The sequence below is a fragment of the Fulmarus glacialis genome, unplaced genomic scaffold, assembly GCF_000690835.1.
Source record: "Fulmarus glacialis isolate BGI_N327 unplaced genomic scaffold, ASM69083v1 scaffold30824, whole genome shotgun sequence".
Classification (NCBI taxonomy): domain Eukaryota; kingdom Metazoa; phylum Chordata; class Aves; order Procellariiformes; family Procellariidae; genus Fulmarus; species Fulmarus glacialis.
Window position 1 is genome coordinate 1 of NW_009207885.1, and position 58,836 is coordinate 58,836.

The window sequence follows — 58,836 nt, forward strand, 5'->3', positions numbered from 1 at the left end:
CCCGCCCCGCGGGGCTTCCTTCGTATCCTCTCCGCTGCTCGGGTTATTTTGATCGCGCGAGCCCAGTTTATAGGGGATCGGGTCCTGCTCTGTGTAATTCGGTGTGAGCGGGACGCTCAGGTGCCCGGGGAGGGGCTGCCGGAGGGTTCTGCTCCGGTTTGGACGTCCCTGTGTTGGCCGCTGGCGTGGCAGTCGTGCGGCCGGGTGCCGGAGCGCTGTGCAGACTACCGCGGGTCCCGCCGCTTCCTGGAGCAGATAAAAGCCTCGGCAGGGATGCGCGCTTTGTTTAAAGAGGGCTGCCTTGCTGTTTGACTTGCGCTCTGCGGGAGTGGTCCTTTCTTCCGGGAGCGTGTTTGCATTTGCTTCAGAGCAAAAGTACAACCGGAGCGCGGTTCTGCGCTGCCCGCGCAGTGACAGCCCTGTGGGAAGGCGCTGCAGTGTGACAGCTCGCTTCTGGGAGAGGGAGGTGTATCGTGGGTCTAGGCTGCGGAGTAGGAGCGGCGCAGGGGGCTCTCGGACTTGGAACACTGACATGGACCCCTAAGGAAAATGGGCGTGTAAAACACTGCTGACTTGAGCGCTCACCTGTTGGTATGAGGATAGTTTTTCTAAAGTGCTTGCAATATCACCCAAAAAGAATCTCTGGGAAGTAAGTACCAGTGTTTCATCAGTTTCTGATTTTGCATCAGAGTATTGTTTCCCATGGGTTTTGGTGTGGGAGGGTGGAAGTCTGAGCTGAGATGTGATTTTGGAATGAGACTTTGCTAAAAACCTCACAAGTGGAGTGGGTTAGAGTGTGGCTGTGATTAAACACACTATCTGTCTGTCAGAACTTTTCTGCTCTTGAGCAGCCTGGCTGGTGAACACTTGCTCAGTTTCTTAACATAGCTTTCTCTAGGTCTGGCATGGTAAGCTTAATAAGTGTTTTTAATAAAACAGATAAATAGTATTGATAGTTTTGTATAAGTAATAGTTAATTAGTTGCATAATTCCATGCATTTATGAGAGTTGAAAACAGTTTAGGATTGTCTTTAGTTTTTAAAAGCAAATAGGATTTATCAGTGCTGAAGTTAATGACAGGAAAGTTAATCTAATACTAAGTACTTTCAAGGAGCAGATATTCTTTGAACTAGCTTAGGTCCCAGTTTTGTTGCTGATCCTGTGTTTTAGGGTTAGGTTTCTGCTGAGGTGAGGTGATTTTCAAACACTGATTTTAAAGGCTGTTTGACTTGAGGGATTTCTAATTATTCATTTAATATTGGTAGTCTTCTGGGGAAAAAAGTATTTCATAAATCTGTCATTGAATTTACTGATTTTTGAGCTCTCGCTTCACAAGAGAATTCTGATGGTTTTTAGGTCTTCTGAATGACTACCTAAACAATTACCAATAGAAATCACAAATTCTTTTTGAAGGCTTGTCATTTTTTCATCTAAATTACTCAACTCTTCAAGATTGTAACTCTGTCTCTTGGTTTAGTATTCTAGTTCACATGATGTCCAGTTTAGTAACATCACATGATATGTTAGGAATAGTTGATGTAGGAAGACAGTTACCTTTTTTTGGAAGGCTGTCTCCTTGCTTAGATATTTTGATACTTTAATATTGTACAGGAGATTGGAGTGGAAGCATTATTAGTATGAATGAAACATGAACAGGGTTTTGTAGTAGTACACTGATTTTGAGATGAAGAACCTGAAGGAAATGTTTCCTAAATACTGCATTTTAATGAATATCAGTTTTGAATATGATTGCAGTTGGAAGATTAATCTTTCTATAACTGAAGTGCTTTATTACATTTTGGAGGCTCTGCTCGCTTTTGGGGAAGTGGATGGGAAATAGTAGTATACTGATTCAGGACTTGGTAACTTCAAAATGTACATTTTCACTATCTTTAAGACTTGAATCCTACTGGTAGGAATACACACCATTATGCGCCGCCATTTCCTTATCAATGCTTTAGTGTGCAACTTCTTGTGCCCAAGCACTTGGTCATATCTGGGTGAGGGTGTATAGTTACATCTTGCCACAGTTTGCTTTTAACTGCTGATGTACAGGGCCTTATCTGTATTGAGCATGCCGAACATTTAGAAGTACTGACTTAAATGTTTAATTCTCTGTGTTAGCAGGTTAATTTTTTAATTCCTTTACTGCTGCTGTAACATATAATACTATACAACATTTATAACATAATACATACGTGTGCTATAATATGTATTTTTGTATTAATATAAATTGGCTGTTGATGTTTTATATGTGTCCTTTGTTTTATAACTGTAGGACTGCATAAGCAAATATTACAAAAGGTAATTGTGAGAGGACTCTGCATGAAGCTCTAGGACTATAAGTATTAGTGTTTCTGGAGATATTAGCTTCATTAGATATGGATAGCTTCATTGGATCGATCACTAAATCCTTTATCTTAAATTTGAATTAGTCTTTAAAAATGGTGTCTGCATTTCTGTAGGGGAAGAAGAGTATAAATACAATTATAAGATAAAGACTTGGGTATTTAAAATCAATAGTAAGTGAAGAGAAACTGGGATTTGACACAGCATTTAAAATCTTCGTTATCAAAAGACAGTGCAGCAGCGTAACTTCAGACCACAACAGAACAATTTATCAGAAACTAACTGAATACTTGTCTGCTGATTCTTTAACTTATTTTCATGCTTCAGAGTGTGTCATGTACCTGGTTTTTGCCTGTATTCTGGTAATTGCACCATTTTTTGACAGTTGGCCTTTTACTTGTGGAAGTGATAGTGTAGATGAGATACTGGTGGCCTCATCACAATATATGCTGATCCTGCAGAAGTAGGGTCGGTGGGCTCCTGCCTGGCCTTTGCTTTCACGTCTTTTGTTGCTAGACTTGTTGGAGTTGATGATAAAATATACAAACCATAAAAATACTCTGAAATACCTGGGGTTTTTGTTGCGGGGGAATAGTCTAGGGAATAGGTGGCATTTTAATTTTAATGTTGCTTCAATTTAATTATCAGTACTCTGTAAGCATGGAAATACATGACAAACATTGAAAAAATAAACAAAACACAGTCTGTACTGCATAGCAAAATTCCTAATTTATAATGTTTGAGAAAAGCTTTTTTTTTTTGACTTCTAACCTGATGAAGTATGTTAAAGCCCTGAGACTGTAAAGCTTGTTTGAAATTAATGCATAAAATAATGGAATTTGTATGGTATCTGTAAATTGTTGTTTAGAGGAACACTGTAGAAGACATTTCAGTGCATGTAAAATACCTCTTTGCATAAAAAGTTGTGTGCAGACGAGTAGCTTCATTCCTTTTTCAAGTTCTCATGGTTCCATTTTGAAGAGGTGAAATAAATGTCACAGAAGCAGGACGTGGTGTGCCTGAGCAACCTCGTGCCTCTAGGAAGTGTAACAGTAAAAGGACTGCTTGTACAAAGTTCAGACTGTGTTGCTGGTACAGTTGTAGCCATGTTTTGGTGAGGCCTAAAATTTGGAAGAAATGAAAAGATGTTACTAGAAATAACTGCTCTATCCGAAGGAGAGCATGAGGCTGAAATCCACAGTTTAATAGACTATGGATGCGAGCCGCAAAAATTGTGCATTATCACAGTGCTTGATAGATAGAATATCTGTAAGATACTGGGGACTAGAAGCCTGGGATATTACTCACCAGTTGAGTCTTACTTGCTCCTTCTCCTATTTCTTGTCCTGCTTCTGCAGCTTTTCTCTGCCGGTAACAGATAATGTTGGTCCTTTTTTCCCCTGAAATATGTGCTGGTGTTTAATGAACTGCTTTCGGGAAGGCCTCAATCCAAACTTTAACTTGAGAAAAGGAGTAAAATTGCATGCTTTCTGAAACAAACTATCTTGATTTGAATTGATTTTGCTGAATCATCACATAAGATTTGGTAGTTGTAATCCTCTCTGTGCCTCCATTTTTTTTTTTTTGCAAAGTGTTTTTCATGGTTTACAAAGAATATCAACAACCTGCCAGTCTCATATCCTTTTCTGCAGCCTTTCATATGCTGACTTAATCTAGCCTTAATTGTTTTATAGAATAAATAGTTTATTTCTTTCTAGGGCTACCATGCTAATTTCTATGGTTGTGCAAAGAAGACATTAAGTTGTGTTCCACGTCACGAGTACCCTATTGGGTAACAGGAAAGAAAAATGCATGTACTGTACTGAAGATAGTCTCAGCATTGCTATGCTTGGGTAGTTTTTAAACCGTACTGATGTATGGAAATTGTATTAAGCCTCAAAGTGGCGCACAGACCTGAGTTTTCAGCAGTTGCATTGTCATGGAAGAAGTCCACGCTTTACCGGGTCAAACTGCGCAAGCGTCGTGCCAGTTTAATGTTCTGCAGAGAACTAGAATGGTAGTGTTGCCGGTAGGGATGGGTTTAACATGATTTTAGCTTGCACATGCACAACATCTCCATAGCCCAGTGCTCTGAACAGGCAGTGTGACCATATTGTGCTGCTTTGGAACAGATGTCCCCAGCTGTGATGAGGGTTGTAGCCAATACGTGATTGCACTTGAGGTGCAGATTGGTCCTCCACCACCTGGGTGGCAAATACGGAAAAAAGTTTCTGAAGGTTTACCTCCCATTAATCAGATTGTACCAGCATATGGTAGGTAACTTGTGTTGATGCTGAGACTTGTTCAGGCTGCTGGTGTGTTTTTGCACAGTTGAAATAGATCATTATATACTCCATAGAGTTACTGAAATTACTGAGCTGAAACAAGCTTAGTGCAGAAAAAGATGCAAAGCCAAGCTTGCTGTGCTTACAGAATGAGTACTACATTTTTCTTAAATTATACTGAGTAAAAGGTATTTAAAATGGTGTTTTGTGGTCTTCTCTCATATTTGGAAGTAGCGAGCTCTGTGAATTCTGGCACCGTTACTAAGTTGTTAAATGGTTGTGTCTGTGAATTTTATTAGGATCTCTGAGCTATATGCAGTATATTGTCCCTTCATATGAACCAAAACCAGAAGAGCTTGCTGAGGTATACCAGGGTAGGGCTTGCAGCGTCTTATTTATTGACCTTTTTTGCCTTGTCAGTAACTGTGTTCTTAACAGGACACTGGTGTCCATCTTCTGGCATATGAAAAGCTGCCTTTCCACTATCTAATTCTGTGCAAACAAGTCAGGAAAGAGAATGAAGAACTAAAAAGAATTTCTGAAATAGCAGTACTTCAGTACAGCAAAATAAGTCCTTCATGTTAGGAAGACATTTGGCACTTGTTTTCATAAGGGATAAAGATAAAATTGCATTGACGCATAAGTGTACCTCTAGATATTAGATTTACGTCACTCAAATTATCTGGCGTCTACCCTGCAGATCATTAATTTTACTTAAAATTATTTTACCATTTGACATGCTACTTCATTACTACTTGTCCCTGTTGCAAGCTTCAGCAGTTTAGATACAGCTGTAATAGGAATATGTTTGTTTCTTTTCTAGAAGTCCTATAGCAGTGATGGGTCAAATAGTAGCTCAGGACCATTATCATACGTGAAATGAGAGCAAGAAATTTTTATTTAGATCTTTTATGATGACAGCTATTCTTGGCGAATTTAACTCGCTGGACATGTGACGTGGATATTCTTGCTCATTGTAGTCGACTTCCACTTGTGTTTGTTCCATACCTGTATTGGTAGGGAGTTCTTGACACTTTTTTCATGTTTTCTGGGATCTGGTGGAATCTCAATGAGTCAAAATATTTTGCTTGCTGATTATGTAGCAGAAGATAAGGAAACTATCACACTTACAAGTATGCAAGTTTTATATTGCTGTATAACAATTTTTGAAAGAGACCATTGGACTCTTCGCATCCTGTCTTATTCCGTGTTGATTTTGACGATGAGTTATTGCTGACTTGCCTGCTAGGGTTAACAGAAGGCAATAGGATTTGGATTTGCTCTGTTGCGTTCAAAGCTCAGAGGGTACAGTTGAACAGTTGCTCATCAACCAGTATCAGAACAGTAAAAATAAGAATTTGGGGTTCTTCTGTTTTGTTGTTTTGTCCAGTGTGTCTAAGGCTGATCAGTTCCTGATGAAATGAGAATATTTTCTTCAATGTGTTCTTTCTGCCAAGAATGAAAGGTGGTGCTATGGAGCTGAAATTTTCTTCCTGTTTTCTATGGCTATGAGTTCTCCACAGTTTGCAGGAGACTCCACATATGCTGAAACAAGCTATAAAAGACCATAACAACAGTTGAAACTACTGCAAGACTGGCGATGAATGTGCTGACCAAAATCTGACTGGTACTGATACAGCGTACCTGAGTGCTGTGCCTCCCTTGGAACCAGGGCTTTCTTTAGCAAGTTATTTTATGTTATCTCTCTCATAGTGTGACATTTTTGCTGGAAGGTATGTTGTATGTTGGCCTTCTCTGAACCTAGAAATCCCCATACAGAGGTGACAGAACAGTCCTACAAGATATTCTAGTTCTTTGTCTTGCATAAATAAGAATTGTTTTCCTGTGTGTTGACACTGTTATTTATTGTAGATGCTTTAATATTGTGAAGGCAGTAATGAAAAAGAAAAAAAAAAAAGCCCCCAAAAACCCAAACCACCACAAACTTGAACTCTTTGATAGCACTGAGTTCTTGCCACCAAATTACCCTACCACTAGGGTAAGATCATAAGGATGAGATATGTCATGACAGGGAAACGTATTTAAACGTGAAAGCTCATCTTTATAATTGAGAATGAGCAAAACCCAATAAATGTAGGGAGAAGAAAATCTGTTTGAGTTTCTACTAGACACCACCACCACCCCCAAATTTAAGCTGAAGTTCCTTAGGCTGGGTTTCTTTCTTACAGCCCTCTTAATTTGGGAGGGCACTGGGAGCACCTGATGGACTGCAAATTCCTATAACTAGGGACTTGCTGGTTGTGCGTGAGGTGTAGCCTGGGATGGCTGAGGTACTGTGTTCATTTATGTAGCAGTCCTGAACAGCTTTCTCTTGTGCTGTTCTGGGATGGTTGTGAGAAAGGAGGAAGTAATAAATATAGACTGAATTCTTTGCTTATGTTTGGTTTGGTCCCTTTTCTCTCCAGAGCAGACTGATGGCATCTCAGAGTCAGTGTGGGAAAACCTCGTAGGCTCTGAAGGAGAGCTAAGCATTATGCAGACAAAAGACAAACAAAGACCAAATTTGTTATTGTAGATGTTGTAATTACAATGTAGTTACATTCTTGGATCAGAAAATTTAACAAGATTTTGAATAATATGTTCTTAAGAAGTTGGTTTCTGTCACTTGAAGGTGATCTGGTATAGTTCCAAAAACGCAGAGGTCCCAACACAGTATGAAGCAGGTCAGAAACAGGAAGCTAAGTAAAGCAGTGGTCAGTGCTTTCTTTATTCAGGTACTGTCAAAGATGAATTCATAGACCTAAGGATGTTGTCATATTCTATTACTGAAGATTGTACAGAGACGTAGCTCGGTTCAATGTAAGCTGTTGCATGCTAAACTGGGCTCTTGACAAGTTAAGACCATTTTGAGAAAGGGCTGAAAGTATGTTCTGCAGCTGCTAGAGGAAGAAACAGAAGACGTGCTAGGCATAACAGATTAGAAAGAGATATGGAGCAACTTGTCCCTTGCTACATTGGCAAGAGCTAGAGGTGATATCATAGTGCAGATTCTCCACTATCTGCTTCTGCTGCTGAGGGGGCTGGAACTGTGATTTTTCTTTCTTTCTTCCTTCTTTCCCAACTTTCTGTGAAGTTGGACAACTGTGCTGCGCTGGTTGCTGGCAGAGGGGAGGAATGTCTGCCTTCTCTTGCTGTGTTGTTTACTCTTTCTTTGCTCTGTCATTGACATTCTTTACCTGTCAGAATTGTTCTGAAGTATATGGTCTGCAAATGGGCAGGTTTGTGAAACTTACAAGTGTTTGGTCTCTGCTGCAGCTCAGAATGAGATTAGTAAAATATTTAAAGTTTCTTGTTGGAGATCACTCACATAAGAGGCTGGAATGACCCTTGTGCATCTTTGTAAACAAAAAGATGAGGCTTGTAATTGAGATGACATGTTAGTATAAAGGGATTAAATTATTTTCCAAAGCATGTTTGTTTAAATCCTTGAGTTTAACTTTTAAACACCTCATCTGAAGAATTTATTGCATTCCATGTGTAACCAATTATTTCTGACTTAACCTGTCAGTGTGACTGTGGTTATTCAGAATAAATGGAGTTGAAGCCTCTGTTCATTTGTTAAAAAGGGAGATGCAGAACTGTATTCAGTATTTCAGCTGTGCTCTATGAAATAGTTACAGCTAATTAACATTTGACTTTCTTTTCCTCTCCAGTGTGTTCTGTGTTTGCATATTGGTTTTAGAATAGTACTTTATTCTTCTGTACTTTAAAAAAAAATTGGGATCTATATGGTGATTGTGCTTGCATGTGTGTACAGTTATAAGCAGGGTTTTTTCCTGCCTTAAAAGTTAGATCACTGTCCCTCCTAATCTGTTGAAATTGTAGTAGGTGGAGGAGTTGTGTTGGGTGAGAGGCTTTGTAGTAACCAGCAAACCTGATACCTTATCCAGATGCATTCCGATATAGTGCAAGTAATGATTTCAAATCACTTAATTCTCCTGAATTCATGCAGTATTTGAATACTGATAGATGAATGGCTTTAAGGACTTTTTTGTTGTTGAAAAGTTATAAGGCCTTGAAAAAAATTACTGGAATAAGTTTTACTGGCTAACAGTAGCTGTGGAAGGTGAAGGGTGGATGTTCCCACAGAATTTCATGGCAGCCACCAGATCCTTGCTGTTCTGTTTTTTCATTGTGAGAATGTTGGAAATGCATCAAAATACAGTCCTTCTGTCTGACTTTTTTGTCTCTTGGCTACTGTAGGTATGCCACAGTTTAATTTTAGTGCTTCCGGTGCGGCATTGTGCTCTTCTGGGAATTTCAAATGTAATTTATACCATTACAAAAATGAAAAGCAGTTGTGTTTTAGGAAAATTCAGTATATCTGTTACCATGGGTAGATTGCCTGATTTATTTGCTAAGATCTTGTTTGACAGGATGTTAGTCTGATACTTCCTTTCTCTCAGTGGAGATGAGTAGAGTTTTACTTTTAACCAATGTGTGTTTCACAAAAATCGTAAAAACTTATTTACTTTTGAGACTTCTGCTTTTCTCCACTTCTGCTCTCTGCATCTTCTGCTTCTCTGTTAAATTTGTATGAATCCCCCTCTTCTGATACTTCAGTGATAGGCTTTAAGAAACTGTATTATCAACTAAGCCTTTTTTTTTTGTGGGAAAGCAGTCTGAAAAATCTTATCCTAGAATCCCTGCCAGACAAAGACAAAAATACCTGACTGTCTTTAAATGTAACTGTTGCCTGTGATTGAACTAACCTTGCTAGTTAATATGAATGAGAGTTTCTTGAATATTTTTATTCTGCTGGGCTTCTCATCTAACTCAATAACTTTATTTTTCAGTACCAAGATAAAGAGGAAGTTGTTTTATGGATGAATACAGTAGGACCCTACCACAATCGCCAAGAAACATACAAATACTTCTCCCTTCCTTTCTGTGTGGGATCAAAAAAAAGCATCAGCCATTACCATGAAACCCTAGGAGAGGCACTTCAAGGAGTTGAATTGGAATTTAGTGGTCTTGACATCAAATTTAAAGGTAAGCAATTGAAAGTGCATTTAGTCACTTAAAAAAACCCACAAACCCTTAAAACTTGATTCTTGAATTAGAAGGACTGAAAGTTTGTTGCTGCTAGCAACTGAGTGTATTTCGTATTGTTGCTTGAAATGCCCTGCAAGTTTGTCTGTTACCATTGGCTTTTCAGTTTACAGTAAAGTTTTCATCTATGTGCCATTTAAGGAAGATGCTTGCAGCAGATACATGCTTCTGAAGTAACGGATTACATTTTATAAAGTAAAACTAAGCTTTCTGCGTATGAATGATTAAAAGTATGTTTACTGGAATTAATATTCTGGAATTATCAATTCTGAAGATGTAGTTTTTTCCTATGATGTTGAATACTTGCAGACTCTCTGCAGTTGGAAAGGAGTAGCAAGGGCTCAACATCTCAAAGTTCTACCTTAACACAAAGTTAATTATTGTATCCTTCTGGTTACTGTCTAGTTTAAAATACCTTTGACAAATACCTTTATATTATTGGCTCTAACTCATATGCCAGTCGGGATGGAGCTGGTCTGTTTTTTTTCTGTTGTATCTTGCCCTTTCCCTCTTTCCATACTGTTCCAGAGATGACATTTAACTTCTTTTGCAAATACATTTCTTGGTGTTAGGGGCTGAGTCTTCTGTTGCATAATTTCTGTGTGTGTGTTTTGGTACCCAGAGTCCTTCAGATATCTGTAACTGGTAGTTGCAGAGCTTCAAATAATAATAGATTCTTTTTGTCTGTATTGAATTTTAACATTTATATATTTAATCCAATTTGAGTTTCTGTGTATATGTTTTTTTTTTTTCTTTGAGGGCTACACTTCATTGCGTCACCAGTGCTTAACTGGACGGAGAACTTAAGCGTAGTATCTCTTGTCTAAGCATTTGCAATCAGATGGGACTTAGTTTCTGTAAGTTACAAAAGTTTTATCCAAAACTGGACATCTGCAAAATAAGAGACTTGATTATGTTTTTGTTATAAGTAGGATAAGTGGAATAAAAGATTAAAAGTTTGTTAAAACAATAAATTCTTCATAAATTTTTAAGTCGCGTAAGGGATAGCATCTCTGCATTAGAGGAATTTGGAGTTGAATCTTTCTTTTAAGAAGGGAACTGTACCTGCACAAACACTGGAAAACAGTCCTGTTACCGGTTTGCAAGACTTGTAGCCTGCTGAAGGTTTTATTCAATATAGGGGAAATAGTTTTCCTGTCAAACCGCATAGCATATGCTCAGAAATGCAAAATGGAAAGAACAGAGAAGGCAACTGGCAGCAATTCAACATGGCTGTGAAGATTAAGTAAAACTTCTATTGTCAGAATATGATAAATATTTATTTTTACAGCCAGTTATATGTGTAATTTTTACTTCCTTTAATTGCCGCATCTTTACAAAGAGATTGTGTTATTCCAGTGACAAGTGCACTCTCTAGATGCAGCACCAAATTGAAAAGACTGGAAGGTTTGTGAGTCAATGTTTACTGTTATGAAGTGTCCTATTCCCAGATTTATTTTCTGAAGATTATCCATAGTTAATTTATTCTAAAAGCTAGAGCCTCTGTTGTCCCAGAAGTACGTGCAGTAGTCAGACTGGTTTAGATTTGTAAAGCATGTTCATCTAATTTTTCCTGAAATAACATGAGATAGATGAAACTTTCAGTTTATCTTTTGTCTCCTCTTGTGACCACTTTATAATCTGTAGTCAGATGTAGTTTAGCTTTCCAGAGTATTTTCTGCCATTTCTGAGGGAAATATGCAGAAGCAGAGCATTGGACAAATCCATTCTTCTGTGAATACACTCTCAAATACTTCTGTAAAGTACTTTAATAATGGAGAAATTAATGAGTTTCTGTTTCAGTAATTCTTTAACACTTAGGAAAAAGATACTTAAGATATGTTTTCTTAAACAAAAATAAGTACGACTTGGGTAACAAGCTCCAGCTCCTCAATACGTAGAAATTGATACCATTGCTATTTGGTTAAGAGAAGTCTTCTGGAATTAAGAACTACAGGGAGTCAAAGTCATCCTGGACTAACAGAGTGGTGAAAAAGTGCTGTGATTTTTGTACCTTGTGATTGTTTTGGTTTTGATTATGTCCCTGCCAGATTAGTTTATCTGTTGTCTTCCACAGTTCTTTACAACAGGTAAACCTGTTTTCCTGAGTCTTATTTTGCTTTCAGGTTAGGCGTTTCAAATTCTGATTCACAACTGCTTGTGCTGATGTTTTGACACAGAAAGCTTTAGATTTTCTTTATCATAGGTATTATCTATTGCAATTTCTTCAGAGTTTAAGGTCTTATCTTCCACTCATACTAGTTTTTTCAGCTCTAATTGCACCTCTAATTGTTTTACTAGTGCATACCAGGTATGTAGTTGCTATATTGGGTATATTCTTCCAGACAGACTGGGCATGATGTTGTTCAAAAGAGGCTTTGAATGGGTACGAAAGAGTAGAGATTTCAAAAAGAATCAGGTGTTTATGGCTTGTAAGTGTAAGTGATTGATGTGCTAGTACATTTCCCAGCAGGTTGGGATATTCCTGTTCATCCATGTCCTTTGTTGCTTTTAAAAATTGTATTATTATTAACACATTGGTGCTCTGTGTAGATTGCCAATCTGTATTGGACCTGCAGTGAATTTAACTAGGAACCAAAGTGGCTGCAGGTCAGATGTTTTTTATAAAGCAGATGGTGCATGGTAGCTGGTTGATGACTAAGTATCTGTACATGATCTGGGAAGCTGTCCATGTGCAATTCTAGTTTTTTCCCTTACAATCTGTGTCCTCTGGATGAAAGTTGAAGACAATAATCTCTGCTGTTAGCTGGCATCCAGCAGCTTCTGTAGCAGGAAGTGCTTTCGTATTTCTGGCAGTGGATCCATGAAGTGAAATCTGAATGGGAGTCAACTCTATTTTACTATATTTAATCTGCTATTAAAAGTATTAAAATATCCTTTTTTCCAAATTTCAGAGTAACAAGTATAAATTAATTGTAGCAGTAGTTATTAGTACTTATTTAATATAAAATTATGTAAAATTTGTTGAAATCCAAATCCCCGTGATACACTGGTTTTTAAACTAAAAACCCAGAACAAAAGATTGCTATCTGAGATTCATTTTTAACAGGCTTAAAAGCTGCCATAAAACCAGTACAATTTATATCCAATGCATGTAAGAAAATTTAAATTTCATAGACCAGCCCTTAAAATTTAGCATTTGTGTAAAGAATTCTTTTCTTGAAATGTGATGGTAGCTCAGTTTTTGGTGACTCTTTAATGGTAGATCTTGTTCTTGGCTGAAGTGTTCACTTTTTAAAAAAAAATTGTAACTGGATTATATTAGTGAAATTGAAATTTTTTTGTAATGGATAAATTTTATTTCATTGTTGTGATTGATCCATCTTCCCACCTCTGCACCAGTGGTCCAGAAGTTGCTGCAATGAAGTTGAAACAGTTTTGTTGGTGATTTGTGGTTTTTTTTTTTTAATTAGTAAATAGAAGCTTATGTTTTGGCACTAATAGATTTATATGTTCTTAAGTAAAAGATACGGCTTCAAGGAGTGTTGAGTATCTAAAATCTACAGCTGAAATAATTAAGAGCTGCTCAAGTACCTTTCAATAATCATTTAGATGCTTGAATATGCATCTAAATACCTAACCATAGGCACCTGCTTTTCAAAATGTTGGCGTGACCATCTGAAAGACTTGTACAGATTTTCTTTATGAATACGTGAATTAGATCTAAGTTCTGAGTTAACAGGTAATCATGGTTTTCCTCATGTGTGTTTGGGATTATGGCAAGACTAACAATTAAAGGTATTTTTCCTCTTTAAAGAGTGTTGTAAGAGTATAAGTTAGACTTGGATTATATACTTTTAGGTTTTTATGCTCTAGAGTGAGTAAAGGGGAATTAGAATTGTTCTAATAAATTAGCTTCTGCAATAAAAACCAGTTCCCTTCTTCTCAACATAGTTTGACTGGACAGTAGTAGCAGGTAAGCGTGAAACTGCATGTTCTTCATCATATTCAAAGAATTATTTAGGCTGCAGCTGTCAGTAACTGAAGTACCATAGACTGCATAAGTAAAACTGTCCATTGAATCAGTGGACCTTGCCTGTATTTTTGAAACAGAATAAGAAAATTATGGCTCTGCAGAAATGTGTTCTGCTGAGAATTGAGGTTTGCACTTGAATGCTTGTAGTGGTGACTGGTGGGGCAAATCTACAGTGTATTCAAGAATCCATGAAGTAGTGTTTCTTCTTGTATTTAAAAATGTGTCATGTGAAAGGCTACCTGCGACCATATAGGATAGCTGGACTTCCCTTTTGTTACAAATATGGACAATGTTGTTCTTATATCACAGGTCTCAAATCTGTATAAATATCTTTGTGAAGAAAGTAATGGATTATTAACATACACTTATATTATAATATGACTTTAGGTTTTCAGTTGGCTTAATTCTCTTGTCAAGCTAAATTTAGAGTAATAATGCTTTTTATGTAGTATGTCAAGTTCTTTATTCAAGAATTTGAATTGACATCTTCTACATTACATCTGAGACCTAGTGAATTATTAAATGTATTGAACATTTGGATCGTAGCGACTTCAATGAGAAAATTAATTTTTGACATTGCCATACAATACCAATTAGAGAATATGAATTTAAAGGGGAAAAGGGTTTTTTAACATACTTGAATTTTGGGCTTATTTAGAAATGTTATTAACTGACCATACTTCTAAGCGAGAACTCCTTGCCCAAGACTTCCTTCTACAACACCTTTAGAAAATATGGCAGCCATTCAGGATGATGTTCAGTGTTGTACTAGGAGATGGTCAAATATAATGAGGTTTTATATGGTTATGGTTTATATGTTTGAATAAAACCCGATTGATCTGACTTCATAGGAAATTTGAAATCTGGCATAAGCACACCTGCTTTTGTAATCAGTCTTGCTTTCATGCCCTTTTAAAATTTGCTTAATGTGCTATTGACGTTACTGAAGCTGTATTATATAGCAGATGTTACCTCTTTTACGTCCCTGATGTAGACACAACACAAAATATACCTCTGACTTCACAGTCCTCTTGGATGCACACACAACCATAACTTGGATAAGCACTAACATATGCAAAACTTTAGATCTGGTAAAGCTGTAGGGAAGTAGACTTCAGCTTCCCCAGCCACTGAATGTTCTTCTGAACTGCTTTCACGTAATCATTTAACACAGTGGACTTAAGCTTAACCATCTAATGCTGTCCTGTAACTAAACGACAGCTTCACCGTTCTCAGTAGCTGGAGAAAGGAGCACTTGTCTTCATTCCTCTTGCCTTCATTCACTTGTTTTAGGGGAAGGTGAGGGGAACAGTACTGTGTAGTATGGCTGACAGTGAAATCACATACCATATGTAAAGTCACACCTATGTTTTGCAAGAATTGAATGAGGTTGTTTCTAATGATTCTGCTGGGGTTTTGTGTATGTGCACTGGAGTAACTCGTAACATAGTTGATCCACAGTTGATTGTAATATCACTGTGATGTCTTTTGGCGTTCTGAATACCGGGAGTAAAATCGCATAAAAATGGATGAAGACAGTTTTTTGGTGGCATGCTGCTATCTGCAGCCTGGTTGGATGTCAGTACAGTCATTTAACTTCAAATGATATTTCAAAGTCCTTTTTTTTTTTTTTTTTTTTTTCCTACATTTTGAAGCATTCGTATCTCAGAACTAATCAGAAACTCAGCCTTATACAAATCTATCAATCAGGAACAGTCACTGGAGAGAGAGCTATTTCAGGGGTCTGAAAGCCTTGTGAGTTAAAAAATTTAACATTAGAAAGACGTTATCCTTTGTTTGAATATAGTATGAAACTGCTAAAGAATGACAATAAAGTGCCAAGTATTTTGGAAAGAATTAGTCCCTACTTAGCAACAAATCCAGAAGATAGGGATTCTGATTTTTTTTTTTTTTTTCCTTTTAATTAATGTCAAGATGACTCAAAAAAATCTGTTAAAGTGAAAAAGTGCCAAGCAGAGGCATTTTTTTGGGGAACATAGTCCAAAAAGTATAGGATCCAGCTCAGTAGTCATAAATGAGGCCTGAATTTGTAAGTCTGTGTTTCAGCTGTGGTGCCAGCTTTGACAGCTTCCCTCTCCTGAATGTACCAGTTCGGGTCCTGGAGTTGTCTAAAAGTCTTGTTGGGACAGTCGTTGACTTGAATGGTTTTGTTTTTCTCTTTTGTCCCAGCAAAAGGTTTATTGCCTAATAATCATAAAAATGATTCCCTCCCCCCCCAGTGAAAAAATGAAGCTTAGAGTGCATTCATTAGGTCTTGGAAGAAACAAAAATAGAAAATACTAAAGTTTTTGTAAGAAATAGGAGAAAGATGCATCCATTCCAGAATAGCCAGGGGCACTATTTTCTCTAGGACTACAGGAAATCACTGCAACTATGCAGGACTGCTCTTGGCTGGTTCTTACTGTCTTGCTTCACCAGGCTTTGCTTCAGTTTTGCTTGACCAGGCATACTGTGCATATTTTCATTTTGACAAATTGTCATTATCAGAGAAATAATGTTGTGTGTTAGAAATATTCTACTTGCTGGTGCTTTTTTTGTGCAGATGATTTGATTTTCTTTCTAAGCTTTATATTGCCGTTAGTGTATAGGAGAAAGTAAGCTGAATTTTGATACAGATTAGAGCTGTACTTGGGGCACAAATTAATTTTATCTACTAGAAATGGGTCCTTGATTCCAGTGATGACAAAAAGAGGAGGGAGGGGGAGCTGGAATTATTTACGTTCACTTTGTTTCACATATTTGCAGAGTGAAAACATTCACTAAGAAGCAAATAGATTTTTTTGTCTCTAAATCTGTTGCTGCCGGAATTCTTGTAAATATGAGCTCTTTTGTCTTGTTTCATTTGAAAAGGAAACATTAGGGAAGGAAATTGGGCTGTGAAAAAACGGCTGCTAACTGCATTACTTATGAATTGTAGATGGGGAAAAATAGCTTTCTGGCTCAAAGAGGTGGATTTATTTTATTTCCAAATGCAGCCTCTTGCGCATTCTTTGCGTTATTCCTATTTTTGTCTTCTGTCCTTTTTCTCTACCTTTACCACGATTGCTTTGTTTCTTCCTTTATGGTAGTTTCTTGAAAATTGCTGAGAACTTTAAAAAGTTTTCGTTTTTACAAACAGTATTGCTAGTCAGTGAGCCTTATTATACTAAAATGGAGAGATAATATCGTACACAGTTTTAGGTATTTGTTAATAATTTCATACCTCTTGTTAAAGAGGTCTCATGATCTGTCCAGGTAAAGCTGCCATCAGCAAATGGATCTCAATTTAGTGTGGGTGAAGCCACAAAAGGATACTTTGAAACCTTTCCTTATCCAGTCTGTGGGCAACTTCTGCAGGTGGAAAGTTAGAACTACAAAAACAATCATGTAATTGCTTTAATGGTTCTTTTTTAAATGTCCTTTTTTGTTACCTACTTGAGGATAGCCAGGAGGGGGTTAAAGACTCCAGCAATGTCCATTCCTTCATTTGCTTGGTTTGCCTTGCTTTGAGCCAGCTCATTAATAAATCATTAACTGTGCTTTAATTTTTTGCAGACGATGTAATGCAGACTACTTACTGTGAAATTGACTTGGACAAAGGCAGAAGAGATGCATTTGTTTATGCTATCAAAAATCACTATTGGTACCAGATGTATATTGATGACTTGCCGATATGGGGTGAGTGATACTATGCATAAACAAATTGATTACAACTACGGGAGTCCTGTGCTAGTGGGGTTCATGAAGTAATTTAATGATTAAACTTCATTATGAGAATCTCACAAGTATGTAGAACTTACGTAACCAAATAATACAAATAAGTTGAAGGATTATTGCATTGAAAGTACAGTTGGATGGCTTATACTAGTGAACTACAACAACAATGAAAAGCTCTTTTGTTTCTCAAGCACTGATGTAATAATACTAAGTTCTTAGGGTTAAATTCTTTTAAATGTTCAAGTAAGTGGTAATTAGGTCAGATATAAGATCCGTGTTAATGTGTTCATGAATAACAGTTTTTTGTATAACTCTTTCAATGTTTTAGCTTTATTTTGCTAGTTCTTGTGTTTATGAATAACACAAGAGTTGTTTGGTTTATTTTTATGGTAATTTAGTAACTTTTAAACAGTTTTGCATGCGCAGTCTGTGGTTATATGAAATAGTTTTATTTTGTTTGTTCTTATACAGTTCTTAAAATTGCACTTGCTGAGTGTTATTAATCTGGGCTTAGACGTACTTGTGTCTTGAATCAAAATTTGTGTCCTTATTGCCATTGTCTCCTAAGCTCTGTGTTTTGTCACTCCCTTGTAACCTGTGATCACATACCTAGTAAAGAGTGCTCTGCAGATTACATTTTGCATTGATAGCAATCAGTCAAACTCCCCAAGCCCTAATCTCCCTGTTGTAGATGTAAACTGAAGGGAAAGGAAAAGCACCACAAAATACTTTGTAAGGTAAGGTCTTTGTTGCCTGTGTTCTGAGAAAGAGGTAAAAAACCCCAACATAAACAAAACCTCGCAACACCTACAAAAATACGTTTCAAGCCACATGACAGAAGTTCTTTGATAGATGGTATTCTGAATAATGTTACCCATCATTCATTCATTCTGACATACACCTTTTTTATCTCTTTCTTATAATTTTAATTGTTTTTATAAAGTAGCTAGCTGTTGAAACATGAGCCCCAGCCTAGTGTTTTATTTATTTATTATTTATCTGCTAGCCAGGAGGGCTCTTGCTTTTTTTAATGTATCTGTTTTTAAGAGATAACGTTATAATGCCTGACAGGAGAAGTACTCATATATTGTATTTGTTCTTTTCAGCTGATTTGCTTAGTGTGTGTAACAGCTCTGTGGCAGGGCTTGGAGTAGACCCTAATTAATCTGTGTGGCTTTTACGATTCTTCTTGCACAATTGCTGGTAGGCTTTTTAAAACATCCATGAGTGACAGTTATTGCTACAATATTTTTAATGCTTTTCGCCTTTCAGCAGAAGATCAGTGAATGATTTTCCTAGACTAGTGGCAGCTATGTAGGCTTTAGACTGCCCAAGGATGATGGATGCTAAGCTGACTTCTTTGCAATCCTGTATGGCTAGTGAGTCTTGGAGATTTTCTTTTTTAGGACTGATTTTTCTGATCTTATTTGGGAATATTTTTTCTCACTTCAAATACTGAAGAGCAAATACTTACTAAATCTTCTACACGCTGACTAAATTTTATGCTCTCAGCTGAAAAATCTGTTTTACTGCATTCCAGTGTTTTTAATGTTCTTCCATAGTATGCTTTGTATGCGCAAGAAGTCATTCCTAATGCTACAGCTAACAAACATGCAGAATCTAGGTATCATCTTCATATGACATTAAGAAGCTGGTTTTGGTAGTTGTTTGGAACCAGGACCTCAAGTTGTGATACTTAATAGATGACAGCAGCATCGTAAGTACTGGTACTATTATGCAAGGATATAATCTGACATCAGGTGTGAAAGCAAGCGGTGCTGAAGATTTTGGCCTGTGTCTCCTGAGGGCTAGGTATAACTAGCAGGATTGCAGATTGGTCAGTCAATATTACCCTGGCTTTTATTCCAAAAAATTAATCAGTTCTTCATGGGGGGCTGAGAAAGGAATGGATACACCTGAACTGATCAGAAGTGTTTATCTGTAAGTCTGAACAAGTCTTTCTGATCTTTGGGTTCCAAGTACAATTTAGAAAACTGTGAATATAGCTTATCTGCATTAATTCTGGTTTTGATGGGTCACTGTTCAACAATAGGAATATTTCAGGCTCTGAATGCTGCCTAAAACTTAAAGCTCTGAGACTTGCTGCTCACTGAACAGTTTTTGTTATATATATTTCTGTTACGAATATGGCATAACTGATACAGTACACATGGCTCCACCAGCTTGTTGGTGTCTTTGACTGCGTTGTATAGACTTGACTAGTACCACGTAATGTGGTGGTAGAGATACCAAGGAAAACTAATATCTTTTGCTCGATTGAATGTCATCGCATAGCTGTTAATTTCAGTAACTGTAATGAAAAACATTATCTACTATCAGGACTGCTTAAAATACATAGGGGTACGAACTTTAGTAATTATGATGGCACCTCTGAAATACTCTGAATACTGAGAAGTCTTTTTTGTTTTATTAAGATAGTGTCCAGAACAGGTTACCCTCAGCTTGCATTAAAAATATCTCATGCTGAAATGGCTTTTTTGTTACTATTTGAAGGCTATCATGTTGATCCACTTCATTTGGATTACCTTTTCTGAGAACCCTGCTAGCCAGCATGTATTGTCTGTACTGTATCACCCAACCCACTCTTTTTTTCATTGTTGATTTGTATCTTGTAGCCAGATTAAACCAAAATTTTGTTCCCTAAATATAAATGGCTAGAGTCCTTTTTTTTGTGCTATCAAAAGAAAGTAGGTATTCTCTGAAGAATTTAAAAGAAAAGGATTCAGGTGGTGTTAATGTTTGCTGAGAATTCTAGGCAACTTCTGTTTAATTCTGTTCTTAAAGCAGACCACTCACTTCTCTGGGCTCATCCAGATGGATTTGTGCCACTCCTCCTGTCTCCTGGCAAACTTTAGTTAAGTTCATGTTTTATGTTCTTCGTGGTTTTCCACCTTGGCAAGGCTTTCTGGTGTCATACACACAACCATTAATATTTGAAATTCTGCTTAAGAAGTCCTCAAAATATCCAGTAAGGAGTACTCTATTTTCAGTAAAGACTAGGCATAAAATAACTTTTCTTAACTGCTGATGACTAAAGGTAGTGACTTCAAACTGCTGTTTGAGGGTTTTGGAAGGTTTACACTTTATTTTCTGACCTGAAAAAGGCAACCAGATCTTTTTAAGTGCATTCAGATAAAATGATTCCATTTTCTGTTTTTTCCTGAATTGCTACCCCACAGTGGAGTGGTTAGGCTTGACTGTCTGTGTTTCAGGACATCTCCCTAAGTATATGGAGCACTGTGTTAGTTCACTCCTTCAGGTAGTGATTGATCAGAATGTCCTTTAAGTAGTTTAGAGGTCTGTATTGTCATGGTTTTGGATACTACCATGGGAACAGATGGTATGCCAGGTGCTAGGCTGTATGGCATAGGCACAAACTGGCACATGTTTCATGTGGATGGCATATACAAGGCAATCCTGACAGATGAGCATGAGTAAAAAACATGACAGAAAAATACCACCGTGAAAATTAAAAAGCACAGGTAATGCACAAGTGCCATTCCTTCATATACTTGCTGCTTCGTGATAACGTGTTCTATATCCTTCACCTACTTGTTTTCCCACTCCCCCCCACCTTTGTATGTCTTGAGTGCTGCATTTATTGTGGTTTTCCATCTTGTAGGTGATCTTTGGTATGATGTTCTTGACATTGAAGATGACGCTTGTAGCCTCTGAACTTGGTGACTGCTAGACTTGACTTTTTTTTTCCCCCCAGCATAGTACATTCTCTGGAATTTTTCTGTAGTAGATTAGACATTTTGCAGAAATTTATTGAAAAGTAAGAACTTAATCATGGCTAATATTGAGTTCAGTTGAGTTCTGATGCTCCAGGAGCATCTGAGCAGCTTTCCATGTTGGAGGTAATAAAAATCTTCAAGTAAATGATAACTTTCTGAATTTTTCAGTGAAAGTAACAGAGACAGTAGTCAAAAACTATTATTCTTGGCAAACATTGGAAGCTTCTGTGCAAATGAGAGCAAAAAGTATGTGTTGGGGAGTCAACTAATGAAGAATACAGAATGAAAGTAAAATTTTTAAGAAGAAGAAAAATGAGTGAAGGGGTAGACGGGAGATGGGAAAATACAGAGGTCTTGTCTAAGGTCTGTTCACAGAAATTAAATCTGTATTCAGCTAGTTGTTTATCGTAAGAATGCAAAATAAAATTAGAGGAACTGTTGTTGTGTCTTCTGTTTCTTCTGCAGTGTTTGTAGCTGCATGCTTTTTTCTTTTAATGCCATTACAAAATGCTTCTTGGCAGATACCTGTGCGTTGAAGATGTAATCCAGGTATTACAGTTGAAAAGAAGAGCATGAGGTCTGCTGTGTTGTCTTTACTGTAGTTATGTTGCCTTTTTAGCTGGCAAAACTTTTGTAATGTATATTTTAAAAAAATTAATAACATAATATTTGAAAAGCATACCTGTAATAGATGCTTACATTTGTTTCCTATGCAGGTATTGTTGGAGAAGCAGATGAAAATGGAGAAGATTATTACCTTTGGACTTACAAAAAACTTGAAATTGGTTACAATGGAAATAGAATTGTAGATGTCAATCTGACCAGTGAAGGAAAGGTGAAATTGGTACCAAACACAAAAATCCAGATGTCATATTCAGTAAGTAATTTGGTGATGCATCTGTAATAAGAAATTCTACATGGTGAAATAGCTCAAAAATAGGTACTGGTATACCTACAACTATGTATTGATACATCAGGCTATATTAGAGAAAGATGCATCTTCACTCCTTCAAATATTTTTTTTTCATTACTGAAAAGCCTTGATAGGTTTATTAAGAATAAATGTAAAATGATGATTTTTGAAACACTTCAAACAAACTGAAGCTTCTATAATCTGCAGAAAAGTGTTGTGGTGGGAAAGGAAGATGTCCCAAAAGGTATGGAGACTAGAAGTATAGAGGACCCCCCCAGTAGGTATGCATTTTCTTAATGTTTGGAGCTCTGACATTCACATCATAGATTTGCACTGGATTCTGTGCTAGGACCAAACCCCACTGCTAGCCTTCATACTGTGCAAGCACTTAGTATCAAAGCTTATTTTGTTTTTGCAATTCCAGTAGAAATTTGTCTTATTTATATAACCTTATTAGTAAGGTTTTCTCTGAAGTCCTCTGCTGTTACATTGAATTGCTATGATAAAAGGTAATGAATAAACAATGTTTGCTAATCTGAGATAATGAATTAAATTTTTCAGTTTTCCTCCTTATTTATTTGATGTTACCTAAATCTGTAATGGTTCACTTCTCCTGTTCACCACATTTGTATACTGAAACTAGTTCTTAATGCATTGCTTTTCTACAATGTGTTAGCAGTAGGTGTCAGCATAATATTTTATTTCAGAGGGTATTCTTGCCACTATTACATTTGTCTTGTGCTGAATGAGTTGTACAGTTTGAAGTGCAGATAATTGGTTTTTATATGTGCTTTCTAGAATTACATTTACACTAATCTCCCTATTTCTACTGCAAAATTGATAGTAGAAATTTTGAAATTTTCAAATTCCACCAGCATTATGAAGTGCATTTGCTCTGTGAATTTAGAGATGGACAGCACTGAGTAGCTGTCAGTAATGAAAATAACATTAGATGTTCCCCTAAAATACTTTTAGTATACAGAGCTCAAGACTTACCTATCCAATTCTGTTGGCATCACGGGGCTGGCGTGTTTAATTCACAGATTGTCTCTGGTGGTGTGTTCTAAGCAGTGCTTCTTAGTGGCAGATGCTCTAATGAGAAATGTATCTGCTTAAAACAATCTTGAAAGCTACTAGTGTTTTGAGCTACTAATGTTGAACAAGGTTGTAATTTGAACTGAAGAACATTAGTATCATACCTTAAAGTGAGTAATACTTGAGTCTTGGGGTTTTTAATCTGTCTCAGGACTGTGGTGAGTGATAGGGGTATTCAATCTACATTTATATGCTTTCTTCTATACTGAATAAGAGAATATCTGTTGGAAAGGATAGTTCCTTGTCATGTATTTTAAAAAGATATGCACAAGGGGGCTGCATTTGTTTCAAGATCACTAAAAGCCCTGATATTTCCTAATCTTGGCATGCTTTTGAAAAAAAATTAGTGTAGATTTGTGTTTAATTTCTGAAATTGCATTTAAAAATTAAAACAAAAACAATCTTGCAAAAATTCTGAAAAACAGTTTGTGCTACCATGTTAGCACCATATAGTTCATTAGTACGATTAAATTTTCCAAATCCAAAGCAGTCCTCTGTGCACCTAGTGGAGTAACTGATAGCAGTAATATGCTGCTACCATGTAATAGTATGGCAATAAACGCATACTTTTCCAGCTGGTTTTAGTGTTATTTATTGGCAATTGAAGTGCCTAGATTGCAGAATCCTGTGGTCTTACAGATTTTAGGTTGCAGCTTTTAGCTTGTAGCTCTTAAGATTTTAATGTCTGTCTTTTAGGGTCCAGCTTGATCCCTTTCCTCCAGTTCCCCTCCAGCCAGCTTGCATCTCGGTTTATGCCCTTTTCTTTCCTATTGGCATCTGTTTTAAATCTGCTTTTCTATCTTCTGATTTCCCTCACTTCTGCTAGACCGCATCTTTTTTCTTGGGCACTGTGTTCAGAGAATTTAGGTACAGATGATTTCACTGCCTACCGGTCTCAGTGCATGGCAGCAAAACAGATCTCAGCTGCTGTTGGGGGAGCAGAAGTAGACGATGTTGTCATCGCTCAGTGAACACTGGTAATGTTCTCCACAAGCCTCTCTTCATACAACGCAGCACATGGAAATGTTGAGAAAAGGGAGTGTGCTGTCAGCAAAAAAAAATCTTGAGAAAAATTCCACTGCTTTCTAGCACGTCATTCTTGAATATATTTAAACATGCTTTCTTTCTCTAACCTTTGTTCTGAAATTTTGGGCAAATCTGGGAGGATTTTTCAAAAGTATTGCCTCATCATTTTACGACTATCTGCTGTGGGGAGAACAACATCATCTTTGAACTATTCGTTTGACAAAACTGAAAAATAGGGTCATTTGATGGATTTGGGTTTTGGCACTGTCAGTATGAGTATCGTTATGATATGAATATAATCATGAAAAGGGTTTGTTGTATTTGACAACTAGAAGTTCGTGTCTGGTTAGTATCACAGAGACAGTGAGAGCTGAGGCAGTGCAAGACGGATTCTTCCTTGTTCTTAAACATAAGCGTAGACAAGATTAGATCCATGAGGCAAGGTGGCAAGGTGGCTGATGTTCATTCTACGTCTGACCTGTAGATATCAGTTTTTAAGAACATCAGTCCCTTGTTTTTACGAAAACCTAGATTCATATTGAAGAAAACATCTGAAGTGGATGACTTCTAAAATGTGTTTTGGGTTTCTCCATGTGAGTATAGCTGAACATATTATAATGAGCTTTTCAAGTGTAAATTTTTCTCTCTTTAGGTGAAATGGAAGAAATCAGATGTGAAGTTTGAAGACCGATTTGACAAGTATCTTGACCCATCTTTCTTTCAGCACAGAGTATGTATTGTTCTAAGACAATCTTACAAAATATCCCTTTGAAATGGTTGCTTTAGTTCAGAAGATGTTGTGGAATTTTTGGATGACATCTTTGAATTTTTGCATGTCCCAGATGTTCTGGGACAATGAAACGGGCAGGTCTAGGACTGTAGGTTTTAAGTGATAGTTCTGTTGCTCAAATAGGATGGCTCCAGTTTTTTAGAGTGCTTCAGTAAATGTGCAGGCAAGCTTCAAGCCTGCAGCAAATACAAGGCAGTTCAAGAAAATACATTCACACGATCAGAAGCAATGAAGTTTCAGGGACACAACTGTGCGACTTGTAAGCTGAAAAGTTGCAATTGGTCATCATATGTATGCTTTTTACTGACGTAAATGCAAAGCAAAAAGCATTAGCCTAAACCAGTTGGCAATATCAGTTGTGATGGTTTAAACCTGTGGTTGTAATCTCCTTAAGGGTAGTATGCTGAGCTATACTACTTTCTGAAATTAGAGGTTTTGGATTCTGTTTGGAGCTCAGTGAAAACCAGAAGATGTGCTTGTCAGAGGCAAAATAATGCTGCTGCACATTTTGGTCCTGTGCAAAGCAATGGTTCCTTTGGCTTTTTGACTCTGAATGTCTCTTTTAAACCTCTTCTCTAGGAAGGCAGCAGTACATCATGTTGCCTTGCCTTTACCAAGGGACAGCCAGTTGTTTGAACTTTGCTGGTGCTTAACTTAAGCTGTGATAACTTCGTCATGAGCAAGCTTGGCTGTTGAAAAGCTTTATGCATGGTGTTTCCCAGGCCAGTTTTAGTGGGACTTTCTACAAATGTAGTGTTAGTTACAATATGGGTTTATTGTTACTTAGCTAGTGCTGACAAGCTGTCCTGCTAGGCAACGATTTATCCTATTGGAACAAATTTGAAACACATTTACAGTTCTAAACTTTAGGGATGTGTTTTCTTTTTGTAGATTCACTGGTTTTCAATTTTCAATTCTTTTATGATGGTGATCTTTCTGGTTGGCCTAGTGTCTATGATACTAATGAGAACTTTGCGAAAAGATTATGCAAGATACAGCAAGGAGGAAGAAATGGATGATATGGTAAGATCGGCATTCATGCTTTTTTAAATCTTTTTTTAAGGCTTATTGTTTTCTCTTCATACATTCATTGTGTTAGCAGCTCTCAATGGCTTTCTTCAATCGGACAGAAAACTGCCTTATGTGTGTCTTGAAAGTGTTACTGGTTTTCTTTATAACATGCTCCTAGGTTGCAACCCAGAATTCTGTCTGTAGTTACTGTGTTAATGTTCATATCCACACTTAGGTTAAACGAGGTCTATTCTGAGTGTGTGATAGAAGCCTAAGCAATTCAGAGGATTTTAAGGACAGGGAGGGAATCTGATAGATTTTACTGCATCATACATTCAGATAGTATTTTTTGTTGTCTTCATAAGCATCTGAAAAGTAAACTTTTCTTCTAGATTTGATGCATTCAGGAGAAAAGACATACTTGCACTCGAAGTTGCTTTAATAAATCAAACCTTTAATTTATGCCTAGCTTGTATGTTTGTCATTAATTGTCATGACTAGACTTAAAATTTTTTTTGTTGTTGTTCATAGGACAGAGATCTAGGTGATGAGTACGGGTGGAAGCAGGTCCATGGAGATGTTTTTAGACCATCCAGTCATCCTCTAATATTTTCATCGCTTATTGGTTCTGGTTGTCAAATTTTTGCTGTGTCTCTTATCGTCATTATTGTTGCAATGATAGAAGATTTATACACAGAGTAAGTATAATTGTGCCATGCCTTCCGCATATAAATGCTTAAATGAACAAAATAATTACAAAAATGAATGTTCTAACTGGCCTGGAAAAAAGTGTGTGAGAGTCTTTAGTCTTTATCTTTAGATCAGTTGTAGTATTCAGAAGAGCTCTTTTAAGTTGTAACGAAACTTTGTCCTACTCTTACCATGTGAGTTGGTCTCCTTTAATTTTATTCTTTTAATGCTTGCTTTTTACTTGATTTATTATGAAACTAGTTTGTTCTGCAGCATCACGGGTAGAGTATATGGGAAGTAAATGTTAAAACATACATATATCACTCCTGGTTTTGTCTGGAGTGACAAGATATTACTGTATTTCTTACCTTGTTTTCCCTGCCGTGTCCTGTAAAGACTGAAGTAGGAGTGTGCTATGTTGTGAATAGTGCTGTTTACTGCTGACAATGCATTAAGCCAATCTTGTCCACAAGTCTTCTCAGGAATGGAGATTTAATTTCTTAAGTTCTTTTGAACAGATACTGCTCAGCCTGTGTTGCATGTAAAACCTCCAGCAATAGGTGGACTGTGGTCCTGACTGGAGAGAATTAATTTAAAACAAACAAATAGTACGGCAGTTTAAATTTAACTCACCACTTGTGGTTCACCTAGTTTTCTTCCTTTAGCTTTTATCTGTTTGAGGTTTTTGGTGTCCTGGATGGACTTCAAATGTTTCTGTAGTGATTGTGATTTTGGATGCTAGGGGGAATGTTTTGGTTTTTTTTCTTTTACAAGTGCTTTGTTTTAAGCAATGACTAAAATTTTAAATCTCTATTCTATTTTCCCTTGAATATCACCTGTAACTATTGATTTTAACAAGTTGTAATACTTCTAATGTGCCACTAGAGAGAACTCTTGTTTTTTAATTTAGCTGTCTTTTAATGGTGTGTTTAAAAAGCCACTCTGTAGTACCAGTATCTTGGCATATTTTCATTTTTCATATGGTGTTATTCCCCCTTGTGTCCCATGGTTACATTTCTGGATAGACTGACATACACGTTTTTAATTGTACAGCATGTCAGCCCTTTAAGGGAGGGAATGAAACCATTTCAGAATGTTTGTGCACTGTAGGGATGCTGTAAGTTAATAATGGTCGTTGTAAAATGTGTCAGAACAGTAATTTTTAAAAATATATGTGCACTTAGTCTTTTATTGCGATAAGCCTTTATATCACTTTCAAAGTGAATTTAATTCTGGGTGTGTAATGGAACAATTGACTAAATCTAATGCAGACAATTCTCACGTTTAGGAAAATAATGATGTGAGTGAAAAAGGCTGTAAAACCAGAATTACAAGAATGATTGCCTGTCAGTGTCTTCAGGTCTGCTAAAACTCTTAGGGATCATGCAGCTGATGCCAACTAGAAGTCTCTCAGTGAAATTTGGTCATGTCATCTATTAATTTAATACTGGTTTTTGTTTTGAGAAGCTTTTCCATTAGAATATTTGAAACATAAGTACATAAGTAAGCTTGAGAATAGGAAATTTTAGAGATAATTTTAGATGAATATCTGCTGGTCATTTTACAGGTAGCCTGGATTTACATGTGTCGCTTCAGACTGTGCATGGTCTTCTGGGGTTTTGCATGTGTTTCTAAATTGGCTTAAGTTAGGAGAAGTGTTAAAATTGGTTTCTGTCTAACCAGTAGTTTTCTAAAATGGAACTATTGCTTATATTTTCTAAGAAGCAAATGTTAGTATAAGACTCCTTTTAGTGTCTGTGACCAGCAGGTGTATTTGCTTAGTTCAATCCATGGAGTCATGGAAGCCGGTTGTACTAAAGATTACTGATTTGAGTAGGCCAGGCATCCAGTAATGGTTCATTAAAAGCCAAAATGCCAATAGTCTGGAATCTCTCAGAAAAACTAATTTGAAGAAAGTGCAGCAAGCTGGCTGAAAACCTTCTACTGCTTTTTGCTGTCGAAGAGTAGCAGAGGGACATGGGGATACAGCTCTATTCATTAATAACATTTATATCTTGCTATTCTTAGACATGATTTTTAAAAATGTATTTGGAGATGGCTTTTGTGATCTAAAATTATTAGCTTTGCCTGTAAAATTTCAGAAAATTATGCCAAAATGAGTACTTCAACATTTAATGAGGAGATAATTTAAAAATGACTAAACTCTTGTGATTCGACTATTCCATGCTGATTTGTGGCTTCATTATAGTATTTATAGTTTCTAAATCAGGTCTTCTAATTTTCTCTAAGATGATCATTTTCGATCTTAAAAGTTAATTCCTGAGGGATGGCAGAAGCATCATTCACAATCTTCGTATATTTTTGTTAATACTGGCCTTTATATTAAGCAGAGTACCTTTTATCTGCAATAGTTGAATCTTACACTTAATGTATGTCATGTAAGTAGTTCAGTTCTTTATATACAAGGTACACACATCCAAATGTCAGAGGTGAGATTTTGTACTCCAGCGAAAATAAATGCACGTTAGAAAAGAATGTAGTATGTCGGAACTCTTTTTCCCAGATTGAATTAGACTTGGCCAGAAGCTTTGGATACAAACAGTTCTCATTCTTATGCAGATTTTACAATTTAAACACTTTTAAATTTTTATATTACCTAAAAATATTAAATAACTGCTTCTGCTAAATGTACATATTTTACTGTAATCTTTTGATCTAATACTGTTTGTTTTTTCTATTCCATTTACCAAAAAAATCACTTCTTGTAGGAGAGGCTCAATGCTTAGTACAGCTATATTTGTTTATGCTGCAACATCACCAGTGAATGGATATTTTGGAGGAAGCCTTTATGCTAGACAAGGAGGTAAATTGTTTTCATGTTTCAGCATTCTCATTACATTGTTAAATGGAGAAGTTGTTATTTTTTTATTTGCACCAATATAGAAGTGTCCTAATGGAGTTAGGCCATTCAGGTGGAATCCATTAAAATCTTAATAAACAGAAAATATTTTGAGTATATTTAACTTTCATATTATGTCCTATTCAGTATTGACTGCATTTTCTAACTAAAGATAGCTGAAGTCTTTGGTTAATTTAAAAGTAGTAAGAACTAAATAACTGTTAACAGTTGTATCTTATGAATTACTAGTTATACTCTTGTATATAACTGTTTGGCTCATGACATCCAGAGAGTATAATAGTCTCTCCCTCTTCTGTTACACGCTGTTAACAGTTCATGTCATCTTTTCCAGATGACTCCTATGTAGCCCTCCTCTATAGGTACTGGGAGGGCTATATTTACTAACATGGAAAGGATGAGTATACAGTACTTACTAGACCATTAATTGTGGATGGAGAAAACCGTTTATAGCATCTATTAAAGAAGGTTATTCTACTTTTCAGTATGTGCTCTGCTTTATACTTAGCAAATTCAAAATGAGTATCAGTAGAGAGCCGAAGCCCAATAAAATTGACATAACAGATTTGGAAAGGCTGTCTTCAAGTGCCTCCCCACTATGCTTCTGAATTACGACCAATTACATCCTTGCAGTCCACTAGCTTCATCCATTCCCTATGCTGCAATAAAAGAGTAATCAAGATCTATTATCTTCTATAGTGCTTTAGGAAAAATAATTCTGGTAAGTTCGCAAAAGAAGATTTGTATCTTTTTAGCACGACATACTTGTTAGTATTCAGTCTCAACTGCACTCTAATCTACTCTGAGTTTGGCGGTTAGATGTTTCTTTCATGTGGCTTGTGTATAAACCCAGCGATTTGTAGAAAAACAGATCTAGATAAATTAGGGTTTCTGTTCTAAAATGTACCGTGCTGTATAGTAGAGCCAGATTTGCATTTTTTTCTACAGATCAAACATGTATCAAACTGTGAAATGCTGATTATGTAGGCCCATGGTGAAAATACGTACGATGGTCCTGAAAAGCATGTGCTAGTTTTCTGACTGTTTTTTATTTAGTGCATGTTACAGATTCATGTATGGTGTATTAAATTTAAATATAGACAGTATTTAAGAGCATAGAAAGTGAAGGGAATACAGGCAGTGGAAATTCTTAAGGTATGTCCGAAGAGGGTTTTTTTGAGCTCCTCGGGGATCTCTAAACTTAGTAATAACTGCTAACAAATGTTGCTGTTTGCTTTATGCCTGGGGTTTAGAAATCGCTTTCCTTCTACCTTTTCTGCTGTTGAAGATACCTGAGTTCAGTTTTGCTGTATATTAAATGCTGTGGCATTTTGCTTTATACCAGGGATAGCCAGTTCCTTAATGCATCCTGAATGTATAGAGTCAGCTTAGTTGGGTAAAGACAACCCGGAGCAGGTGCTGCCTGAAAGCAGCCGTAGTGCTGAGTTGTCCTTGGAGCAGCGCTGAGCTCTCATGTGCTCTCAGGGTGTGAGCAGGCTCTGCACAGGGCCAGCTCTGTCTCTACTAATCTGCAGCTTACATATACACTTAGGTTTCATACCCCGGTTTCTTTGGCCAGCTTAGTCAGCATATGCTGTTCTTCAGCCGAAATGTTCTCACGCTGTATCTCTTTTCCTCTCTTTTCACCTGGCCTAATAAATTGATTAATATGCTGCCACTTGTGAGTTGCCAGGAGTCAGATAAAACTGTTAGTTGACTGTTGGCTCTTGTATCGATGTAGTATGTTGTTACTTAATTCTTTCACTTTTCTGGGGGATAAGTCGTCAAACACCTAAATTCTGGAGGCTTGCTGATAACTTTTTAAACGAAATACACTGTATCTCACCAAGTCCCATTGGAATGTCCCTTCTTACAGGAAGGCGATGGATAAAGCAGATGTTCATTGGAGCCTTCCTTATTCCAGCAATGGTGTGTGGAACTGCCTTCTTCATTAACTTCATTGCCATCTATTATCATGCTTCAAGAGCTATACCCTTTGGAACCATGGTGAGTCATTTTACTGGAGAATTTAAACACCACTGTAGACACAGGAAAACTACCTTTTAGTCTAAATACAGTTGTGAGTCATAGCTTTAGCTTCCTAGTTAGAGATTTATTCTGGGTGGGTTTTAAGGTGCTTCAAGTATAATTCTTTTTAATCACAATAGCAACAGCTGCTGGATGCCAACAACAGTCTTCTCTCTGCTTAAAATGGCACTGCTTTGTATTCAAGCTTAGTGTTACAACAACATGGGAAGTTAGCAACTTGAATTTTCTTCTGGATGGCCAATGTGAACTGGTTATAAGCTAAAATGCAATACAGAAGGATTCCAAGTGAAAGCTACTTCCAAATCATTGCAGTCAAGCAGAAAAAATAAAAATAAAAGATCAGCCAGCAATGTGAGATGAGACGTCCTGAGTTCATCTGGCTTTATGAAAACAAATCACTGTTTTTACTTTGTGAAGTGGTATTTAGTGTCCCGTTATGGTCTTGTGTTTGTGTATTAACCATGTCACTTGAAAAACAATGCTGGTTGGAGTACTTTCTCATTAATAATGATGAGTTTTCTTGTTTCTCGTGGCTTTTGTCAGGATTTTGTTTGTTGTCATAGCCCTTTCAAGTAACCTGAAATAACCCTGTGAATACAACGTAGGAAATAATCACTTGGCACTTCGGCAGAATTTCTGTTTGAGCTTGCAAGGGGTATTATTTGAGAGCAGAATTTTTTGAAATATGCACCATAAAATTGCTTTTTTCTAATTTTATGCAGTAGCACGTTAACTTAAAAAAAAGTCTTAATACATGAAGACTTGTTTTCTTTTCAGTATCTGTAGCAAATCTTGGGATTTAACCTTTTTTTATAGCTCCCTTCTTTGCGTATCAGTTTTTGTGATGTGTTAAATTGTTCAGTCTATTCAGAAATGTTTGAGTAGCCTTGGATTTCTTCTTAGTTTAAATCTACCACAAAGTGAAGCTTAGTATTACAAGTTCTGTCTTATAAATTGTATTATTTGGGATATAATCAAATTCAGTATATGACTAAAAATACTTCTTAAGAACACATTGTTAATGAGTAATTTTCTGCTGATGGAGGAGTCATTACTTTACATGTACATTGCTGGTTCTAGTCACCTCATTAGTAGTATTTTCAATGCATGCCTAAATACCAACTTTTTACATTGAATTCGTTGTTATAAAACCACTAAATATAATATCAAGCTAAACATGTTTATAAACTGTTTGCTTAATTTTTCAGGTTTTTTTCTTCAAGAAATTAGACTAAAATTCTATCTTTGGATATGTTTGCATTAGTCAGTCAGTGCCCCAAAGGAATATTGTATTGGTTTTTCTTTCCTAAGCTAGCAGCCATATACAATACTGTCAGAAAAGTTTACAACATTGATCTTTGATATGTGGAAAGAGGCTCTGTTTTACTGCTGAGCAAGCATTTATGATATCACATTTCTCAATTGTATTCCCATTTAGAGGTCAGGAATGCTGAGGGAAGGGAAATCCACCTGTGCTGAAGTTGTCTTTAAATCTGTTCAACTGATTTGTATTTTAAGATCATGGAAACATGTACATGCAAAAGCAAATGGGAATATAAATCTTCAGGGGTCACTTAATCAGGATGTTAGGGCTCTTTATACACAGGGATTTTAATGATCTCAAGGTTTTATGAACGTGTTTGAATTCTTATGACTGTGGCAATAAAACTTCAGTGGAGTTAGCAGACTTTTAGTAGGAGCAGGTTATGAATCGGAAACTTCATCAGAATAAGCAACGGTCTAATGACTTCAGATCAACTAATGAAGCTGGTTTGTAGAAGGAGATGAAAATTGTTTGAAAATACCATGTTATGCTTCAAGTTGAAGTCCCCGGGAAGCCCTCTGGCTTTATGGATAGGATACCTTTGTGTCTTTCCACCTTTGTTTTCAGTGTAGAGAAGCTTCCAGAATTCTCTAGTGCAAACTTGCAGTTGCGGCTTTCTTGGGGAAATAAAACCTCTGCCATCTAAATGTACTAGAACACAGAAATTATGTCCTTTACCCTGGCATGTCTTGAAACCACCCTCCTTGATTTAAATTGCTGGCAAGAATTACCACCTCTTCTTGACTACTGTAAATCTGGAAAAAGCAGAAACGGAGTTGCTAAAAAAAGTCTCTGAGCTAAAAGAGTCTCTGCTAAGAGACTATGCTTAAATATGATGTTCTGTGCTTTGCCCATTTTGCATTGCCAGTGAACTGGTAGGTAGTCTACTCTCTGTGACTTAATTTCTCCCTCCAGACAGATTTTTCTATGGAATGTAGGCAAGGGCAGCTGATAGTGTCAAAGCCAAGACATCCAAGCTAATGCACAGTTGCTGCATCTTTGATCTACCTGGTATCTGCTCTCCCACATTTTGTCTTGAAATGCTCAAATTGATTCAGCTCTTCAGGACCTTCATACACCTCACTGTCATTGCAGTCTATTCTGAACCTCAAAGCTTTGTTCTCCTTGTATGTCTCATTCCTGATGTCTGGGATCTCCTCGAAGATGTGGTAGGGACTGGGAAGATCCAAAGCTTGTTTCTGAAATCATTCTTCAGTCTTGGGACTCTGCCTTTAGCCGTTTTGCATATACATGCAAGCCATCTACCTATACTGTGACAAACCTTCTGTAGTGAAATACACCATGAGCCTGAAAAAAGGCTTAATCTCTTCCCTGGGATATCTTTCCCTTCAGAATGCAATAAAGAATGTGACAGATTTTTTTCAAATATGAGAGCTTTTTTATAACTTAACGGTTTAAAGCTTCCAACTCCCTAAGCATATGAAGGAAATATAAAAGTCTGGATTTTTTCTCTCATCTCTTCACCTTTATAGAAATGCAGTGGGTACTGTTCAAGTCTTTGTTCTTTTGGAGCCCAAATTTGATTTTTTGGGGTATTTTCTTTATTATATCCTGTTACTGGTGAACATAGAGTTCTTCTGAAGGTGTTGTACACCTTGACTTACGTTCCATTGATTTTTGTCAGTCTTTTCAGTGTATTTATCAATCATCTTTCTATTTTGTTGTGTTTGAATTATATGCAAAAAACAGAGCGTGGAGCAATTAAAAAGAAGTTTAAATAATGGCAAGTGAAGTGACCTCTCCGTTTATGTTTGAGGAGTGTGGTGGTAGTTCTATGCAGAAATACTTGCTAAGTAATGCAGAATTTCTACAGAGTACAGCATGATTGAATTTGAAGGGACCATCTTAATTCTGGCATTTGATAAGTTGTGACTGCTTACGTTGTTCTGTGTGTGATACATAATTTACAGATTTCCATTAAGGCTGCTGTGACTAATGTAATATTCGGACTGCAGAATCCATGCAGCTTCTATTAAACTGTTTAAGATGTACCATTTTTGTTTTGTTTGAGCAGTAGGTTCCTGTGTGGCTAACGTTTCCAGCATGCATTTTTAATGATTTAATTAAATAAGGTTACGCGCACTGAATTTCTCTTGGGATCGAGATCCTAGTGTTTGCATCTTTTATACCTTGTTTAAACTAGAAAAAAGTGTTTCCTCCAACAGATAGCTCAATCCACACTGCAGCCATCCCTGACAGCTTTAAGTTGATATGAGTATTGGCTGCCACTGAAAAAGGAGGACCTGGTAGCACCAAAGATTTTCATGCCTTGAGGCAGATAAGGAAATACACCTGGCTAAAAATAGAAAAAAATCTAGTTATATGCATTCAGCAGGGTGCTTCCTCAGGTTGCTTGAAAGTGACTGTGGAACCCTTGGTCAAAAACCTCATTTTTGCTGCAAATAGACACAGCTTAATGCTTAAATTTTCAACAGTTCAATTTATTACCCAAAGCAGCACCCTAGATTAACTTAGTTGTAATAAAATTAATAACACTTCATTTTGAAGCCTTCTATTCTTTTCATGTTCTGTGTCATGTTTGGGCAGATGATGTGCAGAAAACTGTTCAACTGTACAGATTCAGTAACGTCTGTATGGGGGGAAAGTCTCATGACTAAGAGTGCAGTTTTGGTAGCTGACAGGAAAGATCAAGCTGCTGCTTTGACAGTTAATTTTTATTGCTTTTCTCCCTTATGCATTAAGCAGTCAAGGCACCACAGCCTGCCAGCAGCTGTTTAATATTAGATATGCTCATAAAAATTTTAATTATCACCTTTGAATGAAGCTTAATCTACAGTTGTCAGAAAATATGAAACACATGGCACTAGAACATAAATTATATCCCTCTTGACAATGTTTCCTTTCAAATAAGAAAAACTGAGTCCTGCACGTTCAGTCAAGGGCAGTAGAATGTTCTTTCTCCATCAAAACAAAACAAAATGGGGTTAGAAAGAATGCAGACTTGATGAGGTTGATGATCTCTTCTATGGCAACTAAAACCTGCAAATTAAATCAGATGCTCGTGTATAAATAAGATATTTTGTTCCACAAAAATGGAACAGTCAAAATGAAATAGGTACGTTTTAATGTACTGGCTTGGTAGAAAAACTCATGTAATTTGTCTTCAGTAACATGGATTATGGAGAGCACGTGCTTGTTTGCTTGATGGAAAACTGGGTTTGTAGATGTAGTAGATTTGCCTGTTTGCATAACTTGTGTTTTCTGAAGTGGTAGTTAAAACTGCTCTCTGAATTTCTCTTGGCTGATGTTACAGTAATACTTCTCTTAAAAGGCTCACTAAGACCTAACTTTCTTACCTCTGCCTGTCATGCAACAGCTATTGTTGGGGTTTTGTTTTTTTTAGTATGTTACCACTAACCTCTGTAGGGAGGTGCTTCTGTGAGAGGGCAGAGCACGTATGTGTGTTGATCCTGCCTTTGTTTCTTCTTACCATTTGTGATGGTGAAATGGAGGCCAGTAAGTGCCTGAGCTGCTTTCGCCATTGTAATCTCATTCTCTGAAACCTTTGAGGCAGAAATCTCATAACTTCATCTCTTTTTCAGTTAAGACACTTATGTACCCTAGTGCCCTGTGTTTGCTTCAGTTTGGATTTAAACTCTAGATTTAGGCATTGCCCAGCCTGCATCATCACTGCCCTTGCCATCTGTGGCAACAGGCACTACCTGTACGGTTTGGGAGGGAGGCACTGTCTTCACCTCAGATCTGAAATTAAGAGGAACATGCCTGAAAAGCCAGTTAGGTCCAGTCATCTCTCACATCCAGAGACAACTATTACTGCCAAGAATGAAGAAAGTAATTTTCAACAAGCATCAGTCTGAGCAGGTAGACTACTTTGGAGTCGGGCTGTGAGTTGAAAGCAAGAAAGAAGATGCTACTGAGGTCAGCACAGTGTGTGCCGATTCTAACCAGCGCTGGTTGTGTTGGTCAACCTACTAAGACGACCAGCAGGTTGCTGTTACCAGGGTGGGGTTATCTCAGAAGACAGACCATTCATGTCTTTATCAGCTTGGACAGCTTATCAGAGGCAGGTGGAAGTGGGAGACATTCCTGAGCCTGCACTATGGTCCATACTTGCTTGCATCCTTTGCACTGCAAAATCATGTCAGATAATTTTTAGACTCTTGAACGGCTCCAGGAAAAAAGGAAAAAATGCACTTCAATTCCAGCTGTCCTCAGAACATAGCATAGCATTAAGATATTGTTTAACAAAACATTGACTTTACTTGATACTGCTTACTAGATTTCACTGAAGATGCTAGCTGTTCTGTCTGAAATAATTTCATTTTTCAGCCAAATGGTTAATAGAATGGGAGATGTTACAACATTTTCAATCATGGCTTGACTGATCTGATAATGAAACCACAAGCACTCAGATTTTCTGATGGATGCCAGTTACAAGTGTACTGGGAACAGGTTGGCAGTACTTACTGAAGCCATTATTCAAGAAACTTTGGTCTGTCTCAGCTTGTTTTGTGCAGATAAACATTTTAGATTTCAAAGCTGCTGCTGCGTCAGTCTCCCGGACAACACAACTGCCAAGCCCTGCGAGAACAAGTTGGACCTTCTCCTTGCCCACCTGATTTGAAGCCATTCAGCTCTGCAGTTGGTGTCACTAGAAGGAGATGCCACTGACTGTCTTTTTTCATCTAGGAGTTTGCCAGCTAATCAGTAATTAGGCCTGGATGTTCCTTGCTTGGTTCCTTGTGCAAGGTTATATTCTTTCCATGTGGATTCCCTATGGTAGATGTGTTTTGCCAGATGGACAATTACAAGCTACCAAGTTTTGTTCCAGGTGAGCTTGGAACCCAAGGCTGTTCCTGGACAGTTTCTTTCTGCAGTAAAGCAGTGGATTCACTTTCTACCAGTATTCCCAGTCAGCAGTAATTTCTGAGATCAAGAAACGGAGCTACAGGCAGCTCAATAACTGCACTGTAAAAGACGGTTGTGGCTGGATGAGCAATATAGATGCCCTTTCACACTTTCTGTGCCTGAGCTTCCTGCCTTAGCCAGGTTTGAAACCTACCTGCCAGAGCACCACAGAGCACCATGGACAGGGGCCACCCAACACACCTGGAGGTCCTTGCGCAGGCAGGAAGCAGAGCAAGCTCTTCTTGGAAATGGTTTCAATATGGTCAATTGGAAATTCTTTGGATCCTGTCCAAGCCTTAATTCTTGAACGTCTCTTCTACCCACTGCACTTCAAACAAGCTGGGACTTTTTGGTCAGGACTTTAGTAAGTATAGGACTCACGATGTTCTTTGATGTTTCTGATACTTTTTGACATTCTTCTCTGAAAATTCTCATCTGCTCATTCTTTAGACTGAGCAGTTTCAAGTGCAGAACCTGCATCTGTTAAGTGAGTTAGTTGTATACTTCTCCTGTAATTTATTCTTAGGCAACCTCAGTGTCCTACCTAAGACACTATGCCCGATTACCTGTGTTTTTTCCAGTAATGGAAGATAAATGGGAGATACTAAAGATGTATTACTTGTTTAAAATCTGCTTTATTACTGGCAAATATAAATACTACTTAGCTTTTCCTTATTTACCATTGAAGCTTCATATTTTAGTGGCTCATGATGTAATTTTTTAATAACCTCTCCTCAAAGATATACAAAGCAGTCTGGACAGTGCTTCTGGTTGTTGACCACCTGTTTGGTGTACCCCTTCTGTGGAGCATGAAGGCTTGCTCCATCCAACCCCAGGCAACGTTTTCTGTTCACATCTGGCCTAAGCTAGTAATGGTATGCAAGTCAGTAAGAGAGGGATAACGCACTGACTTTTGTTAGATGTTGCCTTAAACTCATATGATTGACTTAATGCTAAGTTTGTATTGAGCTAATGTAGTGCAGCTTCTCATCTCATGAAGCCCAGTGGTTCTTGCTTGTCAGCTGCTTGCAGTAGATTTCCATAGATATAACATAGGTGAACAGCCTTTATCCTGGAGTAACTGCCTCTTAAACAAGTCAGTGTGTGGCTCTTAGACCTCGTCCTCTGTCCATTGTTTTGGATTAATCTGCTGCCATGGACCCATCCTGATGAGTGAAAGAGGAATATAGCTTCTTTGCTCAGGAGACACCAGGGTGTACACAGAGCCTCAGGCAACAGTGCTTTTAAAAGGCAGTGGTCTCTTATGTCTTTTGCAGTCTGTGTTCTTAATTACCTGGTTGGTGGATAGTGGAGAAAATTAAACCCAAAATTTGGATTGGTAGCATTCTGACATGGCTTTGCAATTCTTGTTTAGGTTTCTTTTTTATATTGGATTAAAAATTTTGTATCCAGCAATTGTAGTTTTGTATGCAACTGCCTAACTGCCAGATGTTAACTCCCAGGGATAGCATACTCTGCAAAAGTTTAAGAGAAGCTGACAAAATTTTCTGTGATGAAGTACCATGAAGATTTCCATTTCATTTCTTTGCAATGTATTGAGTATAATGATAGATGAAAAGAGTAAAAAAATCTGTAATAGTTCTGTTCTCTCAATTGATGCAAGAAAATATATGTAATAATGTTTATTAGGAAGTTTCTCAGGAAATAAATACTTCCATTTGATAAAATAGATGTATATTGTTGAATGCTTCATAACTAGGAGTATGATTCTACAGCAATAACTACTAAGGACTAGGAGTGGGTTGGTATCTTCTTTTGTCCTCTTATACCTGTTCTTTTTAAATTATATTTTGCTTACAGGTGGCAGTGTGCTGTATTTGTTTCTTTGTCATTCTTCCATTGAACCTCGTTGGTACAATTCTTGGCCGAAATCTGTCAGGACAGCCTAATTTTCCATGTCGTGTCAATGCAGTGCCTCGTCCCATACCAGAGAAAAAATGGTAAAGACAAGCATGCATGTTAACTAGATGTGTTCCCTTCAGTACATTTAAAATTATTTTTAGATGTGATCATTAAAATTTTTTTTATAATAACTTTTTTTATTTAAATTGAGTTGTGTCTAGAAGGACACCTCTACTGACATTTCCTTAATATGGTTTTTCTGTTGAATAAAAACACCAAGTGCAGTTAATGGTTAATAGTTGTAGCAGGTTTTACAGTCCTGGATCACTGATTCACATTTGGCCTGAAATGCTCTCAGACTCTTATGTAAAAGGGATGGTCCCAACCCAGTTCTTGTATAGGTATCTTGAAACTAAACCTCTCCTCTTTAGTTAATGCCTCTTGCAGATTTGGGATTGAATATGCCTTGGAGACAGAACTGTTCTGTTTAATGGTCTCTATGTATAAGCTGAGACATATTTGCAGGGTGATGGTGGGGAGAAGCTTGCAATGCTGTTCCAAATTCTGTGCTTTTGTTGATGGCACAGAGCCTAAAATACTCCAGGTATACGTTTTGAATTGCGAATAAGCCTTTATTATTTTTGAAGTTAATATAAAGGGGTGGGTGCCTAGTCTGAAAAAGTAGACTTGGGTTTTTGGAAAATCATGAATGCAGCCGCTTTTTCCTATTAATTTAATTCTGAGATGGAAGCAGCAAGCTATGGAAATTAAAATATCCTCAGAGGATTTTTTTAATAGATTTTTCTTGCTTTCCCTGCTCAGAGGAGTGGAACAAAGTGAAGGGGGCACTGAAATGTGTACGCCCACGATATCCAGGAAGTGCAGCACACTTAGCCTCTTGTTAGTGGCAGTTTGTGCAGCTCAGATGCTAGGATTTGATTTATATTGTGACCTGTATCTTGGGAATCTGATGGATTTTTCTGGATCAGCATGACAGATAGAAAGAAATAAGATACTTCTCTTGAAGATGATGAAATTGCACACCGTCAACTTAGACAAGTCTCCCTATAAATAATAAAAGAAGCTGCAAATTAAATCACTGGTTACTAGCTAGATTCAGCGTCATTGCAAGTACTACACAGAGGTCACCTTTAGTAAGTGACAGTATCATCTACAGGTAGCTGAGCATTCATTTTTGGCCATAGGCTCATGACTCAGTATAGCATTAAAAATAAATCCTGGTTCTTAATTATGTAACCATTACCCTGTGAAATTTTCTTTGCGCTTTTTGCTGTATTTGTGGCCATCAACAGCATTGAGTTTCCACTGCCTTCGTTCAAGGCTAGTGGATGTTATGGGGCTTCATTGCTTAGGCCCTTTTTGGGCAAGAGAGATTCTTTCTGTAGCCTTGAAGGCTGGTTAGATGCCTAACCTTATGCCTGTAGGTGATAGGCATAAGCCTTATGTTTTGTTTCAGCTTTCCCCAAGAATAACTCCTCCTTCTATCCATACACATGACACCTTAGGGGAATCTTCTTTCTAATATGCTGATATGAGACAGAAATGTTCTTGTTAGCATGCCTTTTAAATAATTCTCTGTGCTATATTAATTATCTGGTTATATGTCTCAATATGTTTATAAATGAAAGATTAAAATTGTCCCTAAACTAATCTTAATATCTTTCAGGTTCATGGAACCAGCTGTTATTGTTTGCCTAGGTGGAATCCTCCCTTTTGGATCAATTTTTATTGAAATGTGAGTATGTCAGCTATTTGCCAATTTGGTTAAAAAGTATAATAATTTAAGTTCAATTACAATATCATCTGCATATTTTGTTTACTCTCTTCAGGTATTTCATTTTTACTTCATTCTGGGCTTACAAGATCTACTATGTTTATGGCTTTATGATGTTGGTTCTGGTTATCCTCTGCATTGTGACAGTTTGTGTGACTATTGTTTGTACGTATTTCCTGCTAAACGCAGAGGATTACAGGTGGTAAGTATCGCATTATTTGCATAGTTAACCAGAACGTGAGAGTTTTATAGAAAAGTGATGTTCTTCAGTCTCGGTGGGTCTTTTCAAAGTGTCCCATGTCCAGATTTTAGCTGTAGGGAATAAAAGCAGTTCTTGGATCCTTTCTGTACAAGAGCTTTCTGTGTGTATGTGCATCTGTGTGTGCATGTATGTATGTATAAAAAAAAAAGTCAAGGCACACAGGAATATGAAGAAGGATCATCACTTGGTGTCAGTGGTAGCTGTTGCCATAGAAGCTTTTGTCACTTACAGCAGACAACATGTAGACTTTTTTGAATAAGTCTGTAGAACCAGTACGCTTTATTTTCAGGGTAAGGTTTTAGTGCATTGTGCATCTGCTTGGGAAGCCTTTTGGTTGGATACATGATGGACATGCATGTTTACTTTCAGGCAATGGACAAGCTTTCTTTCTGCGGCATCAACTGCGATTTATGTTTACATGTACTCCTTTTACTACTACTTTTTCAAGACAAAGTAAGTGGTAGTTTTCTTGCTTCAATATCAGATTATGGTATTGCCAAATAAGTTTATTGAGAAAAACTGGGGAAAATACCTAGCATAAATTCCTATCTTTCTTTTTCAGGATGTATGGCCTGTTTCAAACGTCATTTTACTTTGGTTATATGGCAGTATTTAGCACAGCTTTGGGAATAATGTGTGGTAAGTTTCAAATATATTGACAGTTTTCTATCAGAATTTTTCAGACTGTCGTGTTTCTGATTTTAGCTGTGTGGTTTTGGTGGTGGAGCGTGTATGTCTGCAAGATCTGCTCATAAAAACTTACAATCTTTAAAAAGAATCTTAAGAGTTCTCTGCTTATACTTGGTTCCTACCTAATATAGGAGATTTCTGTGGATTGTGTCTCCTGATAGGAAGATAATTTATGTACTGTGCAGAGAATTTCACACTCAGTGCAAGCTTGAAAGACTCAATATTTGGCAAGAAATTCTGCAAAATAAATTCCAAATTAAGTTGAGTCCATGCTAGCATTTTGTTTCGGAGTTTTTACTGTTGCCCCAAGACAAGAAGCTAGGTACACCCATTGAGGTATCAATGGTATCGCAATACTGATGACGCTACCATCTGTGTCTTGTGGCATGTGGATATGAGGGTGACCAGAACAGAAAGGGCTGACACTTCAGGACAGCATTTGAGAAATCAGTATTGGAATATTCACAGGTGAGGAGAGTGCAGAGTGCTCCTGTGTGGAGCTGGATTTCATTGCTTTTTAAGATGTTATTTTGACAAATGTTTAGAAAAAAACATAGTTCTCAGCATGGACATCATCTGATAAAGTCAAATATACTTGTTCACCTCTTAGCTTTGTTTTTATCCTTTGCTTTATGACTTTCAGAAAGTGTTACTTGGTTCTTTTGCACTTTCCTATGATGTTATCTGCTTTTTATGCATGATCCTTATTTAATACTTTTCTCCTCAGTAGTGAATGAATAGTCCTATAGACTCTAATGGGAGGATTTCTTTGAGTTAGATATTTGAGATACTTGATGTCTTACAGCAACTTACTTTCTGTAAAGTATACATTTCTTGATAGGAGGGTGGGTAATTTCACAACGCTTTATAAAAAAGGGAGGAAAATCATCTCTTAACTACTGAGTACCTGTTCCCCTTTTCTCTCATACAATCTAATCTTGCTTCATCAGGTTCTTGGCACATTACAAGACTTCCCTGCTGTTCTGGTGGTCTTGCAGCCATTTTTTTTCTTTAACAGGCTTATACTTTTCAGCTCTAATCTTTTCTTTTTAAAGTGCTCAGGCTGGTATTGATTAAAGTGTCTATGATGCAGAAGCCAAGCTTGCCCACCAGTTCCTGTAATTAAAATGTTTCTAAAACATGGAAAAGGAAGATTGTCAAATGCTTTCTTGTCATGGTAGGACACTACTTGATGGAATATTAGAGTAAAATCCAAATTTATTCAAAATCAGAAAGTACTTTAACGCATTAAACTTTATTTCCACAGCTCTATTGAGATTTTTCTTTTTGTCTTTTTAACCGTGTTGGAAGAGAAGCTGTGAGATTACTGAGAACTCCCATTTGCAGCATGTGGAGGGAAGAAAAAAAAAATCCCCTGTCAAAAAGCATTTGTCTAGGGAACTTGCTGCCATTGAGGTCTAACAAAGACATTTGTGTTAGAGAATTGTGCAGTGTGTGTGCTACTGACTGTACGTCTCCTGTGAAAAGTGGGTAGAGCTGTGCTTTGGATGCTCATGCGAATGAGCGTGTTCAGTATCACACAGTTGGGTATGAGACGAGCTAGTTAGGGTCCAAAGCAGCCACAGGGAAACTCTCTGTAGGCTTGTATCATCCAACTCTGTTTTTAGTGCCCCTGACAATGCCTAGTGAACTCAGATCCCACATGTGGTGGGATGCTTTGATCCACAAAGTCTGCTGCCCTCTGCAGAGCATCTAAGTTCTGGGACTGGACAGTAGGGAGCCCATGAGAACTTCCAAATCTTTTGAGCTCCTCGTGCTTCCCTCTTAGTGATGGAAAAGAATAAAACTTGTTCCCCAACTCAGTGGATGGTTTAGGAGCTAGGTAGTATAGAAAGGCCTCTTGCAATACCACACTTCAGCATCCAGATAAATACTGTAAGTATGATTGAAGGGCTTTTTAAAAAAATTCTGTGCTTACAAAGTCACAACAGTAGTCATGTTAATTGATTTGAAGTAATAGATGGGAATTAATCTTTTTCTGTTTTGTGGTTGCTATTCCTCACTATTTGGATTTTTCTCTTTATTTAAAAGTTGCTTGTTCTGCTGAAATATGCTTGCAGTCTATTTCTGCTAAACCTATATAGGCCATAACCAAGTTAAATACCTTATCAGATAATATTTATAATAAATAAATAAAGTCATTCCCTTTACTATGGATTTTTTATTCAAATGAGCCAACTGTCCTGCATTTGTTTCAGGAGGATATTCTTTAATCATCATTGTCTAGGGTTTCCCCCTCTCCGCCCCATGTTTTATTCAATGCCTGTGAAGTAGCCTTGAGGCTTAACCCCTGCCTTGGGTATTGGCCATTAGTGGCCTTCACGGATAAGGCTCCTGTGATTCAGAATAGGTTAGGATTTGTTTATGGGGCTGAGAGTTTGTGGTCTCATGTGACTGCTACTACTCCTCCCCCTCACTTCCATCTCATGCACACATTCTCTAGACCCCAAACAAAACACAATTAGTGCTTTGTTCTCCCAAATCTCTGTAATATCTGGCATCACATCACTAGAGAAACCCTCAAAGAACAAGTTCTGGAATGTATCTGAGTTCAGCAACTAAAATGGGCGTTGGTTCTGTTGGCAGTGTCTGCTTTAACAGGCAAAACGTGATGATTCTTAAAACAGGAGTCCAGTCCCATTATTTTGTCGATTTACTGCATAAGACAGAAGATTAGTTTCTTGACGGGCTACAGAAAAATCCGCTTGTGCTCCCGTATGACTCTAAGCTCATGTCACCTCCTCTGCATAGCCCGTGCTTGGGTCTGTCAGAATGCTGTACTGGTCTCTCCTTGAACTGCCAGGCCTTCTCTCTGCTGCGTCCTCAGCACACTTAACGCTTGCAAGCAGCAACCTGATCTTGTGTGTGCTGCATTTGTTTTAATGGAATTCTACTTTGTCCGAGTTAGCAATACAAATCCCGCATTTGCTGGCCAGTGCAGTGGTTGTCATTATATTTATACAGCTTGAAATGCTATGCAACACAGAGACTGACTCCACAGGCTCTTTACTACTCCAATAGCATTGGAAAGATGCATCAGGTTTGCCTTGTGCAGATTTCCTCATTAGATATGAATGTTGGGCTTTTGGGGGTCTAAAAAACAAAATTCTGTGAGAGTTTAATGGCTGACCTCATGAATTATCTGAGCAGTCCCCAGGATTTAAAGAATTCTCCAGGTTCTGAATAAATCTGTGGTCAGCAATGCTAGCTGCAGGTATGGACGGCCTTAATTTCTAAAGGCAAAAAAACTTCATATTTTTATTGAAAAATGAAGTTTTGGCAGAAATTTTTTACCGCTGGTTAGGCTTTTGTATTTAACACGTCTTAGGCAAGTCTGGTGCATCCCAGATCACTGAAAATGTTGTTTCATGCTTTGTTCTGGGCTTTTCTTTATTGCTTCAGGGAGGCAAAAATACCTGTTTAGAGTCTGTTCTTTACTGAGCATCCAAGTGTTTGATGTTAGGACTTCTCTTACCTGTACTGAGTTATAGGCCCTCACTTCTCTATCCTTTTCTTCCCATATTTTATGATGTGTTATTCTGGCAGTCTGACAGCAGTTGTCTCCAATTCTTGCTTGATTTTTCAACTTCACTTCTAACCTGAGAGTTAGCCAAACTGACTTCCACAAGGCTGATTTACACTCATTTTGCTTGGAAGAGATTAAGGAGAAGCACTGGGGTATTCCCTGCGGATATCCTACCTACTGAGTCTGGCAAACCTGAGGTTCTGGGTTTGACCACGTAGGTTGCTGAATCTCTTTCTCAGAAGAGGTCTTGGTCCAGTGCATTTCTTTCATTTTTCTAGGTGTTCTTAGTCCTGCAGTATTTTGGGTTTAGCATAAACTGTTGCCCCTATCAAAAACTCAGTGACCTGTTCTTTTATTACTGCTATGACAATGCATACTCTGCTCATGACTCTTACTAATTTGAAAACCACAGGTTGCAATTTCCTTTAACTACTAACTGCTACTAGTTTAATCTCTTTGTACAGACCTCCTTGGAGTTTAAGACTCCTGGGATGGGGATCTATTATTATTTGTACCTTGTGGGAAGGAAAAAGCCATCTGCCAATAAAACACTCATCCAGAAGGCATGTAACTTATAATAAAAACCTGCCCTCCCATCCACCTTCCCTGCAGAGTGGGTGATTGTATGTTTTTTACCCTCTGTTCAGAAAAAGGGACCCAGTTATTGGCAGCGGTAGGGGGGCTGCTATATTTATCGAGGCCAAGTGAGCATGGCCTCTTGGTAAGATGGCTTAATGGATTTAGATTGCTAGACTAGAGGAGTTCTTGCCAGACGTTCACTGGGAGCATGGATAATTAGAGTTTGAGAACAAGTATTGCAGGTAAATAATTTTCTGTGTGCAGAGTGCATGCTTTATGTGACTTTCTGTTTAAGTGTGGGTGTTTTATATTGCTGGCTTATTTTGATGATCAGCTCTCTAACATATTCAACGTTTTTGGTTTATTTTGCAGGAGCTATTGGTTACATGGGAACAAGTGCCTTTGTTCGTAAAATCTACACTAATGTGAAAATTGACTAAGGAAATAAGAAAATTGAACTATGGATCAGTTCCTGTTTTCATGGGGATGAACTTGCACAACAAAAAGCGCGAGAAGAGATTTGGGTTTTAACACTGGGCACTATATGGGTCTCCATTTTGTGGATGGCTTAAAGTAACATCTATTTCATTGATCCTAGGTTCTTACTGACTGCTTTCTCCAACTGTTCACAGCAAATGCTTGGATTATATGCAGTAGGCATTACTACAGTACGTGGCTAATCTTCCCCCCCAAAAAAAAAAACCAAAAAACAAAAAACAAAAAACCTAGCTCATTAAAGATGAATAGACTAGCTCTCTTCAGTGAAGAGGACAAACGGTTTATTTAAAGCATTTGTTCCATTCAATAAAAAGAGGGAAACTTGGCTGCTAAAACTACTTGATTAGTAGTCTTCCTGGTACTTAACATTTCTAAATTATGTAAAAATGCTGTTCCAGAAAGATTACTCTTCTGATTTTTACTGCCATTGCCAGGATAGGAGGTATGTTTTATATTTTGACTCCAGGTGCTTTTTGGTTTATTTGCGATATCAACTATACCCTACACTCATTTGTTTAAAAAATAATTTAAAAATATATAAAAAACCCGTATGCATGTAATATATCAGCTATTGTTCTAGTTGGACCAACTTCCCTTTATTTATCTTTAAAGTAATATCCAGCTACATCTTAAATCCATCCAAAGAAAATACAGTCTGAAGACGGGATGTGTTCTCTGCAATGCAATTTACTGTACAGTTAGAAAGCAAAATGTTAAATGAAGAGGATTGTTTGTTTTTTAATGAACACTTTGAGGTCTAGATTAAAACAAAACCAACATTTTAACTGAATGTCTAAAGTGATTCTCCTTTTTTTCCAAGTTAGTCTTGCTTTTTTTTTTTGTTTGGGTTTGAATGAAGACTTTCCTTTAGACATTATACAAGGGGTAATAAGTGTATATAACATTAAATAATGTAACTTAGGTGTAGATCCCAAATGTATTTGGATGTACAGATTTACTACAGAGTACTTTTCTGATGATTCGGTGTAAAAATGTGTGAATTTGGGTGGCTTTTTACATCTTGCCTGCCATTGCATGAAAAGTTGGGGTTTCTTCACAATGTGTGTATGTCATGCTTTTCTGTTCTATTTCCTTTCTCAAGCTCTTACAGGAATTAAATTTGTAATTTAGAACATTTTAATTTTTGTTAATCCTATCTGGACACTTGTGTAACATCAAAAGCACAGTTGCTTTAGAGTGTTCAGAAAACTAAAATAAACTTTTCAGACAAAAATGTTCTGATTGTGAAAATAGATGAGTTTGCAATTGAAAATGTTTGAAAAGGCAATACTGCTGAACGCCAGTTTCTGTATACAATATTAGTGTGGTTTTCAAATATCAAAACCCCATGCTTTGAATTCAGAATTTGCTTACAACTGTATTGTACAATACAGCTCCAAAGTGGATGACCAGCCCAAAAAGATTCTTCTTGGCTGAACTGTTTGTGGAGAAATCTGTTTTGTGATCCAGCTAGTGTACTGAGAAAAGGGGGGGGGGGGGGGGGTAAGCGTGGACTGAAATAAATGGGCAAATAAAGGTTAAGTCTTTCTAAGATGACTGTGAATTATGCACTGGATTTAGCTAGAAATATCCTGAATGTGTTTGTGACAGTTTGAGTGCCAGTCAGCTTGATTTGATTTTTTTTTTTTTAAAATTTTTTGGCATCTGCCATATAGAGATGTTTTCATCAGTGTGGCTGTCTGAAATAGAGCACCTGCCATGGAGAAGGCAACTTCCTGAATTTAAAAAATGAGCAAAGTACTTGTATTGATTAGCATTGTATTGTCTCTGTATAAAAAGTCCTGATAATGCAGTAGCCACGACGAGAAACAACCATGCTTTGGCAGGGTCATGTTGGAGGTTGGGGGAACTGAACTTATAGGTAATAGTGAGAAGCAATGCATCCTGCTGTATATGGCTTCTGAAAAGTATTTGAGCTTTCAGCTCTGATTTACCTGGCCAATTTTAACCAATCTGTCAGAAAATAATTAAGTTTTGCTTCAAGTGAGTGGTTGGTGTAGCTGAACACTCTGCCGTTTAACAGAAGATAATTCTTTTTTTTAAAGTACAGGCTGATTTTAAGATGAGCTTATAGATTGGGTCAACAGTTAGTTTTCCTTTTTTCCAAAACATGGAGACTTAAAGCAAAGAATGGGTTTTGTACTAGTTCTTGCTAGTGCATACAGCTGTGGGAAGCCCTCTTTTCATCCATGTTCTTCTAAATCTGAAGTGAGAAGCCATTATCTTCACACAATAAATACATTAAGTACTCCACTGAGATACAAGTTTTTTAAAGGGAATGTTTTGATAATGGGTCTGTTTCTCTATTTAGAGCAATGCTATGTGATTAGTCTATCAGAAATGTCACTAAACCATTTGTGAATTTCATTTAATCACTTTCTAATGCCACAGAATGGTGGGCTGCCTACTTGCTTTCTCTATCCTCTGGCATTATTAGCTTTTGCATATCCAGATAGGATTGTATAGCTTTTAAAGTGACATTGAAAAGATACTTACTGCACAGGCATTGCTTTTGTTTCTGCAAGCACGTTCCTCTGGAGAAGTACTGTGTTTAAATAATTGACATTTTTATACTTCCACCCTAGCACGTGAGTAAGTTGGGGGTTTGTTTTGTTTTCCCCTTTCCTTTTGGTTTCTGAAGGAGTGCAAAATGTGACCAGTTTTCAACAGCTTGTCTTTATGGTTGCTGTTTGGGGCAAGACATATTTGCCCCCCAAAAACTGTGGATATAGATTGAACCATCTTGCTTAATAGAATTCGGAAGCTCTCTGCTTAGATGATGTAGTCCTTCCTCTTTTATGGAAGAAATAAAGATCTTACAGCCAACACTCCTCTTTCCATGGTTGTTTCTTAGGAATTTCTGGTTCTTGAATTGAAGCTTTTTGATAACTCTTCAGCTGGCCGCTCAGTGCTTTTCTTCCCACTTCTGGTACAGAGGCCAGAGATTTGGGTAAATAGTTGTGTAGCAATAGCCAGTCTCGATCAAATGCTTTAGATAAATAAAACTTTAAATCTTTTCAATTGAGGCAGAGTGCACATAGAATGCACCTCTGGTACTTCATGTATGGGAAGTGGTGAACGCTGGACTGGAGATAATGGAGACTGGAAATAAACATTACATTATGCTCTTTTTTTTGATGTCTGAATGTTTTGAAGCAACAGTGTCTATTAATTCCTCTCCAGACTTACATTCCAAAGTGTGTAAAAGGCACACAATTAAATTGTTTTATGTATGATAGACTAGGTGTATTTCTTTAGCAAGTTTCAGGTTAAAAAAACAAAAACCTAATACTTTTTACACTTTTGGTGCTAAAACTGGGTAAAATCACTGTCATTACTGCAGAGGTAACACAAATGAGAAAGTTACATTTTGCTCTGGCTTCAGCATTGCTAGCATCTAGCCAAATTTGCCCAATGACGTATATATACACAGCTTCACTGAAGATGGCAAAATTCCATAACTGTGAGTGCATCAGCAATTTCTCCCCTGGAATGTGTCCAAAAAGCATAAGCTTAGGAAAAAACAAGTCTCCTCTCCAGCCTGTGGACAAGTAAACTGAATTGTTGGAGATAGAGTTGAGGGGTCCTCTTATCTTGAATTAATTCTCAACTGTGCAGCTTGTGGTTCATTTTAAGAATCGGTTGGAACTTCTGGCTTGGAGAAGGATTCCATTTTTTGATCCCTTGGATCTTTTCTAGCTAAATGCGCTACGGTAGCAGCAGTCTTGCAATGGCTCTTAGTACTGCTGCTGTCTAAAACAACTGTCTCCTACCAGGGTTAGCACTGAAGTCGTGAAAGCCATTGATATTGTTGGACCTCTGCTGGAATAAAGCCATGTTTTAAAATTTTGAAGCAGCGCATTTATGGCTTGCATTCTTCAGGAGCCTCTTTTCTCAAAAAAAAAAAATGTTTTGATGCCATTTGTTTTCCAAAGGCAGAAGTATAGAAATGAACCTTGCAAAGGAACGTGTGCTTTTTTGCTAAATAGCTTCAGTGAGAAAATTTTTCTAATTTTCCGAGGAGACATCTGCGTGTGAATTCTACAAGTAGTTCCTCACATCTCACAGTTTTTTCCAGGAGGTGCTTTTTCAGTTGGGGGAATGGGCTGTTACAGTATTTACTTTTATGACCAGTTCCATGGTTCTGAAATTTTTCTTCAATTTTTGGGTTATGGCATGTGGAACAACAACAACAAAAAAAAAAAAAAAAAAAAAGATGGGAGAACCTATGGATCTGGAGGGCTTTGTGCAGTTCCAGTAAATTCAAGCAGTTCTCAGAGAAAATCGCAGACACTCAGTTGGGAAAATGATAAGAAAAAGTTGGTTTAACTGGTGGACTAACCTACTTCAAAGGCAAGCCTCTGGAGACATTTGCTGTTACAGTATCATTTGCCCCTAGCCCCATATCAATCAATTACGGCCTTTTCATTTTCATCGGTGTATTTGCCATGGTGGAAGGCTTTTGCAATAAACCAAGGATTCGTCTGTCATGAGCGAGGGAGCTGATGTTAGTTGCTACTGGCATTTTTGGCTTTTTGATAGGTTAATTTTCTCACCAGCTCCTACTAATACAAAACAGAACAATATGTCAAATATCTCTACCATGCTGAGACTTCATTTCTCACAGAAAACAAACACATAGGAACTTTCCTTACTTTCTATATGGAAGATCTCCTTCAAGACTTTGGGCTTGGAGCATTCCAAAATATAACTATGCGAGTTCATACTTCTCCTTCAGCTGGCGTCGCATGGCTACAGCATTCCAGAAAATACATGCTTTTTTAGAATTGGGAGTTTATGTGCAATGAACAAAATACTTAATTTTACAGAACTGTTCTTTTAGGGGGGTTCTATTACAAAATAGTCTTAACTTAGAAATAGACTCTTCTAATATTGTGAGACATGCTTACTCATATGATGCAGTAGTTACTTTGACAGATTCCAGTTCACCAAAGCATAGACTTAAGCCCTATAAACTTGAAATACTATGCTGGGTCGCTGCCAAAACGTCCAATCTCTATGTCTAACAAGCTGACCAAACTAGAAATACATGCTACAATTAGGCACCATGCTGTGAAATTTTTTTCTGAAGGCTGTGCGTGGCAAGCTTTAACTTGGTTTCTGAAAAGTTTTGAGTGCTGTAGTAACTAACTGTTTCTGAGAATCTTCCAAACGTGGCTGAGAACATCACATGATACTGAACTCAAGGAAGCTTTTGTGGCTGCTCATTCTCATTTCCCAAAGGTTTGTCTCAGAAATTTCGGAGTTGTGTCATGTACTAAAGCACTAGACAAGGCATGGTGGTTTTCTGGGCTACTAGAGATGTAACGCTCCCTTTGAGTTCATTTTATGCTGTTTTTTTCTTTCTGAATCCCTACAGTCTTGGTTTAGCCCTATCACTTTATTGGGCTGAGAAAAATGGATTACATTATTAGCTTAGCATGAGGCTTTTCTTGCTTTGCTACAGAGGAGTAGCTATAAGAATGGAATGGAAGTTTTCTCCTCATTTCCCTTCTAATGTCTGACCAGGAGTTGGCAGGTGAATTAGTGAACATTACCTGCTGTTTGTTTGAAAAAGAGATACGACAGTTTTACAGAGAGAGATACCCATTTACCTGCAAGCATTGGAGACACTTACAACAAAATGTTGAAGAGATGCTATTACGTTAACTTCAGTTCTGCATTTGGACTCTGCAAAATCATTTTTGTAATTTGAATTGCTTAGCTGAAAGTTCATTTCTTGCTGAGAATTTTTTTTCTATTTATCTCACTACTACAAAGTGATCAAATACCCACCTTTGTCTGAAGCTGAAATGTACCACATTTTTGTATATGTATAGTGAAATAAATAACGAAAAAGGAAATTACTATTCCTGGTTTTAGCGATCTAAAGAGTGACATGTAAGACGAACCTAATTTAAAGTATTGCTTGCCTAACGAAGGGCAATATCTGCATGGTCTGTGCCATAGCCAGCTGTGTGATTTGGATGAAGATGTTACTACAGATAAATCTATGTGCAGAAATCCTGTGCAGAAACTGTGATTGGGAAACTCCTCTAAGGCAATTCTCCCTGAAACAGCATCGCAGCTTTTTTGACAGATTCATTAAATGCTACCCACTGTTGTGAAACAGCCTAAACTCAGGTAGCATATCCTATCGGGCTCTGTAAAGAAGACCTGTGGGTGCGCAGGTAAATGCAACTATCCCATCTTTGTCCCATAGCAGAGGCTTGGAGAAATGTTTTTACTTTCCCAACCCATCCCTTTGGGGAAAGAGAGAAAAATTATTTAAGACAGATTTTTTCCTACAGCAAAAAATTCTTCAGAAAGACCAGTGGATTCACCTTAAAGACTTTTGAACTCAAGAGGTGCTTTTCCAAAGGTGTTCCCATGCCCTCCTGCTTAACCTTGCAGCGGAGATCACCAAAGCCACCAGCTTTGCTCCATGCTTCCCAAGCACAAGTGACTCCTGTATGAACCCTGAAAACAGATTTTAAGTGAAGTAATGAAACATCGGTTTCACGTGCCTCGGTTTGGGAACCAGTGGTCAAGCCAGAAGTCGTACTTCCAGATAAGACAGATTTCTCCCCCTGCCTCCCACAGCTTGGCTCTGACTACAGCTCAAAAATACTCCAGAAGTAGCTTGTTTTTCCTCGCACAGTTGAAGGATTGCGGTAATGCTGGGAAAATGTTTGGTGCTTTTTGAGATGGGATGGCTTAAAATCCTGTCTGCTGCTACTCTGGTGAACAAAAAGGAATTTTCCAACCATGGGTTACTTACTCCGAGCTTCCTGAAGTGTCACTGCTTGTGTCCTGTATGACAGGACTGAGTTGTTAAAGGTATGTTGAGTTGTTAATGCACAGGTGAATGTGCCTGTGACTGCAGTGTGCTATCTGAACAGTGGATTTCAGAACCCCTGGAACACATCTAAGCACGTACATGTCAGCACCTTTAAAGATTCCTTTTGGGTAGGGAATCATTTAGCCTTAGGTGAGATATTTCCTGGGTGGCAATGCAATAAACTTGATAAAAAAGAACGACCCACCCCCAACCTACTACAGGAGAGACTAAAATGAGTGATGGAAGGAAGAGAGAGCAGGGGTCAATATTCATTTTATCACCTGGATTTGTCAATGGCAGTGGTCAAGCTGGTGAAGGAGGGATGTTCTAAGAGAGGTCAGCTCTAGGAGTGATAAGGGGAGTCGAGCAATAGGCTGCTAGGTAAAACCAGATGGAGAAAATGGGCAAGAGGAGCTGGGGAAAGTGAACAGGCTTCATCAGGGTGGGAAGCCTGTAAGGGCACCAACAGCTTAGATGAGCCTTTGATAGAGTGTCATGAAGCAGAGGGAGGGTGATGGCTCTGCAGAGCGCCCAGTGGTGCCTGTAGGTGCACGGCACATTGGGCTAAACCTGCAGCAGGGGTTGGTTCCTACCAAAAAGGAAGCAATGAAATACGCCTAAGCAGAAGTGAGGGGTTCTGGAAACGCAGAGGGAAGAGGAAAGAGAACGCTTTGGGTTGAGAGATGTGCTCCAGGGCTCCATCTGCCCTTGTAGTGGTGATGTACATGGAGGAAGAAATACCTTAGATGTTTGGGGAGCTAAGACCAGGAAATGAAATCTCTGCTTGTAAACCTGGAGACAGCTGAGGAATCCACAGCGGGACAGGCTCCAAAGGTGTGGTGCCTCAGCCACCTTGTTAGAAGATTTGATGGACCCAAGTGTTGGCAAGAGGGAAGAAGCAGGTCTTGTGGAAAAACTAACAAACCTGTGTGTTGTTTTGGCCTCGAAACATGTTGTGTGCAGGGATATTCCATCAGTGCTAAGTAGCTCCCACATAGCTTTGCTCATGGATGCTGTTCAGAAAGAGCTGTGTGCATTCTTGCTCAGTGAGGCTTGAAAAGACAGTGGATTTTGTTTGCATGTGTTGGGCAGGAGGGGATTCTGCAAAGCAAAAGGCTGCCTTTGACAGCGATGGATATAGATTGTTTTGTTTTCAGATAGTTAACTGTTGGTGTCACGAGCTGCACTGCCGGTGTGAAACTCCACTGTTTTACCAGCTCAGATGAAACAGATACTTTCACGGGGCTTTTTATGTTCCTTATGTGCACTGATGAGGCACCTGCCAATCAAGATGACATGAATTGATCTTCTAAACACGGAGAAGGAGTCGTTACTCTGTGTGCACTGCTTTGGCTGCTGGTTGCAAAACGCTACGCTTGTTACTGAGAGCAATTTCTAGAAGGGTCGAGCAGCTCTTGTGTTAGGGAGTGGACTTCCAGAAAGAGTCTGCTGTAGTGGGAGAACTTTTCTGTTTGTGTATGGATAATAGTAATAGACTCCTCTGAACTCCCTCACAGGCTCATTCTAACTGCGCAATTAAGGATCCGAGTTTTATTTTGCTCCCTTCCTCTTCCTCTTTCAAAGCTGTAGGATGTCCTCTTGTACACCCATCCATGTCTATAATAGAGCTTTTATATGCAGAAGAGGTCGGGCTCCCCAACATAGGCTGCCATCCTGGAAGAGGTTAGCAAACAGTTTCCATGTGGTCAAAAAACTTTGTTCTTAGTGGGTGACAGCCCAAATCTCCACACTGCTGAACAAGGGCAGTGTTTGCTCTGCTGATCCATGATGCTGGTCAGGAAAGCTGTGGGCCCACCCTTGCAATCGTTCAAGCTTTTATTTTCCACCTTCCCATACCCTCAGAAATTAATGCTGCCAGGACCTTCTCTACAGAGTAAAGAGAAAGGATCGCCTAGTGCTCTTATCTCATAGGAATCGGGAATTGTTCTGAAGCACGGAAGGGGATCAGACTTTTTTTTTTAAATAACCATTAGGCTCTGCTCTTTGTCTAACAAAGTCATAGAAAGTAGCAACCTAATGCAGAAAAAGTAAAAGTTGTTAGCGTTAGTGGATATTTGTCTACGTTCCTCTTAAAAAACCTACGGTGATGGAAATGCCCTTGGTTCTTCATGGCGATCTGCTCTAGGACTTCCCTGTTTCACTGCTAGAAAGCTTGCCTGAAAGCTAAATTTTCCTTGGTGCAGCTGATGCTTATTCTTCCTTTACATATTTGAAGAGGGCTACTGTCTTTTCCTCTGTCCTCTGTGCAGGTCTCATCTCAGGTCTTCCAGAGTTGTACCTAAAGCCCCTAGTAATCATCTGCTAAGATGGTGAGAGCAAAAGCAGCAGCAAGATGCTTCTATGCATATGAGGCCTTGAGTGTTGGACTAGTTTCCAAAATTACCATTCCTTTCATTGTTTCTGTTCCGGACACTCCTCAATGGATGGGTCAGCTGCATTTCAAATCCTCATGAGTTTGATGAGAACATGTACTCATTTAGGGCTCCTGTTGAAAGTGCCCTTATTCTCCAGGCTTTGAGCTCAACAGGTGGATTTGGTGTTACAGCCCCAGTTTGGTGACCATCAGTGAGGAGTGAAGGGCGGAGAGTTTGGAATGAGCATCCTCAGGGAAAGCAAATGGCCAGGCAGCTGTGTTGTTACCCAGCGTTAGCAGTAAGTCCTAGTCACAACCTTGACTCGTCCATTGAACTGTGTTCTTGTTATTCCTGTTTTCGCCTCATTTTGCCAAGATTGGTACAGCAAAAGGGTGTTCCACTCTTCCAGTGAAAATCCGAGACTTCCCACGCATGTTTTCTCTGCCTACCCTGTGAGTGACGGCCCCTGGAGTAGCCTGGGACTTTCCCTCATGGGTGACCCAGACTCCCCCACCTGCTGATCCCTGTCCTTCAGGTTTCTCCTCTGATCCTCTGGGACCTGCTTGGAAGCACAAAGTGGAGGAAATGCAGTGTGTCTTCTGCTCAGCTATTGCCAGAACCGCTGATGTTAAAGGCTGAATGTAGGTCTTGGGTGTAAGCATGGACCAGCTGCTGTGTTTATTGGGGCCATGGAAATAAATGGCCAGCTTGCTCCGTCTTATATCACAGTTCAAAAGACGAGAGAGATTCTGAGGTGTTGGTGGATACCTGACTGCCATCACCTTGATTACAGCCCCCAGAAAATGCAGATTAGACAGAAAAACATTGGTGTTAGAAGTTTTCCTCGGGGTGTTTCTTGTGCAGAGGCTACAGTCACGTCCATCACGTGCACAAAAACGTCTCATGCTATGAAGATTTTTGGAGTGCCCTTACTGTAATGTCTTGTACCTTGCTGGTAGTTGTTTACATGACATCTGTTTTTTAACTTTCTTGACCTCTCCCCCAGGGTAGCTATGCGGGCTATGTCTCCTCAGTGCTCTGTGTTACCGAAGACAGGCGGAGAATCTGGTGCTTGGGGTGGAAAGTGGGCAACTCCTCCCAGCCTCCCCTTCCGCGCTCCCCAGCCAGCTGTTTGTCTTTTCCCGATGGGCTTTTCACCAGTTGTGGAAAACTCTAGTGCGTTTGATCAGCAGAGCTTTTGACCATGGTCTTCATGCCAGGGTTTGATGCAGCCCTTTTGGCCTCTGTGAAGGTTTGGAGAGGATATTCATTCCCTGACTTTCTCTCTTCTGGGAAGCCAATATTAAATGGGGGGCGGGGGGGAGAGGCAGGAACGGTTTGCAGTAGCCTGCATTGTTGCTGAGGAGATGCCTGAATCATGTTGTGCCTTTTTATGCTCAGGTATCATTCATTGCTGTAGACTAGAAGAAAAGTGACAAATTTATGGATAGCTGATGGCAAGCTATTGTCTGCCTGAGTGAAGGGAGGGTTTGGAGCTGGTGCTGTAATGGGAAACACTGCTCCAAGGTCCTGCTGTGGGAGCTTGGAAGTACGCAGCTCCTTTGCAGAAGGAGCAAAGAGTTATGGCACAGGGAGATTGTGGTATGCACGTTCGACCCCCAAACCCCCCCACTGAGCTTGTACACTTGTCAGCTCTCCTCTGCTCATCGGTATAGCGTCTGTACTGTTCTTGCATGATGCTGCATCTGTAGAGCGACATGAGGATAGGTGAGTGACCGTAACTATTGCTGCAGCCTCAGACCATAATGTTTTGTCCCAGCAGCAGCTGCCTATGCAGTGTTGAATTCAGACTGAAGCACCTGGCCCTTGCGAGACAACTCTTAAGAGTCTTCAGCATCCAGTGAAGTGGCTGGGCTTTGGGCATCTGCCATTTCCCTGTGGGGTCACTGTAAACAGCAGAGATGTCCCGCCTGTGCAGATTACCTCCATCACAAGCCAGCAACCCTGAAGTATGATGCTTTCCAACATGTTACCCCTGCTCTGCTGTTAAAGATTTCTGAGATACCGTACAACCTCGGGCAGCTGCGGTCCACCAGCTCAAATACCACAGTGTAGATTTTGATGCAGCTGAGCATCTCGCTCATGATCTTTCTGCCTGATTTCCCAAGCCTCGCTGTATACGGATCATCTCAAAGCCCAAATTTCCAGTAAAACAGCCCAGTTGCCCCTGAAAGCCGCTGTAATGAGCTTAAAAAGCGGGTGAGAGGGATAGATGCACACCCTCATGTTTTATCCCATCGTTCTTCGTTTCTCCCGTTCTTTAGTTTGGTTTTATTTTTGCCCCATCTCTCTCCATCCATGGTCTTGCAACTCTGCTTACGCACGGATTTTAAGGCAGCGATGCGAAATATTGTTTCTCCCACCAGCGAACGAGCTAGTTCTCTTCGGCTGCCCGTGAAGTGACAATTATTTCGAGGAAAAATAATAATAATAGTAATTGTACTATTAATAAATGTCATTATTTTTATTCATTTTATT

General features: G+C 38.3%; 1 protein-coding gene across 1 annotated transcript; it reads left to right on the forward strand.

The window, feature by feature from the left end:
* Nucleotides 1-9,457: 9,457 nt before the first annotated feature.
* On the forward strand, nt 9,458-48,334 carry TM9SF3 (transmembrane 9 superfamily member 3). Its single transcript, XM_009576300.1, has 14 exons — nt 9,458-9,647; nt 17,260-17,382; nt 21,896-22,056; nt 24,866-24,943; nt 25,895-26,026; nt 26,546-26,712; nt 29,434-29,528; nt 31,459-31,589; nt 39,688-39,827; nt 41,417-41,485; nt 41,580-41,726; nt 42,156-42,239; nt 42,349-42,425; nt 46,975-48,334. The coding sequence occupies exons 1-14, from the start codon at nt 9,482-9,484 to the stop codon at nt 47,040-47,042; spliced, it is 1,638 nt and encodes a 545-aa protein (XP_009574595.1). The 5' UTR covers nt 9,458-9,481; the 3' UTR covers nt 47,043-48,334.
* The last annotated feature ends 10,502 nt before the right edge of the window (nt 48,335-58,836 follow it).

Excerpts from the sequence above, each read along its gene's own strand:
- TM9SF3 (XM_009576300.1), top strand. The coding sequence starts at position 9,482 with ATGAATACAGTAGGACCCTACCACAATCGCCAAGAAACATACAAATAC. Across the intron at positions 22,057-24,865 it reads AAATCCAGATGTCATATTCA|GTGAAATGGAAGAAATCAGA; the intron begins GTAAGTAATTTG and ends TTCTCTCTTTAG. Across the intron at positions 39,828-41,416 it reads CCCATACCAGAGAAAAAATG|GTTCATGGAACCAGCTGTTA; the intron begins GTAAAGACAAGC and ends AATATCTTTCAG.